We start from the raw sequence: 71,206 nt of genomic DNA, 5'->3' as shown, positions 1-71,206 counted from the left end.
CAGAGGAAATCAGAATCCTCAGCTTTGTGCTTTCAGAAATTTCACCCCTTCCCAGGGTCACATAATTTTATTTTTCCCTTTGGGAATTACTAGGGGCCTTTCAGCTCCCATAGGGATGAAACAGTGTAGATATGTCTTACATGAGCTTTCCAAGAGTGGCATGGATTATCTTGGGATGTTCCTGGGGATCTCTGCTGCTGAGAGAGACTGAGACTGATGGACCACTTGACTTTGGGAGCTCTGTGCTGCAGAGGGCTATGCTGTGGAGTGTCTTAAGTACAGCATCAATATGGGGAGAAGGGAGGAGGAGGGCTGGAGCCACCAGGTTATCCAGGGAACAGTGAGCCTGGCTAGAAACAGCATGTCAAAGCTGCTATGCTGGTCAGTGATGAAACAGAGTTAACAGTTAGCCTCTGCACTTCCAGCCTGGGCAAAATAGGAAGGCTCAGTTTAAGAAAAAACAAAAGGAATGGTGGGGTAGCTAGGTGGTGCAGTGTATCTCCTGACAGAGGGGACTGGAGGCACAATCTAGCTTCAGACATTTACTGGCTGAGTGACTTAAGTCACTTAGCTCTCCTGTATGCTGTGACCGTGAAAATATGGGTTTCAAGACTGTGAATTGCCCAAACTGTAAAGATAATTTTTAGCGTATTGATTTTATATAAAAAATAAGTGGTCGCCATGGGAAAAATTCCCAAATATGAAATACCCAAGTCAGCTGGGTTTTAGGAATATTTTAATTAATATAAATGAAGGAATTAAGGAAAGGGAAAGAGAACAGCGTAAGAGGAAATAGTAGGAAAAGGCTAGGGCCTAGGCCATTGGCCTAGGCCTTTCTCTTTAAGAGAGAGAAACTAAGTCAGTCTTTAATCACTCACCACAAGGTCTTTCCAAGCAAAACTCTAGTGTTCAGAGACCCAGCAGCCTCCTCTGACTCCTGACCTCCAATTCAGCTACCAAAGCTGAACTAAATCAAAATAACTTGAACTGGTTCAGACAGCTCCTTTTAAAGAGAAATTTCTCTTGTGTCATCTCCCCTAAATTTTCACGTCTACCAATCACAGTAGACACTTTTCCTAGGACAGCCCATTCTTAGTTTTTAGTTCTCACCTTCTCTGGGTAGATTATATCTTCTGAGTATTTCACACCTCTTTGTTAAGCTTGCCCCTTGCAAGTTGCCTGACCTTTTAGTGATTAATTTGACCTTCATAGGTACTTATCACCCTTTTGTATTAGATCTAAAAATAGACCTAGCTTAAGGTTTTGGCCTCACTATAAGTATGAGTTAAATACCTTCCTTGTTCACTAAGGAGTTTTACAACTTTATCTTCCCCCAAAGTATGCCTAAGTATGGGTGGAGTAATTTTAAAGTTCCCAATACATTCCTGATCAAGTACCTTCATTGTTTAAATGGGGAATAACCTTAACCATAACCTTAAGATAATGTTCCATGGTAGAGTCTGAGAAATTTTAAGATTCACAATGCCTCAGTTTGCTCATCTGCAAAATGGAAATAATAGCACCCACACCCAGAGTTGTTGTCAAGATCAAGTGAGATAAATGTGGTGTTCAGCACAGTGCCTGACACATAGTTCATGCCATCTAAATGTTTTGTTGCTGCACAGTAGCTTCCTGCTCAAATATCTATGCCTTCTGAGGTCTCTTCTGAGATTCTGAGGTTTTTATATTTTCTTCTTACTACTGCATATTCTGCAACAAAATTCTATGTGATTTTGTATTCCTATTTCTCTATGTGCAAGTGGCACACACACTGTAGACTTCAACCCCTAGTAAAGAAATTGCTCTTTCTGCTTGTAGACCTGCTCTATAGACTTGTTGAGCCAAGTTAGTTACCAAAACTTATTTTATTAGGTCTAGATCAGTGATTTTGGAGCATTTAAGGTGAGACAGTATATACAAGGTCAGGTCTTGTTAGGGTCTGAGTTGCAGACCACCCAAAGAGCACACGAAGACAATGCAATTCAAGCAAGGGAAAGCCTTTATTACTAGCACACTATCACTAGCATGCTAGGGGAGCGCAGCAAAGTAGTTCCATCCTCCCAGAGTTGGGACCCTACATATAGACCTCACAATATTACTTAACCTGGATGATTGTTTAAACCCTAGAGTACTTTATGGCTAGTTATTTCACTGAAATGTTGCAACAGTCCTGAAACACCCTACAGTCAGCTATCTGCTGAAATGTTTGACTGGGCAGCATGGCTGGAGGATGTGTTTATCAGATGGGTTGGAGGTCCTGTGCCCTTTTTCCTTTTCTTCATTCCTCACTTTTTTTCAGGGACCACCATGAGGAATCTTCCTCATGGGAAAGGCCTCATCACGGGGGAACCCTCTTCTGTAGCCATGGGTAGATATCGCTGTACTGAACCAAGTGGTTAAGGATACAGGGCCCAAAGGTTAAGAGGAGGAGAAGTTCTAGGAAGGGGCCTACAAGTGTTGAGATCAAAGTAGTGAGCCAGGGGGATGTCTGAAAAACTTGCTGGTACCACGCCTGAGATTCGGACAGAGCCAGGTCGCAGGAACTTAGGCTCTTCTGAAGTTCTGCCAGGGACTCTCCAATATGGTCTGTGTAGAAGCAACACTCCTCCCAAAGGGCAGCACAGAGAATAGAAGATCTAGCCCTCTCCAATTAAGACCTTTGAGTCTATGGAGTCTTTAGCTACATAGGGAGTCAAACCTGAGGATGTGCACAACCATTGGACACCTTCAGGTGGGAGAAGGTATTTACTGTTGCTAGGAGTCACGAGGATGTAAGGGAGCAAAGGAATTTCCCTGACAAGAGTCAGCCCGAGTTTCTTGGGGGGTACAGTGCCCATGCCATCTCCCTCCTCTCCTAATATGCAAGGGAAAAGGGACAGTGGTCTCTGTCTTCTGTAACTTCTTCACAGCTGAGAATGGGCGTAGAGTATTCCCTGCCTATGTTAGGAGAGAGAGGTATTGACTGTAAGCCATGTCCAGAGGTTATGGTGGCATCTGGCATCTGGGTGACTCCCATGAGTCACCCTAGAAGCAACTAGAGAGATGACAAGGTTACAAATACAAGGTCCACATATCCCACAGGGGAGTAGACAAAACTGGAATGGTTGCTAATCTCCTTAAAGCCTCCGATCTTGGATACACCTCAGAGGCACTGAGACCTTGGGCTAGAGGCCTGGGGTTCCCTCCACTTTGGGGGTGCTTCATACAGACCCAACAGTTAGAGGGACCCACTTTGGCTACTGTTTCTCCAAGCTGAACCAGCTGGCTGGGTATGCATGATTTAAAACATAGAAGAAGACCCAAAATTTAAGGAAAGAAATAGTTATGGCCAGGTAGTTAAAGGCTAAAGTAAAAGGGATAAAGATAGCAGGGAAGGAAAGGCTGTGGGCACAGGGTCTTAGGGACATGTCCCCAGTGAGTGCCTGGGTCCTAAGTAGCTGGGAATCTGGGCAAACACTAGAACACCAGATAGAAACAGAGATTACACATTTGCATTTGGGTATCTTGGCCAACAGACTTCTTCAGAAATCATCTTCTGACAGGAATAGATCCCTTTAGGAAATCGGATTCCTGAGTTGTTTGTAGAGCTGGTATGTGATGTCTCTGTTAAAGAATATCCTTTTGCAAAATACTCATTAACTATAACCTCTATAAACACTTGAGTAACAACATTTTACGGATGTATTCCTTTACCTCAGATTCTGGGGGAAATTCAAGAGAGTTTTGAGCTATATTTCCAAGCTCAAGATCCAAACTTCAACTGTGGTAAAATTAAGGTTGCAAATACAAACCATCTATGAATAAACTTCACCTACTTCTCAAAGTATGTTCCCTAAAAGTTTGAGAATGCTCAATTATTAACCTAATAGGTTGTTTGGGGAAATGGAAACTTTAATTTTCCAATTTGTATTATGTGCTGATTATGGGAATGTCACAAAGGAAGAAGGCCCAGAAGGGAAAATATCTCCTCATGTCACAAAGGACACAGTGAGTGACTTTGTGTACCAAGCAAGGCTGTCACTGCCATTATTGTTTCACTCGATTAGCAGCCTAGATGGTCAGGAAAGTCCAGTCCAAGGTGAGCTTTGGGCTGCCTTCTCTAACCATCCGAGGACTTTCTCTCTCCTTAGAGCACTTGCCACTGGATCCCAGAAGCCTTCTGTTTTCCTTAAAGGACAAGTCTGACCCCATTATAGCTTCAGAGAATTTCTGCTTATCAAGCACTCCAGAAACAAATTTCCATACCTTCAAACAAGCTTTTCTGACCATTTGCCCTCTCTAAGGATTCCCTAAAGCCTATGAGTCTACATAGCAATTGTTCTTGCATATTTTGGCAATAATTAATTTATCACAATTTAGTCATAAAACCTGAACAGGAATGTTGAACTCATTAGCTCTACAGTAAACACAAATCAGGGCCAGATCAAATCCTGACCGTAGGCCATCTGAAGGAACTAAGACAAGATCAGTCAGGAATCTAAGGAAGCTTTATGGACTTTAGATCAAAATCCCTTCCTTCCAAATTCAAATCCAACAAACCATCCCACCTTCTCTGACTAACTCATATCAAAAATATTCTGGTGGTATCACTTCAATTGCTGATCGGTAACTCAAACGAATTCTGATTTAAAGGATTACGTCATTGAAACACTATCTGTAGCATAGTGCTCATCCATTATAAATTTCAGTTCATAGTACAAATTGGTAAACTGAGGTAACCACTGAGTATTGAACAAAATCTATGGCACAGGTTTACAATGAGCTTTTGTTTACATGCAAACAATACTTAAAATACATATTTTAGCAGCAACTCCCATAACAATTGTAAAATTCTGAGCAAGCATTTTTCACATATATGCCATTTTCAACATCCTACCCACTCTTTGACTACTGTTTGCAACATATATCCTCATACAGATCAAAAAATGTAATCAAAATATCAACCAACAATCCCCAGAACTGATGAGGTAGCATCAATTACATATCACTCAACTCATTTTATCACTCTGGACATGGAATGTTTGCATTAATATCCCACAGCTTCAAGCAAGCATCTTGGTCAGACAGGGCTGACAACGTTCACTGGCTGGAGCACCTTAAAACCTCCAAAATGTACAATTAAAATGCACTCATCTTTAAGTTCTATCACACAGTAATTGTCAACCTTTTGGGGTCCCTATTTCAGTCCCTAAGTATCAGAGTGGAATAATTATAAGAACTTCTTTCTCCTTCCTGTGAACAAGGAAGGGGTTAATAGCTTCTGAGCAATTGATCCTAAGGCTGCTTGGCTTGATTTAGATTTTATTACTTAGCAACCTTGTCCCATCCTTCTTTAACCAGTGAGTTTACTATAATTTACAAATTTTAATGCATCAAACCCCTTTCATAATAATTCACTCTCAATGAATTTCAGTTTGAACCCCACAACTTCCAAATAACTCTGATTATGTCCTCTAGCAATGTTTCAGTGTAACCAAACTGCAAACTGAAGTGCAAAGCATTTTCCTGTACTTCTCTCAAACCTGTCCAAAGTAGAATAGAACCTTCAATTTAGTTTTCTTTTAACTCAAAATATTGCTGCATTCCGAATTAAATTCCATCAATATTATTCCGATTATATCTATTTCATACCAGAATTCATGGTATCAGTATCTCTATTCATTACTCTTATTGAAGTGGAGCACTTCATAGAACAAATCCAGACACCCCAAATTTCAATTATTAACTTATATAGATAGACATAAAGTTATTTCCTTTCACATACAGGTTCTTATTTGGCAATCAAGCAAACCTTATCACAGACATAGTTATGCATAGAGGTCAGTGATGAGTGGACAATCCTTAGGTTTGTCCGAAGGGGTTGGTTTCTTCCACATGTACTCAATCACTTCTCCCTAGCTACATGTTACCTGGCATTCCAGCCTGACCTCTTTGATATTCCTGAAATTCCTTTTGTTTCCCAACCCTCCTAATTCTTATCCTTTGGCTAATTATAGTCCATTCTGTGGCCTGCCTACCTGCTTGACCTCCTGGGGGGGGGGGGAAGGGGACTGGGTCTGTTTCCTAAGAAGAATGTAGGAAGGAATAGATCTACTTTATCTACTTCAATTTAATTGTCTTCTCTTATTGGGAAACTATTTCATTATTTCTTCTGGCTTCTCTTCTTTACCATTATTGTAAGTAGAGGAAAGGCACTATACTGTATTTAATCCTCATGACAAGCCCTCTAGATTTCCGGGCTGGTTAAATTCATCTTGTTAAGGACATACAGTTTGCATATCATATGCCCTTAACCTTTTTAGGTGGAATAAATATAGTACAAATGCACACATAATTTATATCTGAATACATGTTCATCTCTAGATCACAAATTCCTTTCTATGCATTTTGCACATGTTTAAAATAATTCATATAACCTTAGTCAAAGAAAATACTGTTTAGTTCAGTACTAGTATTATTAAATCCTATGCACAGATTATCCACTTTAAAAACTTTTGGTGTTACATGATTTCTAGTTCTTACAGCACATGCATTAAAATAAAACTGATTTGAAAGATTGCCAATTTTAAATCCTAGAATAAGTTCTTTTCAACAACATAACAGTTTCTTCTGGATGACTTTTACATCTATAGAGTAGCCAGTATAATTTCTGTCCTCATAGAATAAAACATTTCTTCTCTGTGTCAGGCAATCACATTTGGACAATTCTCAAAAATTCACTGAAACCATTATGCATTATGCATAAGATCTAACAAAACAAACCTCTAACCATGAGTTTTTTTGTGCTCAATAAGATCTGGCTAACATTTCACATGTACTGACAAACAGTAACTACAATATATTACATTTGTACCATATCAAAATCATTAGCAATCCTCCCAAGTTGAGAATTAATTTTAAATGAAAATTGCTAACTGTGTGGAGTAAAAAAAATCTCCCTTTTCTGCTCAGAATTTCTCTCTTTCACTCCTTTGGGGGCCCATCCAAGGGAAGAAAGAGGGAAATATCATTGAACAGGTATTTTCTTTTGTCCTCTGCTAAGGATTTTTGACAGTGGAAAGTTAAAGCTTGCAACTCTACCCTTCTTTTCACATAGAGATGAGACTGTGACAAAGACAAAGACAAACAGTAACATACAAAGCTGTGACAAGCATGCTTTGAGAGAAAAAAAAAATAGGTGTTTTTAGGATCCATTCTTAAGAAAAAAAATATTTGCAGGGATTTGCAGAGAGAAACTTCATTAAAACAGTTTCAGCATACTTGGGGAAGCTGTGATGAGCTAAGCCATCTGATTGGCTGAGTTGACTTTCTTGTTTCCTATCTCTCTCTGAACTGATCTTTATCAAAAACTGACTCTTTTTGACTGAGATTTCTTAACAAAATGCTCTTGGAGTATCTGGCAAATTGGGTTGGAGGTGGGCTGTTTCCTGAGGCTCCCTGGTTTTCTCAAGGAAGGAACTTTTAAGTCTCCTATTCAGACTCTCTCTCCTGCTTAGGAGCTCGCTGCAGGAGCAGGCACAGCCCCTCCCCCATAACCTACCCCATTGAGATGCAGGTGGGGGAAGTGGAGGAACAGCCACTACATTCCCCACCTTACCTTCATTCCCAATTTATAGGCAAGGGCTTTGAAGTCCAGATAATAGCTCAGGACCACGTCCAGGGGGACTGACTGCCCCTGGCAAATGTTAGGGTCTGAGTTGCAGACCACCCAAGGAGCACACGAAGACAATGCAATTCAAGCAAGGGAAAGCCTTTATTACTAGCACACTATCACTAGCATGCTAGGGGAGCTCAGCAAAGTAGTTCCATCCTCCCAGAGTTGGGACCTCACAATATAGACCTCACAATATTACTTAACCTGGATGTTTGTTTAAACCCTAGAGCACTTTATGGCTAGTTATTTCACTGAAATGTTGCAACAGTCCTGAAACACCCTACGGTCAGCTATCTGCTGAAATGTTTGACTGGGCAGCATAGCTGGAGGATGTGTTTATCAGATGGGTTGGAGGTCCTGTGCCCTTTTTCCTTTACTTCAGTCTGAAGTCAGGAAGACAAGAATTCAAATCCAGCCTCATACACTTACTATGTGACCCTGATCAAATCACTTAACCCCTGTTTCCTCATCTTGAAAATAAGCTGGAATGATCAGGTGGGATTTATACCAGGAATGCAAGGATGGTTCAATATTAGGAAAACCATCCCCATAATTGACCACATCAACAAGCAAACCAACAAAAATCACATGATTATCTCAATAGATGCAGAAAAAGCCTTTGATAAAATACAACACCCATTCCTATTGAAAACACTAGAAAGTATAGGAATGGAAGGGTATTTCCTAAAATTAATAAACAGTATATATCTAAAACCATCAGCCAACATTATCTGCAATTGGAATAAATTAGATGCATTCCCAAAAAGATCAGGAGTGAAACAAGGATGCCCATTATCACCTCTATTATTTAACATTGTACTAGCAACACTAGCAGTAGCTGTTAGAGAAGAAAAAGAAATTGAAGGCATTAAAATAGGTAATAAGGAGACCAAGCTATCACTCTTTGCAGATGATAAGATGGTCTACTTAAAGAATCCTAGAGAATCAACTAAAAGCTAGTGGAAATAATCAACAACTTTAGCAAAGTTGCAGGTTACAAAATAAACCCACTTAAGTCATCAGCATTTCTATATATTTCCAACATATCTCAGCAGCAAGAGTTAGAGAAATTCCATTTAAAATCACCCTAGACAATATAAAATATTTAAGAATCTATTTACCAAGACAAACACAGGAATTATAGGAACACAACTACAAAATACTTTCCATACAATTAAAACTAGATCTAAATAATTGGAAAAACATTAATTGCTCATGAGTAAGACCAGCTAACATAATAAAAATGACAATCCTATCCAAACCAATTTACTTATTTAGTGCCATACCCATCGAACTACCAAAAAACTTTTTTACTGAATGAGAAAAAACTATAACAAAGTTCATTTGGGAAAAAAAAATCAAGAATATCCAGGGAAATATTGAAAAAAAAAATGTGAAGGAAGGTGGCCTTGCAGTACCAGATCTCAAACTATACTATAAAGCGGTGGTCATCAAAACAATATGGTACTGGCTAAGAGACAGAAAAGAGGATCAGTAGAATAGACCGGGTAAGTGACCTCAGCAAGAACAGTCTCTGATAAACCCAAAGATCCCAGCTTTTGGGACAAAAATCCACTATTTGACAAAAACTGCTGGGAAAATTGGAAAACATTATGGGAGAGATTAGGTTTAGATCAACATCTAACACCCTACATCAAGATAAACTCAGAATGGGTAAATGACTTGAATATAAAGAATGAAACAATAAGTAAATTAGGTGAACATAGAATAGTATACATGTCAGATCTTTGGGAAAGGAAAGATTTTAAGACCAAGCTAGAGTTAGAAAAAATTACAAAATGTAAAATAAATAATTTTGATTACATTAAATTAAAAAGGGTTTGTACAAACAAAACCAATGCAACTAAAATTAGAAGGAAAGCAACAAATTGGGTATTCATGACAAAAAACTCTGACAAAGGTCTAATTACTCAAATTTATAAAGAGCTAAATTGTACAAAAAATCAGGCCATTCCCCAATTGATAAAGGGCCAAGGGACATGAATAGGCAATTTTCAGATAAAAAAAGCAAAACTATCAAACACATGAAAAAATGTTCTAAATCTCTTGTAATCAGAGAAATGCACATGAAAACAACTCTGAGGTACCACCTCACACCTAGCAGATTGGCTAACATGATAGCAAATGAAAGTAACAAATGTTGGAGGGGATGTGAAAATTGGGACATTAATGCATTGCTGGTGGAGTTGTGAAGTGATCTATCCATTCTGGAAGGCAATTTGGAACTATGACCAAAGGGCACTAAAAGACTGCCTACCCTTTAATCCAACAATACCCTTGCTGGGTTTTTACCCCAAAGAGATAATAAGGGAAAAGACTTGTACAAGAATATTCAACCTTGAGTTAGATAGCATGTGAATATTCCCATTTTTCAGTTGAGAAACTGAGGATCAAAGAGGTTGGGATGTATGAAGGAGCCTTAGAAACTGGTGATAAAATGAGCAGCACTGGAACTCTTTACCCATTGTTCCCCTGACAAGATTGATTCATGGGTGATTTGCAACTCTGTCTCCCACTCACACTCAGTTAGGATGGGAGGAAATGAGAGAAAGTTGTACTATGGCGTTGGGAGTGCAGGAGATTGCCAGGATACTGTACCTGGGTTGAAAGATTTGAAAATCCAAACCTTTGTAACCTACATCATCAGTGCTTTATAGTTTCTTGTTATTTTATTCCCAATAATTATGTGGTACTTGGGGATACTTTCCAGTTTACAAAAGGATTCCCTCAGATAAGGTTATTCTGAGGTCAAGGTATTGATGGATGCCCATCTTTTCACCAGTGTCCTTTAAGTGTATGCCTGAGGACACAATTAGTTCAAAGCAAAGACATTTAATGACATTAAAAGAAAAGTAGTTTGACCTTGACATCACTCCCATGTGTAATATGCACTTGGAAGGGGAGGGGGGCACACATGGAGGATACGCAAATATCACACTGTAATATGATGTTCACGTAGAGTTTGCCTTGTATGCACAATCATGTAGCAAAAAATTCAGCCAAAGGTTCAAATGGGCTCAGAGTCTATTGTCTGAGTTTATATAGGTCTTTCTGCCCTAGTTATGCACAATACTTCATAGGAGCCTGACAGTTTGAACTAACTCAAACAGAGGAAAAAATTACTTGGGTAGTCCTGGGGCAACTAGGTGGCTCAGTGGATAGAATGCCAGGCCTAGAGACAGGGGGTCCTGAGTGAGTTCAAATCTGGCCTCAGACACTTCTTAGCTGTGTACCCTGGGCAAGTTACTTAACCCTAATTGCCTAACCCTTACTGTTCTGCCTTGGAACTGATACTTATTATTGGTTTTCTAAGACAGAAGGTAAGGAAAAGGGATAGTCCTGTTCTGCCCCTCACAAAAAAAAAAATGAATGGAAAGAGATGAGCACGTATGAAGGCTCTATTACTCTCATTGCTCCTATGTCACTGAAAAAATCTCCATTTCCTCCTAAATCCTGCTGATTATTTACAAATCACTTCAAACTTAAAGTCACCATTAAACAGTTTATTAGATGTAAAAGCATGGAGCTTTCAAGAAATAGCAGACTATATCATAGTATACAGTAACCCAGAATTTCCAATTTCCAACCCTCAGATTCTATAATCCATTTTTACTCTTCTAAATTGTGAGAAAAAGACAGTCTCACAGTGTTGAATCTTTTAATAAATTTCTATCTCCCAGGGAAGTGGAAGCAGGCATGCCATAAACAGGTAATTCACAATGGGCTATTCACTGGGATTGAGAAGTAATAAAAAGGCTTTTGGTGATTCTGTTGGTCAAGGCTAAATGGGAAAATCAGACAGCCCAACTCATGTTCTCAGGGGCTACCAAATTCTAGATTGTTCTGTCTCAAATGAATATCTCTGTAACACCAACCTTCAAAAGGAATGCTTCTTACATATCTCAAAGACTAACAATGTCACAGAGATGCCACTTGTCAAAAATCTAGCATTGAGGAGCAGCATTGAGTGGATAGAGAACAAGGCCTGGATTGGGTAGACCTGAGTTCAAATCTGGCCTTAGACATTTCCTAGCTGAGTAACCCTGGGCAACTTACTTTAAGCCAAATTTCCTATCCCCTGGTGCTCTTCTGTCTCAGAATAATACTAAGATGTTAAAAAAAAAATCAAGCACTAAAAAATCAGGTAGGGGGAGAAAGCAAGCATAGTTTTATGGTAACCTTGGCTACTATTTCTTTTTCTTCCCTTTTTTCAAGCTCCTCTTGCCATCCCTGATGTCTGGTATCACATCTTCAATCAAACTGGGTCACATTGACACCAAAGCCAACTGTAAAGTGACTTGGTATTGGCAGACCCTGTGGAAACACTGTACCTCAACAAATTTGTAACATATTTGAAGAGCTGTATTAATGTAAACTATGAGCTACACTTACTATTTGGGAATTATAAACTCCCTGTGAACCAATTCCAAGATTTGCTTCTCTAACATGCCATTACACCAAATAAATCCTTGATCAATGAAGTTGTAAAAATAAAATAATGTTACTAATACATACCTTGTAAGCAACATGCCTGTTTGCAATATAAAATGGGAGGTGTGATTTTGAGGTACCCTCTATCAGCTAATTTTTATGATTTGAAATAGGTCTAAGACTTGTTTGGAAGTCCCAAACTACAATTTGGGAAGTCCATGCAAAGTCAATTCAGACCCCCAAATCTATTCATTTCAAACCTTCCCCTACTGTGGCTCTTTTCCCTGTTCTGTCCTTTCCACTTCATCTCATTTATTTATTCAACATTTAAATGCAAGTCATACTGCCCTTTTTTGTAAGGTCATGATGGGAACTGAGGAAATGTAAAGAGAACCTGGTTACTTCCCTTACCTTCTGACAGAAGAGCAGTAAGGGTTAGGCAGTTGGGGTTAAGTGACTTGTGTCACCCAGCTAGGAAGTGTTGGAGGCCAAATTTGAAATCAGGACCTCCTTTCTCCAGGTCTAGCACTCTTTCCATTAAACCACCTAGCTGCTCCTTACACAACATGTTTGTGAACAATTAGAATATGAGTATGTAATAAGATAACATAAACAGAGGCAGCATGGGCAATGGAAAGAATGTTGCAACTGGAGTCGAGTCCTTGCTGCCAAGCCCAGCCTTGCCCTTTATTAATTATATCAAAGTCATAACCTCAAGGGCCTCAAGTTTCTTCATCTGTAAAACTGAGGAGTTGGAATACTTCTAAGACACTTTAAAACTCTAAATCTACAATCCCATATAAGGAAACAAGTATCACGAATGGAGAAGTAAGAAAAGCGATGGTTTGGGGGGGCATATGTTCTGCCAATAACTCCCTGTGACACATTAGGCAAAACCTTCTCTGTACCTCCTATATTGTTAGTTCTTCCTTTGGATGAAGACCATTGATATCACAGGACGATGACTCCATTTGCTTGTGAATTGGATTCCAGTGAGGCTGAACTGCACAGATGGCAGCCTCACTCTTCCAGAGTCATGCAAGGCCAGTGACAAGACAAAAATCAAGATGACTGGGTTGATCTGGGACACAGTGGAGGCCCTTGTCCTCTTCAATGACCAAGTTCTAAGCTCTCCACATTGCTGGCTTCAGATGGCTTCCTGATCTCTAGAACAAATTGTTCTCATCCACCCATTCCAGGTAAGGGGGTGGGGAGTCTTCAATACCTGGGCAACATTCCCCCAACTCCCCTGGGTTTGAGGTCTGACAACCTCTTGGAGCCACAAGTGAGAGGTATTTACCAAAAAGTGGTTGAGTGGCCTTGAAAAGAGCTTGGTAAACCCTCCCACCAGAGGTGCTGATCCTCCTGGAACACTCCCTACTCTCTACCTCCTATATATGGCAGGTGCTCTCTTAAATTCCCTCCATCTCTTACTTTTTGCATTATGATATTGCTTTTCGGAATGCTGATGATCTCAAAAAAATCTCTAAGCCCAGCCTTCATCAGCTGGTGCCTGGGAAGGTGGCATTGGGGAGGAGGATGAAGAGGGAAGTGGAGGAGGCCTTTCCCGCTAATCCTATTTGAAAGGATTTCAGAAATCACCTAATCCCAATCGCTCATTTACTGATGAGGAAACTAAGGCAAGGAGCGGAAAAGCGACTAGTCCAAGGTCATACTGCTACTGCTAGTAAAAGGCAAGGGGGTCGGGTTTGAACTCCAGTCCTGGGAGCATTGCATCCCGCCTCCAGGAACAGATTTCATCAGAGGAATCCATTACGTCACCGCGGGGATCCAGAGAAGCGCTTGGCGCCAAGCCTGGGGCAAATTGTGGCACGCGTGCGCACCCAAAGGTCCCAGCCCCGCCTTACTGTCCGCAAGGTAGCTTGCCCTCTCTCCCTGCCTCTCCATTCCCAGCAAACATCTCTTCCCGGCTGCCGTCCAGCACCTTTTCTGTGACTAACCTTTATCCCCCAGTTTTAGTTCCCACCTCCCCGGCAGTACCCTGTGCGCAGACGCATGCTTCTCGACCCGCCTCCTTTTTGCTCCGACCTCTCCTCTGCTCTTCCCCTCCCTTCCGGGGCTAAGGGGCCTCCCACCCTGGAGCGGCGCTTGGAGTCAATTTGCGGTAGCTTGGCCTTTGCGAACGTTCGGGTAAGTGAGAAGACGCCTGGGACGGTGGCCTATGAGGGACACGCTCCCTGATACTTCTAGAGAGCGGGGAGGGGCCGGCCCCGCTCGGCTAGACCGGAGGAAGTGGGGAGGGGAGGGACGGTGATGGGTCTCTAGATCCACCCGCTTTGGCGGAGCAGGCACGCGGCCCTTATCCGGGCTCGCGTGGGGGAAGGGAGGAAGCTCCAGAGCCTAGAAGAAGGACTGGGCTGTAGCTTCCCGATCTAAGGTCCTCCGAGGCAGCCTTGGAGCTTTGAACCCGAGGAGATCCACGCCCCTTGCTTAGGGCCACCCCTTTTCCCCTCCCCTCTCTTTTCCTTCCTTTCCCCCTTTTGCTCCGTTCTCCCTCCTTTACCTTCTCCCCTTTTTCTATCCTTTCCCCTTTTTTTCTACTTCTCCCCATACCCCCCTTCCTCTTTTCACCCCCTTCCACTCTCCCAGTCTCTTCCTGCTTCTATCCCTCTCTCTCTCTTCTCCAACCCCATCCACTGGGGTGTCCAGTAGCTTCTTCCCACAATGGGGACTTAAGTGTACCGAGGCTCCCAGGGAAGAGCTCAGGATTTGGAATCGGGATCAGAGTTCAAATCTTGCCTTTGCTATGTGCAAATCACTTCGTTTTTACTGTGGAACCTAATTTTCTATTCTAAAAAGCATACAGTTTAAAATAGGTAGTCCTCTAAGAGACCATTTTCAAATCTATATCTTGTGTCATGACCAAACAGAGCACTTGGTTCATGCTTCTGTATTCTTACCACGTTGTTGTTGGGTTGTTTTTTTTTAACCTTTGCCTTGTTTGCCAGCTCCTGGAAGGGAGGGAGACAAGTTGGATTATATCATTTTGGAGAACGTATGAGGAAATTTATCATTACATGTAATTGGTTAAAAAAAATTGATGAAACCTTTGCCTCGCATCTCAGAATCAATACCGTGTATTGGTTCTAAGGTGGTAAGGGCTAGGTAATGGGGTTAAGTGACTCGATTGGGTCACAAAGCTGGGAAGTGTCTAAGACCAGATTTGAACCCAGGAACTCCCATTTTTAGGTCACAAAACCACTTTGCTGCCTCTATGGAGTCTTATGGGGAGTCTAGGAAGTAGAAAAGGGGGTGAAAACAAAAGATGAGGCATGGATATCAAGATAAGTATCATAATTTTTAGTAAGATGAGTGCCAGACAAGGTGTTATTAGAAACCTGAAGGATAATCCTTTTATTCCTCCACAGTAGGGAGACAGCCTTTTAAACCTTAAAAACCCTATAGAAATGTGATGCTATTATTTAGGGCTTAGAGTCAGGAAGCCCAAACAAAAGGCAGGTTAATTTGATATTTTCCCTTCCCCTGCTCTGAAATATTTGTTCCATTTTTGTCTTTGGTGTCCAGAGTTCCTGACCTGTTTTTTTTTTTTAACCCTTACCTTCCATCTTGGAGTCAATACTGTGTATTGGCTCCAAGGCACAAAGAGTGGTAAGGGCTAGGCAATGGGGGTCAAGTGACTTGCCTAGGGTCACACAGCTAGGAAGTGTCCGAGGTCAGATTTGAACCTAGGACCTCCTGTCTCTAGGCCTGGCTCTCAATCCACTGCCCCCCTGACCTGTTTTTTTAAAGAAGTGGAGATTAGAGGGTCTAGAACTATGATTTCTACAGGGAATTCCCAAAATGGAAACTTTATTCCTGATGGCAACTCTGCAACTCATCCGGAACTATTAGACTTGCCCTTGAGGCCCTCAGAGCCAGTGTGTGAGGCCAGTTCTTGGTTCGATACTCCATAGTGCCCCGTACCTCATCCCCAGAAAACAAAGACCAAAAAAAGTCCCTTCCCTCAAGGAGCTTACCTAATAGAAATAGCATATGGGTAACTAGGTAGCTCAGTGGATAGAGAGCCAGGCCTAGAGATGGGAAGACCTGGGTTCAAATGGGACCTCAGACAAGTCCTAGCTATGTGACCCTGTGGAAGTCACAATCTCAATTGCCTAGTCCTCACCATTCTTCTGCCTTGGATCTGATACTTAGTGTCCATTCAAAGACAAAAGGTAAGCATTTAAAAACATTTTTTAAACCTTTTGAATGAACGCTGACACTTAGTAGCTTTGTGGAGTCTTCAAATTACCTTGGTAAAATTTGAGTGATACTTGTAATACCTACCTATCTAGTAAATTTTTTTTTGGTTGATTTAAGGGTAAGTGGGAACTGCTTTGTGGACCTTAAAGTTTTATTCTTATTAATTGGGAACCAAACTCTTAAGGGAACCAGAAGAAACCATACTCATTAGCTAAATCTAAATATCTGTTGTCTTGTACAGTAGGCATTTTATTTTTTTACCAAAGTACTCTCCCTCCTCATATCTTTTCTTTCTCTTTCTTTTCTTTTCTCTCTCTGTGGTCTAGGTCTGTCTGTCTGTCTGTCTGTCTCCTCTTTTCTCTACCTTCCCCTCACCCCCCACACCCATGTGTAAAAGGAGCTTCTTCATTTTGGAGTTACAATACCAGTAAAATAGATCCAGGCCCTTTCTATCCAGATCTTTGAAGCTTATACATTTTCTAAAACCATCTGAGTAGATCATCTGAATAGTCCCTGAACAGTAACTCTGCTGTTTAGTTCCAATTAAAATGTTTTCTAAAACTACTGAATCAGCTCATTGGCATAATTCCCTGAATGAAGGTTCAGTATGAAGCTCCAGCTTCCATCCACTTGAAAACCCAAGACAACAGGGACATCCTAAGTGGTCCTATCTGTACAAGCCTGGTGTGAGAACTGTTACCCAATACCAAACTGTTACCAGAGAGGTGTGGCCCAGATCATGTCTGACTTTACTATGAAGCAGGTCTGGGCATGGTGCCCGTCATCTGCCTCAGGGCAGGATTGTGAAAAGCCTGCCTCCTGGTCACTGTGATGAGTTCACAATTCAGTGACTGGCAGAGCATGCTCCAATTAGGGGTGTTAGAGCTTCTTTTTAACAGCAAAACTGACAGGAAAATCAGGGACTCCAACCCCCTCCAAATCCAGCGCTGTTTAAGCACATCACACTGCCTCCGTGGAAGCTAGGTTGTACAAAGGGTCGTTTGGTCTCCAGGCAGCCTCTTTGTAACTTTGTCATTTGCCTGTCTTAGTCGGGGTGATGATGACCAGCTGGGAAAGCATTCTGCAGGATGACCAGCAACTAGAAGAGCTGGCCCAGCAGGCAGTGGACAAGGCCTTGATGGAGGGTGTGCTGATGAGGACCAAGCAGGAACCCAACTCCTCTAATGTAAGCTTCACTGAGTTTTACCTGGGGGGAGGAGTGAGAATGTTGCCTTCTTTGCTGATGGGGAAGCTGCTGGTGGCTTCATTGATCCAGTTTAGATTTAGAGTTTCTCTGAACTACTTGTTTTGTTTTTAAACTTTACCTTCTGTCTTAGGATCAGCATTGGTTCCACAGCAGAAGAGAGGTAAGGGGGTTAAGTGACTTGCCTAGGGCCTCACAGCTAGGAAGTGTCTGAAGCCAGATTTGAGCCCAGGACCTCTTCTCTCTAGACCTGGCTCTCAATCACTGAGCCTTCTAGCTAGTTCCCTCTCTGAACTACTTGTAAAAGCCACAGCAGAACAAGACTTTCATTCCTCTATTTCATTTCTCCAGTCAGTCAGCAAACACTGATCTATGGATAAGGGCCTACTGAGGGCCTATGTTGTTCCTGTGGAAAGTTAACTGACTTTAGTTTAGGGGATGAATGTGTATATTTGTGCATGCAAGCACATTCATTTGTATAGAGATTGTATTGTAAACAATAGCAATGTGGGAGTATAGGAGTTGTATTGGAAATATTTGGGGCATGACAGGACACATCTGGGAATAGTAGGTTTCAAGCAGAATTTTAAAGATGAGAAAAGTCTATGTAATTCTCATAAATTAGTGCTTATTCCAGTGTTAAATTCCTGAGCTACCTTGTAAAACTGAAATACTTTAAAAAAACCCACAACCTTTCCCTTATAAAATGCCTCAGCTCAATATTTTTTGTAGGCTGATGCCAAATTCTTTACTCTTAAATAACAGCTAATGTGCATCCATTCCAATGCTAAAATCCTTAAGCTTTATGAATTATGCTCTAAGGCAGTGGTGAGAACCTTTTAGAGAGGTGGGTGATATGAGAAATGTCTTCAGGGACCTGTGGAGAGGGGGAGGGGAGCAGTCCAGCCCTACATCCCTCTGACTTTCTAGTAATAAGCTCTGGTAAACCCTGTGCTGGGGCCAGATCAGGCACACCTGCCCACAAAGAGGGCTCTGAGTGCCCTGCTCTGACACATGTGCCATAGGTTCACCACCATGGCTCTAAGGCCTTATTCTTACTAGTTTCCTAATGCAGATAATCTCTAAATTTTGAATATACTTAAAAAAAAAAATCCTTACCTTCTGCATTAGAAGTATCAGTACCAAGGCAAAAGAGTGGTAAAGGGTAGGCAATTGGGGATGAGTGATTTGTCCAAGATCACATGGCTAGGAAGTATCTGAGACCAAATTTGAACCCAGGTCCTCCTAACTCTAGGTCTGGTGCTCTACCCATTGAGCCACCTAGCTGCCTTAATCCTCTCATCTTTCTCAAGTTTTGTTTATTATTATTTTTTTAACCTTTACTTTCTCTCTTAAGATTGGTACTGAGTATTGATTCCAAAGCAGAAGAGCAATAAGGGCTAGGTATTTGGAGTTAAGTGTCTAGCCCAGGGTCACACAGCTAAGAAGTGTCAGAAGTCAAATTTGAACCCAGAACTTTTCAGTCTCTAAGTCTGACTGTCTATCCACCGAGTCACCTAGCTGCTCCACAAATATACTTTTCCAACAGATCATTATAAACTTGTCATTTGGAACTAGGAATATAGTTTTGCATAGATGTGATATTAATAGGAGAGTTCAGGGGGCAGCTGGGTAGCTAAGTGGATTGAGAGTCAGGCCTAGAGATAGGAGGTCCTGGGTTCAAATCTGGCCTCAGACACTTCCCAGCTATGTGACCCTACGCAAGTCACTTAACCTCCATTGCCTAGCCCTTACCACTCTTCTGCCTTGGAGCCAATAATTGAAAGGCTTGGGAAGCTGACAGCAAAAAGTCACTAAAACCAGGTATGAGTAGAATCCCAATCTGTAGAATCAGAAAAAAAAACTCAGGAAGTTTGAGCAGTAAATGAACTGAGATTTGTTATCCATTGACTGCTGAAACTTGTTATTCATTGACTGGGCTGTTTGGATGAAGTACCAATGCCTAAATGGATCTGGGTAGGGAAGGTAGGATAAGAGAACCCTGAGCTTGGAGTCAGAAATAGCCAAGCTCAAATTCAGCCTGAGAAACATACCAGATGTGTGATCTTGGGCAAGTCACTTATCACTCAGCATCAGTTTCCTCAACTCTGAAATGGGAATAATACTAGCACCTCAGATAAAAGCACCTGGCACATAGTAGGTACCACAAAAATCTTTATTCTCTCTCCCCTTAGAGTTGGATACTTCCTGGGAATTTAAGAATCAACATTTGTTTGGGTAGTAGCAATGGAAATTTGGAAATGTGGAGGCACAATACCAGTTCTTATGTTTAATCCTTCAAATAACAACCTTTCCAAGTCCCTGTGGTGGACAGATAGTGCATTAACTTACAAATCGTAGGTAATTCATAAATATTTTTTTAATTGAATCATAGCAGCAACAAGACCTTAATGGCCCAGATCTTGTCCTTATTCATTTAATACTAGAAGGGCATCTTGTGAGGAGAATTGGTTCAAAGCAGGTGATGGTAGGATTTATCACTTATAGAATTGGGAGGGGTCCCTCCTAGAATGAGTAGTCCTCTGTTGCCAGGAGGGAAGAGCTATTTCAGACAAGCTATAGGTGGAGAACTGTATCTGGTATCTTATCTGGAGAGAATTCCCTGGAGAAACAGAATAATATTTATAGGCTCATTGGAGAGAGCTTTTAGATTGTTCATCTCTAGTTCCTTCAAGAAATGTCCATGGCATACTTGAGTGTAGGGAAGGAATGGAATCTGGGAAGTACAAGAAATTAAAGCCATCATTTATTATAGAAAAAGTAGTGTAGATGAATAATTAGGATTATAACAAAGCTTAGGCAACAAGGTGACCTGGTTACGTGGGTTATAAGATCATGTAGTATCAGATATTGCTTGAAAGTTTGGTTGGTGTGATCAGTCTTTTACCAGCTTTTAAAGGTGATAAGTGGAAGTGAGCTTTTCTTGCATTTGCAAAACAGAAATAGAAGTGTCAGAAGTGGGAGATGATCTGGTAGTGGAAGTTCAAGCCAACGAGCTTGAGAGGCTATAGAAGCAAATCGTTCTTGAAGAAGAGAAGAGGTGGGCCAACTTTTGGTGGCCATAGGAAGACCAGGACAAGAGGAAAAGATGGGCCCCTCTGGTGAATGTCTTCCAGGAAGAAGAATGTCATAAGTGTGAGATGGGAAAAGGTGAATTACAAAGTTAAGAGATAATGTGGCCCACAGGTGTGGGGGATGATGAGTAGGAGCTCTCAGGAGCCTTCCATTTTCCTTACTGGTTGGATCCTTTACTGGGGCAAAAACTTTGCATGTGCTAACTTTGTATGTGCCTGGACCCAAGGCCACCAGAAGTCCTAGATGATTAGAGGCTCTTGATAAAATGGAAACCTCTTCTTTGAGCAGCTTGAACTAGCATACAGACCAGTAAGTATGGCTTATGTATAAGTATCTATTTGCCGGTGATCCCTGGTGAGGGGAACTCAACTAACTCTTAAGTTGGGTGATTGTGATGAGAGCATGGTGCCTGGAGTGGGTTGGCCCATGATGGCTCCCAGTATTTGGTTTTATGTGAGAGTATCTCAGCCCCCTGATTCTTATTCCTAGACAGGGATCAGTTGAAGACTAGAGACTGGATATTTGTTGTTGACTTTGCTTGTGGTTGTTGATAGGATAATGTATTCTCACATTCCCTGGATATGTGGGCCTTTCTTAGGTGGTGCCACTAAGCCTTGAACATTGCCTTAGTAACCAGGGCTCCTTTTCCTAGGGGACATTTAGTGAACCTGAAGAGGCAGGGGCAGTATATAAAGGGCAAAGTCAGGAGAGCAAAAGCATGGCCCTGGCATAAATCTGAAGTTGAGAAACCAGGGGAGCAGACTGAGCACTGAGCCAGTGAAGCTGAGTCTGGAAAGCAGCAGGGCCAGAAAAGAACCTGAAAAAGCAGATTGGACACAGCTAGCAAAGACTGGAGGTGGGGTGAAAGAGACAAAGAGCAGTCAGAGCTGGGGAACCTGGATAGTGGACTAGACAGATGTTTGCTGTGCCTAAGACAGATGGGGAGATTGGAATGGAGGGTGGGAAGCTTTTTTGTATCTGCTCATCAATCTTTGCCACTAAAAAATGAGATTCATGAATATTTGTGTTAGGGGAGCCAGGAAAGGGGTTTACTCACCAGCTTTTATGGTGAAAACCTATCACTGTGGTCATGAGAAGCAGGAGGTGGAAAGACTGGGCTCAGTGGGAGCAAGGTTGCTAGATATTTGTCTGCACAGCTGCTGTTGGTGCCCAGGACTGGGTTAGGTTATGTTTTTCCCACTGTGAGGAGACTGTGTCCCTATCTTCTCACCCTCTCCTATATTGAGATCAAGCCACAACTCTCACTTTGGAGATCACTGTAGGTGTGAAGGCTCAGGAGGATGTGATCATTGATGTTGTTTCAAGATCTTAAAGGGCCAGCACCTCAGTGGACCAGGGTCTAAAATGTAGTTCAGAAATAGAAGCCCAGAGATGTGGGTTTATTATTTGTGCAGTCATTTTCAGCCATGTCTACCTCTTTGTGAGCCCTAGAGTAACTTGCCATTTCTTTCTTCAGCTCATTTTACAGATGAGGAAACTGAGGCCAATAGAGTTAAGTGACTTACCCCAGGTCACACAGCTAGGAAAGATATGTCTGAGGTCAGATTTGAACTCTGGAAGATGAGTCTTCCTGACTCCAGGTCCAGTGCTCTGTGCACTATGGTGCCACCTAGCTATCCAGAGATGTGGGTACCATGGTGCATGATTGGGTGACAGTGGTTTTTAGTGTATGTGAATTGTTTTTGAGTTTAGACTGACTGTAGTTGGAATACCTTATTATAAAACCCTCGGAATAGTTTCTATTGGTCAGAAAACTAGAACTTTGAGAAATCTTGGCTAGGTGGTGGTCCTGCTTGCACATAAAGTACTTCTGCTTCCTGCATCAAATCCATGTGTGTAGAAAGGCTAATATAATAAGCCTGGCTGAAAAGCTAACAAGTTGTTTTATCTTCTGTCATCTTTTCCTGTTTAGATTGTAAGTTATGCCCCCTTCACATTGTTCCCCTCCGCAGTACCCAGAGAGCTTCTTGAACAAGCCTATGCTGTACAAACAGACTTCAACCTCCTTGTGGACACAGTTAGCCAGAACTCGGCCTTCTTGGAACAGACACTCTGCAGGTACCAGGGATTCTAGGGGGAAACACGAAGGCCAGGAGAGAGAGATGGCAGGGAATGAGGTGGGGGCCTGTGATTTAACATGGGTTAGCAACTTCTTATTTTGAAGACTGGCATTTCCATTTGGAATCAGGTTGGGTGCAAGTGACAACCAGTATTTTCAACTAGATTTGCTTGTCTTCACTCCAATTAAGAAATGCCCTGTTTTGTTGACTCCTGCTCTCTCTGTTGCTGCTTTATATAGTCTACCACCCTTAAGTACAGCCCCCGGCCCAGGCCTCGACCACCCCAGGATTCATTATATAATCTGTCATGGCCCTGAGAGCAAGCTGACCCTTTTTTCTCCTATGAATCTCTCTCTCCTTTTCTCACAAGGGGCAGGAGGAAAGAACCTGTCTTCATTTCCCCAAACTGGGAGGGTTTGACTTTGTGTGAATCAAAGGCTTTTGTGGCCTTTAAATAGATAGAAATGTAGTTCCACTCTAGTTAACATGGGCCATTCTTACTGTAATGGTTTTATTCTCCACCTGCTTCCCTAACTAATCCTTCCTAGCACTTAATTCTCCTGGATTGCCCAGGTTGTGGAAAGATGAGTCTAGGCAGGCAATAGGAATTCAGACAAACAAAATAATGTCTCCTTCATGAAGGCAAGGGTTGCTTCTCTCTGCCTCTGAGGGCAGAGCAACACTTAGGACATTTTTGTTTCCCTGAGACCTAGGATGAGATTCCTCCTATGAGAATGATCCTTTACATGGGAAGCCCTGTGTTGGGGAAGGATCATTGATGGAAATAGGAAAAAGACTGTAGTTGATATTACTCTATGGTAAGTGGCTCTTCTGCTTTCTACTTCTCTCTAGCACCATTAAAATAGATGACTTCATCGCTCAGCTTTTTGACATCTACAAACAAGTCCTGAAAGAGGGCATTGCCCAGGTAACTCCCCTCCCTGCCCCTTCTTCATCCCCACCCTTCCACACACACTAAGAGCCTTGGCTTATGTGGCTTCTTTTCCTGGGCGTTGAAGCTTATTTGGATTTATCTGGTAAAGATGATAGGGAGGAACAGATAAGTTGTCTCAATAGATTTGAAAAGGGCTAATGAGCTCCCTCAGGGTCTCTGGTAGATCCTTTTTCATTTGTCCTATAATGATGCAGCCCCTGGAAATTTCCTCTCCCCACCCCCCACCCCCCACCCCCCACCATGGAAACAGGTCTGAGTCCCATGCTTGCTGGCAGCACCCACACAAATCCCTGGTGACAGCCGTCCTTGGCGTTTTGTCTTCCCTCCTGCAGACGGTGTTTCTAGGACTGAATCGCTCTGATTACATGTTTAACCGCAGTGCAGATGGCCCCCCGGTCCTGAAACAAATCGAGATCAACACCATTTCTGCCAGCTTTGGGGGCCTCTCCTCCAAGACCCCAGCTGTGCATCGGTGAGCCCTTGATATACAGCTACTTCTAGGCCAGACTTTCTCAGGCCGTGAGGCAGCCCTAAGGTGTCTCCATCCCAAAGGGCTATAAGACCCAACCTGCTGTAGGCAGAGAGCACTGGCTGTGTAATGAGAGAGTTTCAGTCACACCTGGGGAAAAAGATCACACCCTTGGCTTACAAAGGCAGGCCTGGGCTTCAGGATTTCCAGCTCTTAAACCTCACTTTATAGCTCAGAGTAAAATTTTCAGGATTGAGTTTGTTTCTATAAGTCTGTATTGATTGGACTGCTTTGTGCCTAGCTTATTCAACACCCTGTGGAAGCACAAGAGAAGCCACTATTCTTGACTTACCAAGTTTGCAGTCTGCTGGAGAAAACCAAACACAAACTAAATTTAAGAGATGCCATTCAATGGTATGACCAGGAGATGACTGTCCTTGCAATCCCTCCAGAGCCATACTCCTGAAGGAGTGTTGTCCTGCAAACACACTATCTCCCATAGGAGGCTTTGCACTTATTTCAAATCAAAACATCTTGGAACTCTTCCTTAGTAATTCCCTTCAGTGTTAAGTTACAAGCCATCTAATGAGAGAGAATTAGTCTTGTTCCCTACGTTATAAAAGCAGCTGCCATTTACAGAGCGCCAGTCTTCAAAGTTTAGAAAATACTTTACCTACATTCTCTTGTTTATTTAATTTATAATCACAGCTCATTTCTATCCCAAAATAGGAATGATTGATCCACCTTATTCACTAGAATCAACTCAACATATATTTCGGCCGTTTCTACCTTCCCAGGACAAAGATTTGCTACTGTTGAGGCTGTTCCCAAAGAAAGGGCTTTGGGCTGTCTCTGAAAGCAGTTTCCAAAACAGCAGTGGCCTCACTGAAATCAGGTTGCCGCTTCCTAAGAGACTTCTTTGCAGGATATCACTCACATGGATGGATGAGTTCTGACCTAATTGACTTGAAGGGGGGAAAAAAGTAAACACATTATATTCATACTTCATACAACATAGTTTATAATCTGCCAGGGTGTGCATAATGTGAACAATGAGGTAGATCTCCCTTCAACAGGAAGAGACCATGGGCTGGAATTGCCAGGAAAGAATCTCTGGAGGAGGTGGGACTCACAGTGGATCCTAGAGGATTGCATTTCAAAAATACTTTTGAGTTACTCAGCAGACTGCGTGGATGTGACATGTCTTTAAGGAGGGGTCAGGCTGATCAGTTAGAGAGAAGCAGAACTACACCCTCAGGCACTCCCCAGGTCTACATGATAACCTGTGATAACCTGTTCATTGTCTTTCCTCCAACAGGCACATCCTTAATGTCCTGGGCAAAACTAAGGAAGCTGCCAACATCCTCTCTAATAATCCCAGCAAGGGGCTAGCTCTGGGTATTGCCAAAGCATGGGAACTCTACGGCTCACCCAAGTAAGAATGAGAAAAGGAGGTACAGTGTCTTTATTTGGGTGTTGTGTAGGTGGTGAATACAGACAGCAGCACCTCATTTATTCCACCTCTCTAAAGAATAGTTCCAAGACTGGAGCAATAATAGTCCACTCACTGTACTCTTCCCTGGGTAGACCAGATGTGGAGTATCGGCTTTGTTTTTGGTAGTTACATTGATGAGCAGAAGAGTATCTAGAGGAGAGTAACCAGGATGGCAGATAGCTCTGACTGAGTTCATGTCATGAGGATCATTTGAAGGAAATTAGAATGTTTAGTCTGGAAAAGAGAAGACTTAATGGGAACATAACTATTTTCACCTGGTCAGCTAGCTGTGCAGAAGAGAGATTAGGCTTGTTCTGTTTAACTGCAGTGGGCAGAAACAATGGATGGAAAATGCAGAGAAGCAGATTGAACTTCTAGCTGAGGAAAAACTGTAACAATGGGTCCTGTCCAAAGGTGAAGTGAATTGTTTCAGGAAACACTAGGTTCTTTCTGCTTGTAGGGTTTTGTTTTGTTTTGTTTTTTAAATTTTTATTTTTTAAACCCTTACCTTCCATCTTGGAGTCAATACTGTGTATTGGCTCCAAGGCAGAAGAGTGGTAAGGGCTAAGCAATGGAGGTCAAGTGACTTGCTTAGGGTCACACAGCTGGGAAGTATCTGAGGTCATATTTGAACTTAGGACTTCTAGGCCTGACTCTCAATCCACTGAGCTACCCAGCTGCCCCCTGCCTGTAGGTTTTTAAGCAGAGGCTAGAGTCCTTGGCACTTGGGGGAGTTTGTTGTAGAAAGGATTCTTCTTTAGATAGGATTAGACCAGATGAATTCTCAGGCTTCTAACTGAGATTCTGTGAACTGAATATTCCATTTCACCACAATTAAGGAGTATTTCTCATCTCATAGTCTGTTTACAAACTCCCGTGTCCCATTTCTGTGGGTCTCTCCCCATCTCCACCTCCCATACCTGTGATTCAGTCAGAGTCAAAGCAGAAAATCTGCCTTCTCTCCTTTCATTGTGCTGGTGTAGCATATATGCAGGTCTCCTTATCCTTACACTAAGTTTTTCTAGGACTCTAGGCTCTATAAGATCTTGTTTATTTTTTTGTAATTTGTTTGACTGCGTCTAGAATCCATGCCCATAGAGTTTGTTGCTTTTAAGACTGCTCCAAACTAGCAAGCCAGAAATCCAAGTTCATTAAAATTATGTGCAAAGTAAGAGTAGGAAGATCCCTACTTGAACTTTTAACATTTATTTTGAATTATATTTTTTATTTTCATGTGGTTTTCATCTATCTTCTAGACCACTTAGTGTATATATTTCCTATATTGGCTACTGATGATCTTTTCATAAGAATTATGTAGTATCAGGTGCTGATTCTATAATTACCATTATTAATTATTGTTCATGAAGCCCTGCTTAACACTTGCAGAAATTTAGACTCCTATTGGTGAGGTGACTTTTCAAAATAATCTGTCACTTGGAAGAATTTGTTAAAGTCCTATCTTCAGAGTCCCAAACAAGAGACAGATTAAGCCTGGAGACTTGGCATTGTGTTGTTTGTCCTTCTAATAAAAGGACAGGAGAATTAAAAATCATTTGCATAAACCCTCAGCTAGGGAGAAGTCTATATTTGCATTTTTTGGCTGATTCCATGAAAGAACACCCATCTTTTGGGAGAACAGTACTTTGTAAAGGGGAGGTAGGCAGCCTGTAACCCCAACACTTACAAGCAGCCCCCTTCTCTAATATTTGCCCCCTTCCTTCTCTCCACCCTTTTCATTCCTTTCTTTTTCCCCTGCTATTTTCCACTGCCTGTCAGTGATCTCCACAGCTAGAACATTTTTCCTTGGTCAGATGTGATGGCAAGCTAGCTTTACCCATCCTCTATATTTCTGTTTTATAACTCATTAGACTTTCAGTCTTTCCCTCCTAAAAAAGAGAGAAGCCCAGGGCCTTTCACCATGGCTAGAGAACATGTTGATAAACACATCTACAGTTCATCCTGGCTATCAGATAAATGCTTTGGCTAATCTTTGGAACTGTCATGGGATGGGGAGGTAGTAAGCTTCATGTTTTTACTTTCTTGGGCACCTATCTCTAGACCTATCAGTAGGCTAATACTCCCTGTATATACGGGGCCTTGAATAGTGAATAAATCAGGAAGGTCTGGATTTGAAGTCTAAGAAAATCAGCTAAGAAAAGTCCCCAAGAGGGGACAGCTAGGTGGATAGAAAGCCAGACCTAAAGATGGGAGGTTCCAGGTTCAAATTTGACTTCAGGCACTTTCTAGCTGTGTCACTTAACCCCAACTGCCCAGCCCCTTAGCACTCTATTTCTTTGGAATCAATACTTGGAATTGATTCTAAGACAGAAGGTAAGGGGTTTTGTTTTGTTTTGAAAAGTCCCATAGGTTCAGGCAGGTAATGGATCTAATTTTGGGAGTCAGGCAATAAGCATCAGGAATTTGAGAAGGAGACAAGGGAACAAAGAGTTAGCAACCCAGAACAAAGCATCTAGGCATTCTGGGGTGAGGATCTAGGCAAATAACTGAGTATCAAGCACTCATACTTTAGCTCCCATAGACCCTCAGACAGCTAGAAGCACCAGCCTCAGTCCATCTTCATTCCTTTCTATCCCTGGTAAGACCCTATCCAGTCAGCCCAACCTGAAAGCATTCTACCTGCCTCCCATCCTTCAGTTCTTTTTTTTTTTCCCCAAGTGATGTGCAAACAACAAAGAGGCCTGGGAAATGACCTAATTCCAACCTGGGCCTTAGTTTTCCTCATCTCTCCTGGGGAATGGCTATACATGTCTTAATGTCAGTAGATAAGAATTAAAAGATGTCTTAATTTGGGAAGTATTAACCCCTTAAGTATTAGCCCCGTAAGTATTATAACAAAAAGAAAATGAGATCTGTTTAACTCCAGTGTCCTTTTTGTAGGGCTCTAGTTCTTGTCATTGCTCAAGAGGAGGAAAGAAATGTGTTTGACCAACACTATATAGAACATGACCTATTAGCCAGGTAAGTATGACTCCCTTTGGACCTTGCCAGCATCAGGAGTTCAGGGCTTCTCTCACTGACCTATGCCTTCTTTCAGGAATATCCATGTGATTCGGAGAAGGTTTGAAGATGTTGCTAAAACAGGATCTTTGGACCAAGACAGGAAGCTGTTTTTGTAAGTACTTAGATGGGCTGCTTCCCAAGGAGAGGAAAGATGAAGAGGATCCTGAAAAAAAGACATCTACTTCTCCTTCTGTAGGAAAGAGCATGTCAGCCACAAAGGAATCCAGTCAAGGAAAGCAGGTTTCTAATGAGTTGAAACAGTGATGCTAATAGTATTCTGGCCCATTAACCAAAAGTTTCCTTGGTATTACCATCCCTGACCCTGCCAGGATAGTATATCTACCACATGGACTCCCACACTGACTCTTGTCCTCCTTGTCTGGGCAGTCATGCAAGAGGAAGAGGGCAAGGGAAGGTGACGCCCTGTCCAGTGTAGGATATGCCTGGCACTGAGCATTGGGAGAGGCCAGTTTCCCCCCTGAAATATGCCCTCTTCATTCATGAATTAATTAAGCTACTTGTTTAGGCAGAAACTTTTAAGAGTGGGAAGCCAAGAATCCCTACAGAAAGCCCTCATCCCTAAAGATTGCCCAAAGGAAATGTTATACCAGAGTTTTTATACCAAGAATACTCATTTGTTGTAATCAAACTAAAATGAATCCACACACACACACACACACACATTCCACACATTCTCCTTTGTATCATATTTCTTTGTGTGCACATCATCCATCCCGTTAGACTATAAACTCAGGATATGGCTTGCGTTGTTTCTCATCTTTATATCCCCAGTACCCAGCTTAGCATCTTGTGTATGGGAAGCACTTTGTTGAACTGAAATGAATTAGATTTGTTATTGATTTAAATAGATAAAATAAATGGTACTAAGTAAAGCAAAGGAAAAGAGAAAAAATTCCTTCCAAGTGCAGAAAGTTGTACTTTGCTCCTTTAACCAGGACTGACTGAGCATTCTCTTGGGGGCCCGGTCCAACCCATCCTAGGCCTAGGCACTTCAAGTATTAAAATCCCAACACCTTATTACCATACTCACACCATTTCCTTGCTCAGTTAAGAGAGCCCTAGTGCCTTGGTTTTTAACTCTTCTTTTTTTTCCCATGGTTCTTGGTGCATCTAGTTTCTTCTTTTTTCATCTTAACCTAGTTCTCCTTCTGAAAAAGCCTGAATCATCTCTTCTTTCCCTAGTTCACCTATGTACTAGGGTAGGTGGGAGGCATGTAATGTCAAGAGGGTTTTACTTAGACCAGTTCCATTGAACTCCTAGCTAGGCTCTTGCTGTGTAAGTGCCACTGCCACTTAATTTTCTTAAGAAGTGAGATTCTTTTTGATATGTGAGACACATTACATATAATTCAACCACTTAACTATCATTATTCTTTAACAAAAAGATTTCTTCACATTATGTTCCAGGGATGGCCAGGAGATTGCTGTGGCTTACTTCCGTGACGGCTATATGCCCAGTCAGTATAGCCCCCAGGTTGGTGTTTTGTGTTTAAATCACTGTTTCATTTCCGGCAACACCCCCACTATATCACAGAGACTTAATTTCAGCATCAGATTGACCTAGGGTTCTTTCCCTGATCTTTGGCTCTATTTCTGCTCCTAGGGGGCCTTGTCTTGGGGTCCTTCTACCACCAGCCCCAACAGCTTCATAGCCCTTATATGCTTTCTTTGCCACCCTTGCCCTTTTTCTTTCTCTTCTATAAAAGTATCTCCTTCCCTTGTCTTCCTGAATGTGAAGTCTGAGGGGTCCATAACCTCATCCATGCCCCTTTGGAGCAGCTGAGTATCAATATCCTCCTCATCAGCTTCTCTCTTCAGTGTCAGAGGCATATGCAATCTTTTCAGAGGTCCCTCTTTTGTGGCCACTCAAGACACTGGTGGGACTCATTTGCCCCCCAGGCATGCTGTGGTTCACATAGATCTTTACAGATGTGCCACAGAATGGGTTGAGGCTCATAGTGACTATTAGTGGGCCCTACTTCATGTGACACACGGATATAGAATCAAGGGCTTGCCATATAAAGGATTTCAGGACATAGGATGTCATTTTATTTCCTCTTCTACCGATTTGCTGTGACATTGGGCAAATACCTTCTCTCCTTTCTAGCCTTTGGTTTCCTCTCCTAAGATGGGGCATTTTTAAAGCCTTTTCCAGTTCTGACATCCATGAAAAAAGTTGGGAAACCTTATTTTAGATTGGAGACTGTCAGGATAGGCAATGGGGAAAATCTAGGCAACTGCTACAGACCTAAAGCTTGTCAGAGAATTATCAGGGCCTTCTGAATAAATTGAGGTAGATTGTAGGGAAATATATAGGAGGGGAAGAAGGAGAAAACCAATTGAAATGCCTTTACCTCCATCTCTGGCTGAATCATACTGTCTAGAAAATAGGAAACCTGTGGGGGGAGGGGAAAGAGGGCTAGGTGTTGGGCTTAGAAGGAAGAGCGGTGCCTAAAGATTTTTTGTCTGGCAAAAAAAGAATGATTCCTCGGGGAACTGACTGAGAAAGGGTAACTCCTTAGGGAGCTACTATATACATTCCATGCCAAGGAAACCAAGCACTTGGGAAGCTAGAGAGAATAAAGCCTGAGGGACAGAATCAGTGAGAAGAGTCTTGTCTAAGGATCTGCATCTGGCCTGTGTCAGGGATTGCCTGCCTTATAAATAGGCTGTGCTTATTGAAGTGCCAGTGTAAGAGTTAGGCTTATATTCAAGAGGCCTGACATGATGAGTGTGTTGTTGCCGGGATAGCTCATGACAAAGAGGAAGAGAATAGAGGGAAGACTAAATAGGCTTTTTTTTTTTTAAACCCTTGCCTGCTATCTTAGAATCAATTGATTCTAAGGCAGAAGAGTGTTAAGGGCTGGGGGGGGGGGGGGGGAGGGGAGTGACTTGCCCAGGGTCACACAGCTAGGAAGTGTCTAAAGCCAGATTTAGACCCAGAGTCCCCCCTCCCCCTACTCCAGGCTTAGAGCTCTATCCACTGAGCTACTTAGTTGCTTCCTAGGTGAACTTTTAACAAGTTCCTGCTCATTCTTGTATTCTGTGATTCTGTCAAAGCATCTCTGAGCCCTTGATTGCTAACCACACATGCAGCATTGCTTTTGGAGGCTGGGACAGACTCCCAAGTGTCTTGGATGTGAAGCCAGAGCAGCTGCCTCTTCACAGCAGTTTTGAGGCAGAAGTGGGGAGATTGGAACATTCTTTTCCCTTCTTGCTGCAGAACTGGGAAGCACGCTTGCTCCTGGAGAGGTCGTGTGCTGTTAAGTGCCCAGATATAGCCACTCAGCTGGTCGGGACCAAGAAGGTCCAGCAAGAGCTGAGCCGCCCAGGGGTGCTGGAGACTCTGATACCAGACCAGCCAGAAGCTGTGGCCCGCCTCCGGGCCACATTTGCAGGCCTCTACTCCTTGGATGTGGTAAATAGTCACCCACAGCAACTTTTTTACTGGGAGACTTCCAGTCTTTTCTCTCTCCTAAGATGGAATTGGCCCCTAAGAAAGGAAGATTTGGTGGGGAAAGCTGCGTTCTTTGTAGTAGGGTTTGTGACAGGTTCCGCAGTAATGACAGGGGGAACTCCTGGCAAGGTCAGGCTCCCTTTGTGACAAGGGAAAGGCTATGAATCGGGGTTAACCTCTTTTGGTGGGACAGACCTAGCCAGGGTCAGCCCTACTCTGAGAGCTGTGGCCACAATCAGTCTTAGTCCTTGCAAAGGGCAGGGTTATAGTCAGGGTCACCCCTGCTTTATGCAGATGATGAATTTCTGTAGCTGTTGCTATTTCTGTGCCCATTGCGTAGAGCACAGAGCCTGGGCCCTGCTAGGACCAGTTCCAGGAGAGGAGGAACCACTCTTATGAAACTCATTCTCTGCCGTCTCAGGAGGAATGAGGGGGCAGCTCTGAGCTAGCCCCAAAGAACTCTGGCCCTGGCCTTCCTCCCTTCCTGACCATTTAGCTCTCAGTGGCCCAGTGCCAGGATCTGTTCTGGGCTCTTCTCCCAGCCCAGTTTGGTATTTGGCTTAGTGTTGGCTAGGCCCCCACCCCCACCCCCATCCTAGATCCATATACCACAGCTGCCAATGATGGGTCCATTGCCTCATGCCAGGGCGAAGAAGGTGACCGTGCTATCATGGAGGCCATCGCTGCCCCAGGCCGATTTGTCCTGAAGCCCCAAAGGGAGGGTGGAGGTAGGTGGCCATTGTCCCTCTTTCTCCAGGATGTTCCAGGGAGGGAAGCAGGCAGCAGAACCACAAGCCTTAACCAGTGTTGGCTGATACCCTCCCCCTTCCCAGCAGCACCCTCACACCACCCGTGTAGCAGACCTACTCTCCCTCTTCTCCTTGCCTCAGGAGCCCATCCTGTCACCAGTTTCTTCCTTGCCTGCTGGCACAAGGAAAGGCCAAATCTGTCTTGCCATAGGATGGAGGCTTTCTCTGGGTGCTAGGGGCCAAAATTGTCCTTTGAGACCAGGGACAGGGTCAATTTGAAATTTTGAGATCACTCAGACCTTCTAATTACCCCTAATAGATAGAACCCCTTATGTTTTCTGCCATTTAGGAATTAATTTAAACATTGCCTGAGCCTGTTTATACCTTGAGCCTATACTCTCTTGGGGGAATGAGTTCCCCAGGATTTCAGTTCACTTCTGCTTGTCCTGCAGTTACTTTGAGTTCCAGGGGGCCCTCCTAGTGCCAGTGACCCCTGCCCATTCACAGAATAGCAGCCAGGTTTTAGATTGGTTTTAGGGAACCACAAGCTCACTCTGTGCAAAAAGCCACTAAAAACATTGGGGACTGGGACAGCTAGATGGGTCAGTAGATAGAGCCAGGCCTAGAGACTGGAGGTCCTAGGTTCGGATCTGCCTTCAGACACTTCCTGGCTGTGTCACTTGACTCCCATTGCCTAGCCCTTATCACTCTTGATCACAACATTGATTCCAGGACAGAAGGTAAGGGTTTTAAAACAACTACCACCACCGTATCCTCCCCTCTCCCCACCTCCCAAAAAACGTTGGGATCTTGGGCTTCACAAATAATGCATCATGGTCAGAGGTGTTAGTCCTCTGTCCTGGTGATTTGACTTGTACTGTCTCCAATACTAGAGACATATTTTGAGAAGAACATAGACAGACTAGATTCATGTTCAGAGGAAGGTGATCAGAATGTTGAAGGCACTGGAGGAAGAGGAAGAAAGGATGTATAGAAGAAAGGAAGCCTTATTTTCCCCCTTAAACCCTTCTATCTTAGAATCAATACTAAATATTGATTCCAAAGCAGAAGAGTGGTAAGAGCTAGGCAGTGGGGGTGGTGACACAGCTAAAAAATGTCTGAAGTCATATTTGAACCCAGGACCTCCCAACTCAAGGTCTGGTTCTCTGTGTACTGAGCCACCTAGCTGCCCCAGATGGATAGCCTTTTAAAGTGTTTTACATACCTAATCTCCTTGAAGCCTCACTATTAGGGTTCGATCTCAGGTACCCTCCACATAGCTATTTTAGAGGTAGAATTTGAACCCTGGTCTCTTGGCTCTAATTCCACTTATAAAGGAGAATTGAAAGGATTGGTTGATTTTATACCTGGAAAAAGACTTAGGGGGAATGTGATCATTGCCTTCCAATACATTCTCTTCACACATATCTAAAGGTTTGTCAGTGAGATGTCTTGAAAGATGGTGGGAGTTACAGGGCAATGAAGAACTTTGCATTAATTAGAACTGTCTAGGAAGGAGCTGCCCTGAAATGAGATTGCTAGGAATGTTGAAGCAAAGGCTGGATGACCATGTGTCAAGAATACTATTGAAAGGGCTTTCTTGACCTGCCTCTTTCCATAACTAGGAAAATTCCTGGTGCCACTGACAGCCATTAGGGAAGCCTTGTTAGACTGAACTAATAGAATGCCCAGCCCTAATGAGCCAAGCATTTGGGTAGGAGCTGTGTTTGCTCAGAATTGGGTCAGCTTGGCCCCTTGCAGAAGCTGGATAATACTTGATAGGCCTTGAGTCCCCAACGGTGTGGGGACACGGCAATTGGGATCCTCAGAGTAACTGGCTATGGGATGGTCTGTTTCAGGAAACAACTTGTATGGGGAGGAGATGGCACAAACGCTGAAGCAGCTGAAGGCCAGTGAGAAAAGGGCTTCCTACATTCTCATGGAGAAGATTGAGCCTGAGCCCTTTGGGAACTGTCTCCTGCAGGCTGGGATCCCTGCACGTATGACCCAGTGCATTTCTGAGTTGGGAATCTTTGGTGTTTATGTCAGGTGAGCCAGTGCAAAGGCTTGCCTCCCTGTGAACTTGGGAAGACAGGAGCTAGGATCCAGCCTCTTATTCAGCAGGGGGACCCCATAAATGCACAATTTAACATACTTGGTTTGGTCAGTCAGGAATCATTCAGTTTCTTCATAGGGTCTCAGGCACCCCAGGCTACCAGAAGCTGGGGAGGAGTGGCATGAGAAGAGATAAAAAGACCAGTGAGCTGCTGCTGGGCTATCAGTTCTGCAGGAACTCCTTGGCCTGCCCCTCCAGAAAGTCAGTCAGATAGACGATAAGCATTTATTAGGAATCTACCACACATGCCAGGCACTGACATTACAAAGAAAGGCAAAAGAGTTCAGCTCTCAAGGAGCTAAAGTAGGGGGGAGACAGCATGAAAACAACTGACCAAACTATATCCAGGCTAAGTGGAGACAAGAGTGGGAAGGCATTAACGTTAAGGGAACAAGAAAGGCTTCTCATAGAAGATGGGATTTTTAGCTTGAAGACACAAGGAAGTCAAAAGGAGAATGAGGAGGGTGGAGGGAATTCCAGGCATGGGGGAGCCAATGAAAATGCTCTAAATTTGGAAATGTCTGCTCCATCACCCCTGTCTCCCATGAAATGGTAGAACTTCTCCTTCCAAGGCAATCTTCTTTATATGCACAAGTGAGCCCATTTCATCCCATCTTCTCCAGCAAGTTGTCCCTCCATTGCCCTTTCTCACTTACCCTACTCTCACCCTACTGCCTATAAGCATGCCCGACTCCTCCATCCTTCACTTGATTTGCTTATCACCACCATTGGCTCCACATCTCTTCTCCCTATTGTAGCTAAACTCCTTGAGGAGGAATTTGTGTAAGGAACAATTTCACTGTCCCTGGTTCACAGAATATGTGGGGGGAATAAATCTAAGAAGGCTGGAAAGGTAGGAAAGGGACAATTGTAAAGGGTTTTGAACACCAAACACAGGATTTTATATTTGATCCCTTAGAGGTGAGGGAGCCACTGGAGTTTACTGAATTGAGAGAAGAGAGACACGTCAGACCTAAATTTTAGGAAGATTAGGCAGCAGAATGGAGAATGGACTGGTTTGGGAAGAGACTTGAAGCAGGCAGACCTGCCAGCAGGCTTTTGTAGCAGTCTAGGCTTGGGGTGATAATGGACCTGCACCAGAGTGGTGGCAGTGCCAGAAGAGAAGGGAAACATATTCAAGAGATACTGGGTAAGAGTTTGGTAGGACTTGACTACATATTGGATGCAGGCCGTGAAAGTGAGAGTCCAGGATGACACATTAGTTGAGAATGGGAAAGGAGGATTTAGGAGGAAAGAGAAGATGTCTCAGAGGTCACTGGAGATGAAAGTCTTGAGGTCAAAAGAGACTCATCAGCCTGGAGATGATAGTTGTATCCATGGGAGCTGATGAGACCACCATGTGAAATAGTATAGAAAAGGAAAGAAGAGGGCCCAAGGTAGCCTTTAGAGAACACCCTCCAAAGTGGGACCTGGGCAAAAATCCAGCAAGAGATAGAGGAAGAATGGTCAGGCAGGTAAGATAACCAGGACAGAATGGTGTCACAGAAACCTAGAAAAGGAGCGAGAATATAAGCAAGATGATGATCAACACTGCCCAAGGATGCAGAGAGGTCAAGAAGGATGAGGCATTAAATTTAAAAAGGCCATTCGATTTGGCACTTCAGAAATCATTAACAGTTTTGGAGAGGGTGATTTTGATTTAATAATGAGGTCAGAAGCCAGAATGCATGAGTTCTCTTCACCCCTGTAGAGTTAAAAAGCGAGAAAAGACAGGAAGGTAGAGACATTCATTGTAGGCTGCCTTCTCAAGTTTAGCCACAAAAGAGAGATGTTGGGTTGATAGCTAATTGTGATGAACAAATCAAGTGAAGGTTTTCTGAGGATGGGGGAATCACGGGCATGCTTATAGGTAGTAGGGGGAGGCAGGCAGGGAGAGATTGAAGTGAGAGAGAAGGGGCGATGGAGGGGCAATCTATTGAAGATGGGATGGAATGGGCTCACTTGTGTACATAAAGAAGACTGAGTTGGAAGTTTCGGATGGGGTGAAGGAACAGAAGGTGGCAGAAGTCATCGGAGTGATATTTGATGAGGAAGAGGGGAGAAAAGAGCTCTTGACAAGTGGCTTCGCTCTTTTTTTAGTATATGAGACAAGATTGAGATAGTGGAGGAATGGGGAGCTCTGCCCATGGGAGGCTTGAGGAGGTGATCAAAGAAAGGTAGCCAAGTTAGTCAGGGCTAGGCTTTACTCAGGTTATAAAAGGGACCCTGGGAAGCTGAGGACTTTACCAGACCTGAAGATATAAGAAAGCAAGCAGATATCTTTACTCCTGATCTCACTACTCCCTCTAGAACCAGGCTCTTCCTCCTTTCCCCTTGCCCCATCGACACATTCCCCCCACCCCTCCTCTAGGCCCATTGGTTTCCTGCCAACAAGTATTTCTTCTCTCCTTTTGCAGGCAGGGGAAGACACTGCTGATGAACAAGCACGTGGGTCATCTTCTCCGTACCAAATCCACAAAACATGCAGATGGTGGGGTGGCTGCTGGGGTAGCTGTCCTAGATAACCCCTATGCAGTGTGAGGGGCTGGTAGAGAACTTGGTCATAGGGCCACTACCTATGTGTGTATAGTGGGACAGGGCCTGCTAGAAATGACCTTGGATTCTCCCCCCACTCTCCCCTTCTCACAGCCAAGATTGCCTTCAGATGACCAGAAAAGCAACAGGAATCTATTTTTTCCCTAAGCCTCAGCCTTTGAAACCAGTGGGATCATAGGCTACCCTTGCCCTCTGCTGAGGCCAGATCTGGGCCTCGTGTGAATTGGCTCCCCATTCCTCAAATAAAGATGCATTGATTAAAGTTAGCTTCTTGATGCAAATATATTGTGTATGCAGAGTTCTGCCTAACCCAGGTGCAAAAAGGAGCAATGATCAGAAGCAGCCCAAAAGGATCACCTCTTGGTGGCTAAGTCTAGAGTTCTTAGCCTTTTTGGTGTCAAGGACTCCTCAGTATTTTAAATGTTTTTGTATATAGGATTACAAACAAAAGATATTCTCCTATCTGGGTTCACAGACCCCCCTAAAATGTAATAAATCCCTTTAGAGGATCTGTGAACTTCAAATTTAAAAAATCCCTGCTTTGGAGGGCCCTGGGCAGACTCACTCGGGCACTGAGTATAGGCTCCAGGGCAGAAGAGTGGTAAGGGCTAGGCAATAGGGGTCAAGTGACTTGCCCAGGGTCACACAGCTGGGAAGTGTCTGAGGCCAGATTTGAACCTAGGACCTCCCATCTCTAGGCCTGGCTCTCAATCTACTGAGCCACCCAGCTGTCCCCATTGTGGGTACAGCATTTAAAGGACCTTCAAGGTCTTAAAAAAAAAAAAAGAATGTCCATTTCCTCTGTTTTAGAGACTTTATTCCTATAACCATAGGGCTTGAAGAATTTTTCAGCCCCAATGACAGTGGGATGGAGGCAGGAAAGAAACCTGAGGCCCCCCCAAAATGGAGAAGTTTCAGTCCTTCCAGGTGGGGAGTCTAATAGCTTTCTGGTCCTGGCCTTTGGAATTTGTGGACATGCTTTCCTGTTCCTGATGCCCCCACCAGTAAAGGAAGTAGGTTTTTGCTTTTATTTTTCTTTAAATCACTTTTTGCAAACTGTCATAAGGAGCAATTTCTAAAGACAGAGTTAATTAAGTATTGAGATAAGTGCTGGTGCTTCTGAGGAAGGGCCTGTGACCCACTGCAGTTGAACATGGATCAATCACCTGCCTTCATCCCAGGGCTCCAATGCACCACCCACACCCACCCCCCAGCCCAAATCACCTGACTGGCAGAGGCTCCAGCTCCAGTTGACGCCTAAAGGCCTTAAAGGGTTCAGCCTGTCCTGTACCCTGGCTGTCAGGGAGAAGGGGGATCTGGGCCCTGCCCCTCATCTTCTGGCCCTGAGGGTACAAGCTACATCTCCTGTTAGTACTCTCCGGATGATGGTTGGCAAAGGGTAGCAAGTTGGATACAACTTTGAAGAGTCAAGCAGGGATGTCTGGGGAAGGAGCTTTGGGTGGAACGATGGTTCATAGTGCTGTCTGGCAGCGGTGGCTGAAAAGATGGCTGATGACAGACTGGTCAGCTACAGTGGATGTGTCTCCCAGGTCATGGTCATTCTGTGCGATCTTCCTCAGGACCCGCCTCATGATCTTCCCTGTGGCACACAACAGGAATGTGGTTACCCCAGGCCCCCACAGCTCCAACCAGGGCCATGGGGCCCATCAGCTTACCCATAGGAATGGGTATGATGCCTACCTGAGCGTGTTTTGGGCAAGCCAGGTGCATTCTGGATGTAATCCGGAGTAGCAATAGGGCTGATTTTTTCTCTAACTGTAATCAAGCAGCAAACCTTTACTGAGAATTTGGGATAGGTACCAGCATTCAAAGAAGAGGCTCCTACTGGACCAGAGCCCAGGGGCTGGAAAGAACACTTACCCTGCTTCTTGAGCTCCTCAGCAAGGGCAGGAGTAAAGGCATGGCCCTCCCGTAAAGTGACAAAGCAGTAAAGACATTCACCCTTCACAGGGTGTGGGTGGCTGACCACAGCTGCCTCAGCAATGGCCTTGTGCTCCACCAGTGCTGACTCTACTTCCGCTGTACTCAGCAAGTGGCCTAGCAAGGATGGGTATTGGGAGAAGTTCACTAGTCTTGTTCCAGGTCTCCAAGGAAAGAAGCTCAACTTCTCACACTGATCCAATATTTACTCCAACTCCACCTCACTGAACAAAGGCCACACACCCACTACTGGCTGAGGCTGCTTAAAGCCAATCTCAGACTCAGAAGGCATCGGGTCTAACTTCCTTCCTAGGCCCGACATCCCCAATAACTAGCCAGGTTGCCTCAGCCTGAACACTACCATAATAATAAGTGGCAGGTTGCTCATTAGCAGTTCCCAAAGCAACCCACCCCAACTCTGGGATAGTTCTCAGTGTCAGAAGTTTTTCTTCCTAGGCTTAGCTAAAACCAGGTTCTTTGTAACCTCTACTCACTGGCACTAGTTCTGCCTACTGGGGCTAAGCAGAGCAAGTCTAATTTCTTCTGTGTCACTGTCCTTCAGGTATTTAAGACAGCTGTATACTCGTTTGCTGGAGTAACCCCTTTTCCCTTTTAGCAGTCATGATTTCTTTCCTTATCCTATTTTCTGGTGGATGCCCCAACTTGTCAATATCCCTCCCAAAATATGGTCCCAGACCTGAGGCTAGACTTGGAAGTAAGGTGTGAAGAGGGATTGGTCAAATGAGACAGGGAAGCATCTCTCACCAGACACATTGAGCATGTCGTCGATTCGGCCTGTGATCCAGTAATAGCCATCTTCATCTCGCCGACAACCTTAGGAAGCACACAGGGTCAAGCCCCATAGCTTTCTCAGGATGGAAGCACCCCCCCCCCCCCAGGCAGGGGCCCAGACCCAGGTAAGAAAGTGAAAGATGGTCCTGCTGCTAAGCACCTCAAGATAGGTATACTACCTGACCCAGGGAGATAGAGCCCTGCCTTTTCTGGGTGGTCTGGCCACCAGAGCTCAGAGGCAGGGGAAATAGAAGGGCTCACCATCCCCTGTTACATAGTAGCCTGGGAACTTCCGGAAGTAGGTGGCCTCAAAGCGCTCATGGTTCCCATAGACTGTACGCATGATCCCAGGCCAGGGTTGTTTGAACACCTGAAGGGGACAGAGGGAACATCTGCCATTCCTGTTAAGCATTAAGCACTCTCCCAAGTTACCCATTATACTATCAGATATAAACTGGGGCCTGTCTCACAAATCACACATAACCTGTCACCCTTACATACACATGCTGTCATATATTATCTAACAGAACTATGTCACAGGTCATACTTCATAATTAAATATCCCCCAAGTCCCATTTCCTATGTACTCAAACCATCCATGTCATGTCTGTCTCACACACACCTGTCACTCCAGGCCCAGGATGCAGCCTTACCAGGTAACCTTCTGCTTCTCCTTCCAACTCCTCCCCAGACTCATTCAAGATTGCTGGTGCCACACCGAAGAATGGAAAAGTCTGGGGATACAGGCAAAGCCAGTATAGGCAAGGGCAGACACACTTAAGGGGATCTTCAAATTCCCACTGAAGCCTAAGAGCCCAGGGCCCACAGAGTCCCTGAGAGCAACCACCCCTTAATCTCCTACTCCCCCCTTAGTGATTACCCTTTCATGGGGGGGACTCACCGCAGAACCTGGCTTCATGGGTGTGGCACCAGGGAGAGGGGTCAGCATATGGCCACCCTGTTGGAGGTCAGAGGTCAGTCCTGACATCAGGTCCCAGCCCCCCAATTTCCTAGGCACCTCTGTACTCACTGTCTCTGTCTGCCAGAAGGTGTCCACAATAGGGCAGCGCTGCGCTCCCACCACCCGATGGTACCACAGCCAGGCTTCTGGGTTGATGGGCTCGCCCACTGTCCCTAATACCCGAAGGGATGCCCGACTGTATCTGTGAGGGGAGGAACAAGGATTTGGGCTCCAGGGCGACCAACCAGTTCCCCTGTCGCTTGATGGAGAGAGCCCTGGATTGGGAGTCTGGAGATCTGAGCTCCCGCTAGTGGCTAGTGTTGTTGCTATAGTTTCCTCTCCTATAAAACAAGGAAGTTGCACTTGATAAGCCCCAAAATGTTGAGCTTCTGTGATGGATCCAGGGTAGGGGCTTATTTTCCTTTCACAACAAAGTGACTCTAGTCTCAGTAACTCCATCTTTAAAATGAGGAAACAAGAGTTCCCTGCCTCAGGGTTACTACAGGGGCACAGAGGAGGAAAGCAAAGGAGAGATGAGGGGCTGGGCCTTACTTGTTGACAGGCTCATCCCCAAACTTCATAAGCAGGCGGATAGCTGTGGGTGCTGTGTAGAACTTGGTCACCTTGTACTTGTCCACAATGTTCCACAAGCGGCTCACATCAGGGTACGTAGGAATTCCCTCAAACTGCACCCAATCAAGATGTTACCCCATATTCTCTTGACTATCCCCAGGGCCTACCAATTGGAACCCCTTAGCCCACCAGAGCCTCTGCCCCAATAACCTGTCCCAAATCACCCAGGCCCAGCTCCTTAGAATCCCCAGGACCTGACCCCTGTCTCCAGGCTGGACAGCCCACCCTATCTCACCAGGACACTGGTAGCCCCATTAGCCAGAGGCCCATAGGTGACATAGGAGTGCCCAGTAATCCAGCCGATGTCTGCAGTGCACCAAAACACATCATCCTCGTGGAAGTCAAAGACATACTTGAAAGAGGTGGCCGTGTACAGCATATATCCCCCTGTCGTGTGTACCACTCCCTAGGGCAGGAGTGTGGGGCAGAGTTAGAACACATCCTGGACCTTTCCTACTGACATCCCCCCTTAGCCCTTGCCCTCCCAAGCACTAACCTTGGGTTTTCCAGTGGAACCACTGGTGTAAAGGATGAAGAGTGGGTCCTCTGCGTCACACCACTCAGGCTCACACTCCTCCTCTGAATCCCCCAGGATCTCATGCCACCACAGATCGACCCCCTGATTCCAGGGGATCTGCAGGAAGGGGAGGAAGAGAAGACAAGAGATATGTCCAGGGTGGGTTTGGAGGGATGTCCTAAGGGTTTGGGACTGAGTCAATAGCTATGGGGAACTCCAGAGAGGATACAAAGGCCCAAAGCCTGGACTCTTCCTCATTGGCCATGGCACCAGGCCCCTTCATGGTCTACCTGGGTTTGGTAAGTCCCACAGATGCACAGGTAGGGCCTTATCCCATATTTCCCTTCAACCCTGGTGGAGTTTCATTCAGCTTCTTAACACAAAATCCCAAAGATGGTCTTGAAAGTGGTCCTAGCCACTGGACCTATCTGGTTCTTCAGACTTTCAGATCTAATTTCTCTTTCCATTAACATCCTAAATCATGCCCTTAACCAATTCACTAGATTGCTGTCAGTTTCCTCCTTGATGATCTCACCCATTTTCAGACCCTGCCCCTACAATCTACAGCCCTCCTGCTACCAGAATAACATTCCCAAAGCATGGATTTAGAACCAAATGGTCTTAGAGGCTCCTTCATTTTAAGATGGGGAAACAGGCCCAGATGCCCTTTCCCTATCCATTAACCTAGGGTGACACACCACTTCCTTCAGATTTAAATCCAAGCACCTCTACTTTAATACTCAATGACCTCTGCAACCCAGTCCTTCTCTCCTCTATGCATCATCTTTAACTCCTTGACAAATCCTCCACCCCAGCCAAATTGAGTTTCCCTATTTCTGACCAATCTCAAATTCCCCTTATACCTCAGCCCCCACCAGATTTGTTACTATCTCAGCTTTCTCCCATCACCTGTCATCCAAAACCTGTCCATCTTTCATGGCTCACTTCAAGTTCAACCTCCTTTGGGAAGCAATCTGTCGCCATCCCAGCTCCACTAACCTCCCTATAGCTTCTGTTTGATTCTCTATAGTTTTCAGGCTAAACTACATTCCTGAATTCCATCCAGTGGATGTGTATTTATAATGTACGTTACATTTTCCCACCAGAATGAGTTCAAGAAGTGAAACTGCATTTTCTTCCCCCTAGAAAATACTAGAATGCAGTGGCCACACAGCCCATAGGAGGTGCTCCATAAAGTCATGGGGCCTTGAAAATGGGAAGAACCCCTAACAAAGACCATGGAATTGAGAGTGTTCCCAAGAATCAGAGTCAAGGTCAAAATTTCCATTGGTAACAGTGTGAGGTAAGGAAGCAGCCTCCCGCTTTCCTCCTGTTCCCACCCTCACTCCAGAACCACTTCTCTCAGGGGCAGTGGTCCATGCCAGGAGGTTCTGCCAGGCTCCCCAAGGACCAGCTCCCAAGACTGCAATAATATATTCTAAACACACACACACACACACACACACACACACACACAGAGTGTTGGCAGGCAAACATATTGATGTATGAATGTCCACAGCTTAGAAGCAGGAATGCATATGCACAAACATTAGAAGCAACAGGCAGTCAGGGCACAAAGGCCCAGAGACCATTTGGCCTTGTTAGTCCTGCAGCAGCTACTGCACAAGTTGCCAGTTCCTTGTATCCCAAAGGCTCAAAGACTAAGCCCTGAGTCAGCAAAGAGGTCTCATTCCTACTCCCTGAGGAAGGAAGAATCAGGAGCAGAAGCTCCCTCTGCTCCCTATGAGTAGCTTAGGTGGTCTCTGTGCACACATGCCCCGAAATGGGCCTGGGCAACAGATCTGAACTGACCCACGCCAGGATGCCTACAGAGACTTTTGTTTACAGAATCATATTTTAGAAATTAATCAGTCCCAGAGTCAGTCTACAAACCAGGCACTGATGGTGTCATTCACAATAACTGTCCTCCCATAATATCCAAAAATATCTGAATTTCTCAACCTTACAATGTCTGCTATCCAGCAATCTATTGAAAACCTCCCTAAATCTACTTGTTTTCAAACTGTCACCTCTTGGGAAAATGAGTTTATATGCTGGGTGAGGATCTTGAAGGCCTTTAGCAACTCTCCCCAAAACACACACAGACACACACATACATGATAACACAGATGATATTAAAAGCCATTCCCAAGGCCAGTACCTAGGAATGGCTACTCTGAGATCCACCTACATGGAAATAGATCAAGACCACGATCCAGGATCTAAAAGCACTCAGAGATGTAATAATCAAAAGCAGTCAAGTTTTCTGTTTCTCTACCCTAACAACCCCATGCTGCTCCCAAAGGAGCCTTCAGGGAGATCTCTTAAAAGAACACCCCCAACTTTACTATCATTCAAGTTCTTCCTCTAAAAGAAATTTCTTGAATACTCTAGCTCACAGAAAGTCCCTTCTCTGCCTTTGAATCTCTTTTAAATATGAATATACTGTGACCTGTATCTAATCTAGCACTTTATTCTAGACACTATTTTTTTCATGTGTATATATATCCTGCTTTCTATTCCCTGAGAGCACAGAGACCTGCTGTGGTCCCATTTTTCTAGCAGGAGTCTGAACACACAAGAATCACAGAAACTGGAGTCTTTGCTCTGCCAAAACCCATTGTGTAGCTTTAAATTTCCTCCTCTATAAAAAAGATGACCACTAGGTTCCTTTCAAGTTCTAAGTTCTATGACTAGATTCCACCTTCTTCTCTTATAGATGAGCAAACTGAGGTCCAGAAGAATGTGGGCTCCTCGAGGGTAGGTAGATTTCCATTTGCATCTTTGGATCCCTAGCTCCTCTTCCCTCAGAGCCCTGTCCACCACCACAAATACCGGTATTGAATTGAAATTAAATTTAAAAGATTTGCCCAAGGTCACACAATGAGGGCCAGTGTCAGAGCTAGATCCCAGGCTTCCTTTACTTCTCTTCCCTTTCCCAGTGAGATGTGCCTCACACTATCATTCTTCCCAACTAGTCAGTCATATAGCATTTATTATGCACCTACTTACTATAAGGGGACAGCTTAGGTGACTACATTTCCTGGCTATGTGACCCTGGGCAAGTCATTTGGATCCCAATGCCTAGCCCTTAACACTCTTCTGACTTGGAACCAATACTTAGTATTGATTCTAGGACAGAAGGTAAGAATTGAAAAAGAAGGGGGGGGGGGAAGCACCTACTATGTGCCAAGCACTGTGCTAAGCCCTAGAAGCAGATGCATAGCCTAGTAGCTAATGACCAGAATAGGGTCAGTGGGGGTCTCAGGGACTGTGATGCAAGCTCAAGTCCACACTAACAGGGTAAGCAGGTGCAAAAGCAGATAGACACACAGACAAAGGCACAATGAAGCAGTGCCTGGGACAGTGGATACCTGGGGTCGCTTGGACATTGGTTTCGCTTTCGTTTTGTCCTGTTAAAAGCCCATGGAGAGGCTGGTGAGTAGGGAGGGAAGAAATGAAGGGATGGAACTAAGGTCCCCAATCCCAAGCCACCCCCCAAGGGTTTCTCAGGTATTCCTCTGACTGGCTCCTCCAAGATCCCTAATCCCCCACCTCAAGAACACTCTGACCTCAGAGTTGGCTAAAGCCTAGCTCTTAGGTCTACAGCCTAAACCTGGTCTCTACCATTATCCATCTAAAAGCAGATAAACAAATTACAAAATTTCCAAGACTTTCCTGGAGGCCCACAGCCCTCCTAATAAAAGGTGGAGGGCATACCCCCAACCTCCACACCCAGTCTCATCACAGGAGCCAAATTCAGAGCACCTCTTGCCAAGAGGGTCAATCCTGACCTCATAGGCCAATGCTGCCCAGAAGTAGCCAACTGCTCACAGTGCATGGCAGACCTCATAGGGAAGCCAGATGTTCCCATCTGGTACTTCAATGCTGCTGCTTCCATGATCCCCAATCAACAAACATACAACAGCATCCTAAACCAGGCTCTCTCCTTGCTGTGGACATTGTCCATCTTCCCTGACTATATTCATCACCTTTACCGTGATCCTCTGAGAGTAATTATGATAATATTGTGATAGTTGTAAGTGCCAATAAGGCTAAGCTGGGAGGAGGGGCCTACCTGCAGGTCCTGGCATGGCCTTTTCAATGGAGGGGAATGGCTAGGAGAATCACCCGTGCCCAGCTCCGCGCGGCCAAGGTGCTTGACTACAATGCATCTCTTTACAGGGAAGCCCCTAGGGAACAAAGAGGGCCCAGTGAGGGCTGGGTGATGGGGGAAAGAGTTAGGGCCTGGCTAGAGTAGTTAACTTACTTCTCCCGGCACTTGTGCAGGGCATCATCCACAAGCTCTTTCAGGTTCACTAGTTTTTCTCCTCTGTAGAAGGCATCTGTGGGAAGAGTGGGCATTACACTCCCAGTTCTAACAGCCAGTGAGTGGCAAGAAAAGGCCATAGCTTGTGAGATCAGTACCAAAGGAGAGATGGGTGAGAGGACGAAGCCCATGAAAAGGGGCCCTCTGGAAAAGCTACTGCTTTTTCCATCAGAAGTTCATACAGCCACCCCTTCCAAGATTCAGCACAGCCCTCTTCCACCCATCACTCCCCCAACCCAACCTGGGAATAGCCAACTAGGAGCTAGAAGGTCGCCTAGAGGGAGCAGTCTAGCCTAGCTAGGGAGGAGCCAGTCACCTGCCGTAATAAGGAGGGTACAGCTTGAGTCCAGGATCCGCTCACATAGGGAATCAGCTGAGAAGCCTGCAAACTGAGGGAGTAAGGGGAAACTAAGGGTGGGGTTGTGGGGCAAGGGAATGAGCTCCAGTGGGGTCCCAGAGTTTCTGTTATCTCCACCCAACACATTCTGTCCCCTAAGATCCCTACCACAATAGAATGCAATGCACCAAGACGAGCACAGGCAAGCATGGCCACCACCAGCTCCAGAATCATGGGCATGTAGATGGATACACGATCTCCTTTCCGAATGCCTGCAATAGAGACATGGCCTATGGGCTTGTTGATCTTTCCACTCTCCAGCCATCTGTCCCTCTGACTTACTGTCTCCTCCCAGTCCAATGTCCCCCTCAAGTCTTCAGGGCCCATCCTTATCTGTAGGTGTTACCATGAGCTCAGTCTTGGGTTCTCTTCTCTTCTCCCTCTATATATTATTTTACTTGTTAATATCATCAGTTCTGGTGGATTCAATTATCATCTCTATGCTGATGATAGAAAGATCTCAGATCTACTTCTCCATCCTTAATCTCTCTGCTGACCTCTAGGCTTGTATCTCCTGCCACCTATTGAATATCTGTTTTGATGTTTTGAAGACATCTGAAATTCAACATATCCCAAACTGATCTCATGGATTCTCCCCCAAACCCTCCCTCTCCCAACTTCCTTATTACTGTGAAGACTACTATCAATGCCCCAATCCCAGGGCTCAAAACTTAACTGTCATTCTCCACTCCTTGCTCCACCCCCAGCCAATCTGTGGCCAAGTTCTATCAATTTTGCCTTCTGTTCCTAATACTGCTTCCATCCTGGTACAGGCTCAGAGTACCTTATTCCTGCAGCAAGAACCTACTAGTTGTTCTCCTGACTGGGGCATCTCCCCACTGCAGTCCTTCCTCCTCTTAGTTGTCAAACTAACTTTCCTGAAGTGTACATATAATCTACACTGTCAGCCCATCCACCATCAATAAACTCCTATGGATCCCTATTATGTCCAGTATCAAATATGAAATTCTATTTGACCTTCATAAATCTGGCCTCTTCTCACCTTACATCTTTAACCCTAATTCAGAGCACTCTCACTGACAGTCCTTTATGCCTGGAATTTTCTCTGCCCTCATCTTCAACTGTTTTCTTTTTCTCTTTGCCTTTCCTCATATTCCCAATGCCAGTGCCTGGAAAATAGTAGGCACTTAGCAAATGCTTGCTGACTGGACTTGACTCAATGTGGCATCAGTACTTACCCTGTTTCCGGAGGGCATTAGCACACCGACACACCTGGGTCAGGAGCTCTCGGTAAGTGATCTGGGTAGCTTCCCCAGGTTCATTGCCTTCCCTGAAAGATACCAGGGGAACTTGTATCAACAGACACACTTTGGAAATCCCCAAGAAAAGCCACAGACTAGGTAAATTCATTTTTTCAACTTGTTGGCAGGCAAGCTGAATCCAAGATCTCCCTTGTCAGGATTATTGCTCCTACTCCTGTACACCAGAGTGTTAGGGTTGCTATGTGGCTTTGGGAAAGGCATTATCCCTCTCTGCACCTCAGTAAAATAGAGCAATTATCCCTTTCTCCCTCCTCTGGCTGTTGAAGAGGGACTGGTTCAGTGGGAAAGCCAGGCTAACTACACAGGGCCTCCAAAACTAGGGCTTTTTCACACAGAGACAATTGCAACAAACACTTGAAGTGGTGGGGTGGAAAGGAGAGGATGCAGTTCGCATCCAATGAGGATGGGGCTTTCTTACTCTTGTCAAGTACTTCAGAAGCTAAGGGACTGCTGGGCTTGGCAAATCAGTCATACCTCTCACCTCAATCCAAACCTAGAACACTGAGGTTCTTTAGGAATCAAGAAACAATCAGCATTTCTGAGGTTAATCCAGGCTAAATACAGGGAGCTTAGCTCAATAAACCAGTACCTGAAGGGTTCAGGGTAGGAAAGCCATTTCCTGGGATTTCAAAACACATGTCAGCAAAGAACCTTGGGAAAGCCTTAATTAGGGTACTTAAAAAAAATCACCCCCATTCCACATAGCCATACTCACCAGAATACACATCAACTAACATGTATGCATGCTCACTCCACATGAACTAGCTTGTATAGAAATGTAGAAGCATATTAATGCCTTTTTTTGGCTTCTTTAGAACTATTAAAAAATAATATTTTCTCGGACAACTAGGATAGAGTACTAGGTCTTGGGTTTACATCTGGCCTCAGACATACTGCCTAGTTGTATGACCCTGGGTAAGTCACTTAACCCCAATTGCCTAGCCCTTATTGCTCAGTCTACAATGGGAAGTAGGGTTAAAAAAAAAAGGAAAGGATATTTTCCTCTATGGAAATGGATTAAGAATGGAGTCAAACATTTTAATAAAAAACTTGTCTAGTTCACATCATTGTCTTCCCCACCCCTAACATGATTTGATTATTGACCTAAGGATAGTCTCCTCTTTACCTGTCCCTGGGAAGTGACTGAAGGCTAGCATCTACTCTCTTTCACTGAGAAAGGATTAAGACTGTAACAAAGGAAGAGAGAGGTCCTTTTGTTAAACTCCAGGACTGAGCAAAATGGTCCTGGAGATATGAGATAGTGACTTGATTGCTCAATTACGAAATGTTAATCTAAAAGGAATTTTAAGATATCTTTTCTTGATTCAAGATTCCTATAAATATTATCTGAAATCTTAAAGTAGTATCTTGTCAAAGGACATGGGGAACTATGCCAGTTTGGACCTAAGAATGACTTGGATATAGATTAATGATAAATTAAATAAAAATTTCTGGCAAACTGGTGCCTAAGCACAGAATATGTTACTAGTATTAATATTTCTTTCTTCAACACCAGATGTTCAAAATACACATACCTTATGCATAAACCTACCCAAATGTGCACAGATGAACAGACATATACAAATATATTCACGTCTGAAATATGTGTACAGACATTTCCTTTCATGCCCATATGGGATGCCGCTCTGTTCTGATTCTGAATTATTAACATAGCTATAACCCATTTCTCCTGGTGTTCACTTTCTCTGAGATAATCCAGTTCTAGGCCAAGCCTGTTCCCCTATAAATACTGTTCCTCTAGCATCAAGGTCCAAGCATTAAATAACATGTCCCAAGTCCTAGCCCTGAAGGATAGATGGATTTCTAATCTTGCCTAGGAAAGGAAGAAAACAAGCACTTATTAAGTACCTACTACTACATGCCAGGCACTGTGCTAAGTTCTTTTAAAATATTTCATTTGATCTTCACAACCATCTTGGGAGGTAGATGCTTTTATTATCTACATTTTATAGATGAAAAATGCCAGAGCATAAGTGATTTGCTCAGGGTCACACACCTAATAAAAAAAGCAACTGAAGCTGCATTTGAACTTGAGTTTTCCTGAATCCAGGCCCAGTGTGCTGTCCACTTAAGAAACCTATCTGCCTAGGTGCCAACCTCTACGCCCTTTAACCTAAAATCCAAGCAAAACAGGCTCACAAGGAGACTCGGTCTCCATCAATAGGACTAAACTGGTCCTTGGACAGATAATTCCCCAAGTTTTAATTATACTTTAAATCTTCCCTCTTACATGAAATCTTCCCCAACTACTTTAGTCCACAATGATCACACTTCCCTTTCTGAGTTTCTATAATAATTGGGAGCCTGAATCATATATTCCAGCACCTCATTCTATTCTGTCTGACATTGTTTTCTGATTGTACTACATATGAGTCCTGTTTCCCTAACCAGGTACTATCTAGGGACAATTTTCCTCCTTTTGTCTCTCCTGAATCATAGCACACCCCAGAGTTTCAGTGTGAACTACTCAAGGAAAATTCATAACAGCCTTAAGATAATTGTTTGATGCCCCTTGCCCAAAGAATTTGGATTAGGATTGGACTGGGGGTGGGGTGAGAAAAACAATCCATGGACAAGGGGCAGCTGGGCAAGTTCTGAGGTTCCTGCCCTGCCTCATGTCTCATCTAAATAACCTCTTTCAAAAGAGGAAGTGAAGGTCCTGACCCTCATAACCAGTAAAGAAAGAGCCCAGGTGATCTACACATAAAGTAATCCTTTTATTACTGGTAGAAATGGTCTGTGTTTGGACTGTAGACTTAATCATTTGCCATATTATGTTATGGGATTATGGAAAGTTACATAGGGTGGAGCAGAGAAAAGGTGGAGAAAGGCACCTGAGTCATGAGTTATCATAAATAGACCTGAGGAAGTAGGTGGAGCTGAGAAACTGGTCCTGGGGGTGTCTATCATTCAGACTCTGTGAATGGACATCTGAAAACAGGAAACTGGAGAGGGAGGTATAATGTCATAAAAAATAGGGCTGAGTTCACAACAGAAATTTGCAGTTTTATATATAATCCTATTTTTTAGTTCTTCAGGTAGGGAAATATTTATTAATTAGTATTTGTCAAGTACAAAAAAAAACAAAAATTAAACTTTTTTTTTTTAAGAGTTCTGGGCTAGGAGCCAGGAGATCTGGGTTCCAATCCCAGCTCCCCCATTTACTGAGTGTGACCTTAGTTTTCTCCCCTTCAAATAAAGGAATTGCACAAAGGGAGAGAGGACTGGAGGTGGGTTCCAGTCCTACCACTGCTGATTCTGGCTCCTTGATTTTGCACAAGATGACCTCTAAGGTCATTTCCAAGCTCTAATGTTATATGATTAATTCATAAAAGGTACCATGGCTTTATTGAACCTATTGCACCTTAGGCAAGACGAGAAGGAAGGGTCCCTGCCCCAACTCTGAACCTCAGTCTTGGCTAACTGGTATCATCATACTGTCCTTTTCCTGCTTTGCCCTGGTGTCTCAGTCCTGCCCCCACCCCATCCCACCCTTCCTCAGGCGATTTCAGTCCTAGACCCACTGATCTCTTGCCCACCCCTTAGGCCTTCCACCAGGCCTTATGCCAAGAGAGCTCAGGTACCTGTCTGCCCTGGCCCTCAGAAAGATAGCATGGGACTTGAACATAAAGAAGGAAACTATAAGTAAATTATGTGAACACAGAATAGTATACATGTCAGATCTTTGGGAAAGGAAAGATTTTTAAATCAAGCAAGAGTTATAAAAAATCACAAAATGTAAAACAAATAATTTTGATTATATCAAATTAAAAGGTTTTGGTACAAACAAAACCAATGCAACCAAAATTAGAAGGGAAGCAACAAATTGGGAAACAATCTTCATAACAAAAACCTCTGACAAAAGTCTAATTACAAAAATTTATAAACAGCTAAATCAATTGTACAAAAAACCACACTATTCTCCAATTCATAAATGGGCAAGGGACACAAATAGGCAATTTTCAGTTAAAAGAAATCAAAACTATTAATAAGTACATGGAAAAGTGTTCTAAATCTCTTATAATCAGAGAGATGCAAATCAAAACAACTCTGAGATATCACCTCACACCTAGCAGATTGGCTAACATGACAGCAAAGGAAAGTAATGAATGCTGAAGGGGAAGTGGCAAAGTCAGGACATTAATGCATTGCTGGTGGAGTTGTGAATTGATCCAACCATTATGGAGGGCAATCTGGAACTATGCCCAAAGGGTGATAAAAGACTGTCTACCCTTTGATCCAGCCATAGCACTGCTGGGTTTGTACCCCAAAGAGATAATAAGGGAAAAGACTTGTACAAGAATATTCATAGCTGAGCTCTTTGTGGTGGCAAAAAATTGGAAAATGAGGGGATGCCCTTTGATTGGGGAATGGCTGAACAAATTGTGGTATCTGTTGGTGATGGAATATTATTGCACTCAAAGGAATGATGAACTGGAGGAATTCCATGGGAACTGGAACAACCTCCAGGAATTGATGCAGAGTGAGAGGAGCAGAACTAGGAGAACATTGTACACAGAGACCGATACAGTGTGGTACAATCGAATGTAATGGACTTCTCTACTAGCAGCAATGCAATGACTCAGGACAATTCTGAGGGATTTATGAGGAAGAACACTATCCACATCCAGAGGAAGAACTGTGAGTGTAGAAACACAGAAGAAAAACAACTGCTTGATCACATGGGTGGATGGGGATATGATTGGGGATGTAGACTCTAAATGATCACCCTAGTGCAGTGGTTCTCAACCTTTCTAATGCTGTGACCCCCGCAATACAGTTCCTCATGTTGCAGTGACCCCAAACCAAAAAATTATTTTGGTGGCTACTTCAAAACTGTAATTTTGCTACAGTTATGATTCAGAATGTAAATACCTGATATGCATTATGTATTCTCATTGCTACAAATTGAGAGGTTGAGAACCGCTGCCCTAGTGCAAATATAATGGTATGGAGATGGATCTTGATCAATGACACATGTAAAACCCAGTGGAACTGTGAGTCAGCTATGGGAGGGGGTGGGAGAGAGGGAAAGAACATGAATCTTGTAACCATGGAAAAATACTCTAAATTAATTAAATAAAAATTTTCAAATTAATTAAAAAAAAGAAAGACAGCATGATATAATGAAAAGAACACTATAGTACAGTTTTCTGCATGTTGACTTACTCCTCCACTACATTTCAGTCCACAAAGAAATGATCATATCCTTTAACCTTGCCATCATTGCCAAATGCACCACCCTCTCCTATTCAAAAATTCTAAAATCTCCTTATCTGACCATAATCTATTGGCTTGCCACCTCTCCCTCTGCCTTCTCATACCAAATGATATTCTTTATCTATACTATAATCTCCAATCCCTTAACCCCTCAATGTTCTTCCAGGCTATCACCCCGGCACTAGTCACACTCTCCTCTTTTCTTCATCTTGGCCCTATTCATCTTGGTAACTATTGTTACCTAGTTCAACTCTATGCTATCCTACTCTCTTAAATCATTGGCCCCCTTATCATATTGCCAATTGCATCCTGCCTATCCTCAGATTTGAATAACCTCCCACCATCCTCTGCCTTCACTTCTAGACAAGTGCTACTGAATAAAGGTGGAAAAAAATCAAGAAACTGTTCTGACTGGATCCACTATAAATATGTCGTATACAATCTCATCTAGGCTCTCACTGCAGCTAGGGAATCCTACTATATAACTCCCTCAGCTACTCACTATCCCACTCTCCACAGCGGCTCTCCCAAATCTTTTCAGCTCTCTTCAAACAACTCAAGGCTCCCTTTCCTTCCACTCTCAGCTGAGGGCGTTGCCTCATATTTTGCAGAAAAAAATTGAGGAATTGAAGCCATTCACCTCTTCTCTTTCTCATTTCATGTTATTCAGATGCTTTCTGCTCACTAACTTCTCCTTTACCCCATCTCAGAGGTGGTCCCATGTCTTGTCAAGGCAAACTAACTGCACAAACAATACCATTCCATTCCATTTCCTCCAAAAGCTTCCCCCGTCTGTCATCCTCATTCTCACCTATCTTCAATCTCTCCCTGTCTATTGGGCTCCTTCCCTATTGCCTATAAACATGTGCACATCCACTCCATTTGCAACAAAACCCTCACTTGATCTTTGGATCCTGCGATTATCCTATAGCTGTCCTGCCCTTAGTAGTTCATCTCACAGAAAAACCCATCTATAATAGGTGCCTCCACTTCTTCTCTCTCTCCTCTCTTCTTCACCCCTTGAAATCCAGCATCATTCCACCAAAACTTGTCTCTCCAAAGTTACTAATGATCTTTTAACTACCAAATTCAATGGCTTTTCCCAAATCTTCTTTCTCCTGAACCGCAATGACCACTCTTTCTGTCTCCTACTGGATCCTCATCCAGATTATGACTTCTTATCATAGATGTCCCTAAGGATTCTGTCCTGGGCCCTCTTCCCTTCTCCCTCTATACTCCCTTCACTTGGTGATATCAGCTGCTTTATAGATTTAATTACCCTCTCTATGCTGATGATTCTCAAATCTGCCTATTCCGTTCTGTCTTCTCTGTGGATATCCAATCTCCTATCAACTATCTTTCAGACATCTCAAAATAATATCTAACAGAAATCTTAAACTCAGCATGTCAAAAACTGAACTCATTATCTTTCCTCCAATCCCTCTCCTCTTTTAACGTTCTAATTATTGCAGAGGGTAACACCATCATCCCAATCTCCCAGCTTCCCAATAAAGGTGTCATCCTTGACTCCACATTCTCTCTCACTCCCCATATCCAATCCAAGACCTGTTTATTTCACTTTTGTAACATCTTTCAATTATGTCCCCTTCTCTCCCCTCATACTGCCAGCACTCTACTTCAGACCCTCATCAGTTCACTCCTAAATAAATTACTGCAATAGCCTGCTGGTGGGTTTACCTGCCTTAAGTCTCTCTCTTCTCCAGTCCATCCTCCATCTAGTAGCCAAAATGATTTTCCTAGAGTACAGGCCCAGTCATAACACCCTCATACTTAATCAACTCCATTGGTTCCCTATATCCTCCAGGATCCAATACAAAATTATCTGTTTGACATTCAAACTTTCCTTTTCCTCCTTTTACAGTCTTATTACACCTTCACCTCCCCTATTCCCACCAAGTACTCTGAGTCAGTGACACAGGCCTTGCTTTTCCATGAACAACATATTCTATCTCTTGGAACTGAGCATTTTTTCCAGATGGTCCTCCATGCCTGGAATGCTCTTCCTCCTCATTCCTCCTGACTTCTCTGGCTTCCTTCAAGTCGCAACTAAAATCTTACCTACTAGGGCAGCTGGGTGGCTCAGTGGATTGAGAGCCAGGCCTGGAGACAGGAGGTCCTGGGGTCAAATCTGGCCTCAGTTATTTCCTAGCTGTGTGGGCAAGACACTTAACCCCCACTGCCTAGTCTTTACTGTTCTTCTGCCTTGAATCCAATACACAGTATTGATTCTAAGATGAAAGGTAAAGGTTTTGAAAAAAAATAAAATAAAACAAATAAGACAAACCCTACCTAATTACTAGAAGCCTGTCCCAATCACTTTTTTTTTTAACCCTAAAATCTTGACTTAGAATTGATACCATGAATAAGTTCCCAGGCAGAAGAGCAGAAAGAGCTAGGCAATTGGGGATAAGTGTCTTGCCCAGAGTTACACAACTAAGAAGTCTCAGAGGCCACATTTGAATCAAGGCCTCCTGTCTCCAGGCCTGGCTCTCTATCCACTAAGCCACTTAGCTGCCCCCAAGTCTGTTAATTGTAATGACTTGCCTTTGTTAATTATTTCCAATTTATCCTGTTTGTACACATTGATTTGCTTGTTGTCTCCCCCATTAGATTGTGTGATCCTTGAGGGTAAGGATTGTTTTCTGCCTTTCTTTGCCTCCCTAGAGCTTTTCACAATGTCTGGCACACAGTAAGCACTTAATAAATAATATTTGACTGACTAACATATATAGTCAGGAGATCTGGGGCCTAGTCTTGGGTCTGCTACTAATTCTGTGTGACAGAAAATAATGTCTAAGTTTCCACATCTGTAAAATGGACACAGGGGTAATATGAGACCCAAATAAAATGATGGAGGGAACTTCAAACCCTACAAGGATGTTCTACAAGGAATGACTGAGAAACTATTGGAAGATGTCCTCCAAATGGCCTATAAGGAATAGTTGATAGACCTGGAGATTTTTTGCTTTAAAAATTTAAGATTTACAGAGAACATGCTCACTGTGCCCAGCTATTTATCATGATAAAGAATGATTGGGTTTATTCTGTGTGGTTTCAGAGAGGGGAACATGTGGGCTGGAGTCATAGTAAGGCAGATATCAGCTTAACATAAGGAAGAACTTCCCCATAATCAGGACACTGCAATAATTCCTAGGGTGATAATAGCTTTATTACTGGAGGCATTAAAAGAGAATCTGGATAACTCCTTAAGGATGTTATTATAAATGAGATTTCAGAGATGCAGAGTGAAATAAACAGAAGCAAGATGACAATTTATACAACTAACAAGGTAAATTAAAAGATCATTAAAAGGAAGCCAAACTCTTTGTAATGGGGGGGGGGGGAACACCCAAAGAAAGGGTCAGAAAGGAGAAAATAGCCATTTTCCCTCTCTCACAGATGGGTAATAGGGAAGGTCAGCTAGGCCAGTATATTGTAAAATGTATATATATTGTCAACACCAGGTGTTTGAGCCTGGAGGAAAGGAGAAAGAACAAGAGGAAGGAAAGTAAAGGGAAACCAATTATGGGCATGACAAGAAGCCTGGATGGATAGAGAAGAGACTATAAAGGATAGAAGAGTCAGACCAAGTCAAGAAGCCTTGTGTAAGGCTGGATTCTTAATCTAGTTAGCCTCGGGGCTGTATACATAAACTTGATTTACTATAGAGCTGTGGGATGTTGCAACTGAAAAGATTTTAGAGAGAAGACCCCATCTTTCTAATATCCTCCTTTTGCAGATGGCTAAGGTCCAGAAAGAGGAAATTGCTTCTTCCCAAGGGCCACACAATTTGTTAGATGTGTAGTATAATGGAAAGAGCACTGAATTAGGGGTCAAAGAATCTGGGTTCATGTTCTGACTCTGTTCCTTGCTATTTATAAGACTTTGGCCACATCATTTATCCCTTCTAGGCCTTAGTTTACTCATTGCCAAATGTGGAGGTAACACTAGATGATTTCTAAGGGCTTTTCCTTCTCTAAATGTATGATGCGAAGATCATAGTCTTCCTGACAGACTGGAACAACCACACAAGCTACTTAGTGGCAAAACCCAGCAAACTCGGGTGTGACCCTATCCAAGTCATTTAGCCTCTCAGAGACTCCATTTCCTCATTTGTAAAATGTGGGGATTAGATAAGATGATCTCTAAGGCCTCTCCTAGGAGCATTACTTGAAAAGGACACTGAAAACAACAACCTGAGGCTCTGAGAAGGATCAGATTTCTCCCTTCACAGAAACTAGCAATGCTCAGATGACAGCTGGAACAAGGCAACAGAGGAGTACCAGCACCTGGGCAGGAACCCCATCCCCTTTGCCTATTGTTATGCAAAGAAATACCCAGCAACAAATATCTATTCCCAAATTACACTCAGATCTGGAGGTCAAAATTCTGCTTTAATCATGGTATTGTGGGACACTATAAAAAACCTTGGCTGGAGTGTCAGGCTAACTATGTTTCCTTCCTAGCTCTGTCATGAATTCATTGTGCGATCTCTAGCAAATCACTTCTGGGCCTCAGTTTCATCCTCTGAAAAATAAAGGGGCTGAGGAGTTGGGCAAGTGATTTCTAGGGAACCTTTTAGCTCTGAAATCCTGTTTTCCTGACTGTATCATGCCTATACTTCAGAAACTACATGGTTCCTTATTGTCTGAGAGTCACAACCAGCTCTCACCTGACCATTCTAACTGTAGCTCCCATTGCTCCCCAGCAGTGCCCAGCTTTTGGCAAGGGCTTCCTCAGCCTCAGACCCAAAATTCAACAGCCTACTTGTCTGTTGCTCTCTGTGTGCTAATGCAACCTGACTTATGATTCTGCCATTCCACATGTAGTAGCGCCATCACCTCACATGTGTACAGGGCTTTCCCATCCTTCATCTCATCTGATTCTTGAGATAGGAAGGGCCAGGGTTATTATCCCCATTCTACAGGGAACATAGAGCTTAAAAAACTTATCCAAGGTCACACAGCAAAACAATGACAGAGCTACTCCATGGAACTCCAGTCTTCTGACAACCAAGTCCAGAGGCCTTTCCACACTTCACACATTGGAGCAAGAGAATAACAACACATGCCTTGTCAGAGGCCCTTCCTAGCCTTCTCCAGGGTCAGCAGCTAGCTTTGTTTGTTCACGCTGGCTGCTGGACAGAATGAACTTCTGTAAGAGCTAACAACAATGATCTTAGGCTACAGAGAGGAAGTTGTGTCCAAGCCCTCTAGTTACACCACATCTGGGGTACTGTATCCAATTCTAGGCATATCTTAGAAGAGACATAGAAAAGTCAATTAGCAAGGCTACCAGAATGAGAGGATGTAAAATCATATCATATGAAGATCCACTAAAGGCAATGGGATTATTGAACCTGGGAAATCAGAAAATCAAGGGAAATCTAAAACCTGCATATCCATAGAGTAGTCTTCATTATTATCTCTACTTGGATATGTCATAGAGATCTCCAAAGTCAATATGTACAAAAATGGAACTGTCTTTTCTGCCAAATCCAGCTCTCCTCCTAACTTTGTCTATTTCCTATAGAAGGTACCACCACAGGAACCTGCCAACCAGCCAGGTTTAAAGCATAGGCATCATCTTTGACTTTTCACTATCACTTAAGTCTCTAATTGGTTGTCAAATCTTAATTTTTTTTTTTGTCAAATCTTAATTTTACCATCACCGTATGTCCTGCCTTTCTTCCCACTCATGTGGCCACCACTTAGGCCCTGACTCTAATCACCTTTTATCTGGACTATTGTTATAGTCTCCTACTTGGCCCCCCAGCATCCAATCTCCACACATTTTCCAAGTTAATATTTTTGAAATACATTAAATGACCATGACATTCCTCTGCTCCAGAAGCCTTAATGACTCCTTATTCAGGTACAAAGCTCAAATACAACCTCCAATCTGACATTTGTAGCTCTTAATGATCTGGCTCTAGCCTATTTTTTTAAGCTTTTTTTTTTCCCACATCATACCTCCCTTTGTCATTCTATGTTCTAGCCAACCTAGTCTATTATTTATACCTTTCCTTGCCTTCATATAGGGCCTCCCCCAAGCATGGGATGTTATCTATTGCTCTCTGTGATTTTTGCAATCTCATGTAATAGCATCATCTTTTCACATGTGTTCAGGACTTTCCCATCCTTCATCTCATCTGATTCTTGAGGTAAGAAAGGCAAGGGTTATTATCCCCATTCTATGGAGGAAATAGAGCTTAAATAACTTATCCATGGTCATAGTAAAACAGTGGCAGAACTACTCCATGGAACCCCAGGCTTTTAACAACCAAATCCAGAACCTTTCCCACATTTCACACATCTCAAGTACCCAGCTCAAGTGCCACCTCTAATGTGTGGAGTCACCTGAGCCATTACATTGTAAATAATGTGTTTACTTCACTGTGAATATACTGTAGCAACCAAGCAAATGATAAACTCCTCAAGGGCAGAGACCACTTCATTTTTGCCTTTTTGAATTACCCATGGCCTAGCACAATGCTTTGCACACAATATTTAATAAATCATATTGAATGAATGAATGAAAAAATAACTGAAAGGCTGGCCAATATGTAAAGGAAAGTGATAAGTGTTGAAGGGGATATGGCAAAATTGGGACCCTAATGTATTGCTGATGGAGTTGTGAAATGATTGAACCATTCTGGAGGACAATTTGGTATTATACCCAAAGAGGTATAAAGCTGTGCATACTCTTTTGATACTGTAATAATACTACTGAATCTATATATCAAAGAGATCATAAAAAGGCGGCAAGACTTATTTGTATAAACATACCTAGAGTGGCTCTTTTTGTGGTTGCAAAGAATTGGAAATTGAAGGGATGACCATCAATTGGGGAATGGCTGAACAAATTATGGTATATGCTGGTGATGGAATGCTACTCTAAGAAATGATAAGCAGGATGATTTCAGAAAAAGTTGTTAAGACTTACATGAACTGATGCAGAATAAAATAAGCAGAACCTGGAGAACATTGTGCAAAGGAACAACAATATTATATAATGATCAAGTGGGAAAGACTCAGCTACTCTCAGCAATAAAGATCTGAGACAATTTAAAGAACTAATGCCAAAGAGTACTATCCACTGCCACAGAAAGAATTGATGGAGTCAAAAGCAGATCAAAGTATACTGTCTTTCACATTATTTTATTTGGGGTTTTGATTTTATGTGAGAATGATGGATATGGAAATGTGTTTTGCATGATAATGACCTGTATAACCCAGATCAAATTGCTAACTGTCTCCAGGATGGGGGAAAGAAGGGAGGGGTCAGACAATTTGGATCTTATAATGTTGGAAAACATGCTGAAAACTGTTATTATATTTAATCAGAAAAATAAATTATCTTTGAATAAAAAAAGAAAGAAAAATAACTGATGGATTGTCAAAGTAGGAAGGGGAGAGTCATATTCTGCAGAAGTCAGAATTAAGCACTAATTCTGGGGCTGTTACAAAGAGGAAGATGTCAGCTTCACATAAAAAATGATTTTCCAACAAATAAAGCCTTCCCCCGATAATACAGTCTGTCTTCCCCATCATTGGAAGTCTCTGAACAGAGACTGGACAAGCTGGGCAGTCACTAGTGGTTGGAAGGCTAACTATAAAGTCAGGAAGACAACAACTTCAATCTCATTCTGATACCGAATAGCTAGTTTCTATGGGGCTTTAAATGGGGTTAACACCTAGGTTAGTACCTAGTTCCAAGGTTGTTGTGAGGTTCAAATAAGACTCTAAGGAAAGCACTTCACAAACTTTTAAGCGCTATTTAAACTTCGTTTATTATTAACATTGTAGAGAGGACTTATGCATTGGGTAGAGGTTGAATTAGATAACCTCTAAGGTCTGGTTTCAGCACTAACATAGAGGCCTCTAGTAGATAGGTACTAGGGCAATTTACCTGTACCTTATGGAGGGGCATGTACTCAATCTCTCCCAAACCATACGAGGGAAAAGGATAGGATGTAGCTCCACCTCCAAGGCTAGAATTCTGCAACCCCACCTTGGTGGGAGTTTAAGGTGGGGGGGAGGCTGTCTGGGGAAATCCAACCCCAGTGGGGAGAATGGGACATTTTCCCCTGGTATCCCTACAAATATACAACCCAATATGTTTCCCGAATGACTATTCAGTCATATCACAGAAGCCTGCAGGTAGGTGCTACCCTAGGAATTGAGGGGCCAAATCAGAAAATAACATCCAATGAAATGGGCCCTAGGAAGAATATAAAATGGATTGAAAAGTCAGTAAGGAGATGATTTGTAAATGGATTGTTGTTGAGATAAATGTCTACTCACTTCAGCCAAGAAGCTTTCACCTAATTAATTATAATCTGTCCATCATAACCTAAGTTTGAAATGGCAGAAGAAATTAGTCTGTATGGTGCCAAGAGAAAGAAAGTATCTACACTGCCCTAGAAAGAAGTCACTCCAGTTCCCAGTGACACACACAACTTTAGTTAGAAATGGCCTTATAGCTAGAGAAAGAAAGTTTACCAAATTATTCTTGCTCTAGAGAAATATCTGTTAACAACGAAGTTTTCCTTTCTACTCTGATTCTATGCTTACCAAAAAACCTTTCTGACAAATTGGGTTTCCTAAACAGACAGACCTACCCACTAAAGGGGCCAAGAATATTCCTACTGTAAATTAATACACTGGCATCTGGTTAATCAATCTTTGGTTTGTGTGATTAATGGGAAGCAAGTTACTGTAGCCTGGTCATCTTTGAGAGGATGGATAAGAACAAATTACTGAGCCTCTTGAGCTAAGGTTCAAACTCTGGGGCCTGAAGTGACCCCTGGGGTACTACCACATGGTGGAGCCTATTATTTCTCTTTCTCTTTATTTTCTATTAACTGCAATACCTACTTGGGTCCATCCTGGTACAAAGGGAGACAGGAAAAGAAGATGTGAGTCTTCTCTTTTACACATCTCCCCAAAGGTTGCAAAAGAACTCCTGAAAACCACTTCCTTCCTCCTACAGAGACAGAGTCATGGAACCGTTGGATGTCAGAGCTAGAAAGGACTTCATCCAACTCCTTCATTGTAAAGCAAAGAAAATGTGATCTAAAGAGGCAAAGGGGCTTGTCAGAATTCACCCTAATCATTCTCAAATGTTACAGAATTGATGACTCAGAAGAGAAATCTTCTTAGCATGGCTGCAGGATGTGGACATAACTACCTACAATATACCCATCCCACTCAGTCTTGCCTCCTCTAGGGTAGGTTCTAAAAACATCAGGGATCCACCATAGAGGGAGAAAGTCACCACCTACAAAAAGGCAATCAGGCTAAACAATGGTGACAAGGGTAAACCCATTAGAAATAAGACCAGGAAAAAGAAGAATGATGCTCAAAGTGGAAAACCCTTTCCTTTTCTGGGACCCCAACCATTAGTAACAAAAGCAGAAAAATGATAAAGCCAGGATATCTGAGAAGACAGTGGCACTTAGGAGAGGGGGCACAAGAGAAGCATGTCTGAGTCAAAGTCCTGTGACCTTAGGGTCAATGATTCTTTAGCAAGTAGTGACTTGGCCACTAGGTCAAGACAAAGACACACTGTCTCTGCTCTTCTACATAAACAGCCTTAGAACAGAGGCAAAAGAGCACATCCACATTCTTCGCAATCCAAATACACACAGGGACTTACATGGACTGAGACAGAGCCCAAATATGCAAAAGTCCCTAGAATCTGACTTTCCTATCATGACCAAAACTTGCTTCCTTCTCCATGGGTTTCTGTACCACCACCCCACTCTACCCTACCTAGAGTCTTAAAACTTTAGATTCTGAGACCCATCTGGAGGAATTCAGTCCTCTAGTGATTAAGGTTAGGGCAAGCAAGAAGCAAAACCTTCAAAGTTACCCACAAGGTCATCAGTTCCTCAGCATCTCCAGTTTCAAAAGGAGGATTTGAAATAGGTCCAGGAACTGGCAAAAAGGAGAAAAGTGATTTCAGCTGGACTTGTCCAACCAGGGAAGGAGGGAGACTTTTCAATAGGCTCAGCCCAGTCACACTCCTGCTGGAATACCAGATTCTATGACTAATGGAAATGGCTGAAAACTAAGAACAGCAGCAGACCACTGGGAACAAGGACAAAGGAGTGGCCCACAAGAAATGGCAACTAGGAGTTTAGGCTAGGGGCTTCCCGAAGACACCTTAAGGCCAAGCAGAGATAGTAATGCAGAAATCACTAAAGGATCAATGATGGTCCTTTATCCAGTCTCTCTCAAAACCCAGTCCTATTCCTCTAATAATGACTCATCTTCAAACTCCCCTATACTGACCCCAAATTTCCCCACTGTTTCCTCTTCCTTTCCATATCCAACAAACACACACATACTGTCCTATTTCTGAAGCTCAATAGCCTGGAACAGTTACTGGTTAAAGATACTGTTCTAGTGTGTGGGGATAAATGAGGTTCTGGGACCAAAGAACTTTCTAAAACTAAGTTCTAGATACAAATTCTTACAAGACCCCATAAAGTCCATTTTGTAAAATCTCACAAATCTATTTCCACTTCTCCATCCTTACTACTCCAAGCCTAGATGTTCATCACCCATTTCACAGTGTATTATTAGAATCTAACTATTCTCTCTTCCTTCACTAATCTATCCCGTACAGGGTGCCAGATTAATATTCCTAATGAATGAGTCTGGCTATGTCATTCCTTTGCCCCCAAATCCTTCGGTGGCTCATAGATAATTTCCAGATTTCTTAGATTAGCATTCAAGGCTTTTACCATCTGGCTGACCTACCTTTTCAGCATAACCCTCAACTGTTCTCCTTCACATAATCCATACATATTCTATAGTCATCATGGCCTCTGAATCTGAACTCACACAGATTTTCTTGTCTGGAAAACACCTTCTTTACAACCATCCAAATTCTACCTATTCTTCAAGGACCAGAACAAACCCTTTTCCCACTATGAAGCCTTCCCTGATCACCTTACTTCTCATAAATGGCATTTAATTGTTCTCTCAAATTTGTTTGCTGTGTCAGTTTCATTTCCCCAAATACACTGTGAGATGCTCAGGAGTAAGAACCAGGTATTCTTCCTCTCTCTCCACAATGCTATAGGAATTGAACATAGTATGTGAGAGGAAGAGTAGGTTACTGACTTGAGTAAGTGATGTTTGATCTCTTCCCAACTGCCTTCCTGCCTTCTAAATACATAACCTTTGCTCTTCCAATCTGGGGGGTGGGCACAGGGTTTCAGGGGTAGACCCAAGATTTCAGGGTTCTAGTAGAATAATAATAAAAGTGGCTAATGTTTATATAGCATCATGAAGTACCCAACAACAGTGCCAAAAAAGAGATTCTTGAGTCTTGGCTGTTAAATATTAATTCATGGATGGCCTTTAATTGTCTTTGATGTCTCAGAAATGCTCAGGGCTCAGGAGGTAGCCTGAGCCCAAAGGAAAGGAGTCCAAGCTGGAAGCTAAGCAGTGACTAAGAGAAACTAGCTGAATGGTGCTGGAGACAAGACTGGAATAATAAACATAAAATATGCAAAATAATCCATCGCACTTGTATAGCACTAACTTTTTTTTTAAACCCTTACCTTCCATCTTGGAATCAATACTGTATATTGGTTCCAAGGCAGAAGAATGGTAAGGGCTAGGCAATGGGGGTTAAGTGACTTGCCCAGGGTCACAGAGCTGAGAAGTGTTTGAGGCCAGATTTGAACCTAAGACCTCCCATCTCTAGGCCTGGCTCTCAATCCACTGAGCTACCCAGCTGCCCCCACTAAAAACTTTTTGAAGTATTTTTATAGATACAATCTCATTTTACAGGACTATAGTCTTAGATTAGAGCTGGAAACAACCTTAAAGATCATCTATTTTATTTTATAGATGAGAAATTGAGGCCCAGAGAAGTTAAGTGATTTGCCCACAGACACAGAGACTATGAGTAGCAGAGTCAGGATTTGAAATGAGGTCCTCTGATTCCAAATCCAGCCTTCTTTTCATCATTATACCTCTTGTGATTCTCATAAGGATCACAGCCTTGGAGGAGGCATAGAAGATATTATCCTTGTTTTAAAAATAAGGAAACTCAGGTCCAAAAAGTTTAAGAGAATAGCCTAAAGTCACTAAAATCCAGTTTTTGACTGCCTTGCCAGGGCTCTTTTTAGCACATTATACTACAGAAGTCTAAGGCAACCAAGGCTGCTACTCACAAAGTCCAAGTTAATCACAAAACAGGTCTTCAACTAGCCCTAACCTTCAGCCCTCTCCTAGGGTGCCTTTTGAGAAAGCCTGGAAAAAAACCCAGAATACAGTAAAATCAAGGTCCTACCTAGGTTCAAGTACATGAGAAGGGGCACTGGGGCTAGGGACTCTATAGGAAAGATGAGAGCAGACTGCAGAAGGGAAGAAGAGAAACAGCCTTAGTCCAAGAGAGACAGCCTAATCCCCATGCAGGAATAAGAGAGAAGCCAGAGCTTTCCCCTTTCAACCACCTCTAGCCTTTACTCTGGTTTATGTTGCCAAGGATGCTGTTCCCTGGGACTGGGAACTGGATGTTTTTACCAGTAAAAGGCCACTCGGTCTCCAAGTTTCTTCTCATTAACATTTCGGTCTAGCAGGTTGTAGCAGATGTTGGTGGTTGCTCCCTTCATCCATTCAATGAAGATCTTCCCCTTAGTGACATCAAAATTATACTGGAGGAAGGGGCCAGAACATGGAGTCTTCCAGTAAAATTCCTTGGCAATATCTCCCCAAAACTCTGTATAGAAAAGGAAAGCCCAATTATCATCCCGCTTCCAAAAACTCATTCTTTGATCACTTTCAATTGCCTAGAGATCAAGTCCAAACCTCTCTCTTCCAGACTGACCCCCCATCTACCTCTCTAGTCCTATCTCCCCAAGTTTAACCAACTATAACTGGCACTGGGTTCTTCCCTATTCCTTGTGCACACTAGACTCTAATTTCACCTCATAGCTCCCACTGCTCCCTTTCCACAACACTCTCTCCTGCCCAGGATTACACAGCCAGTTTGTATCTGAAACAGAATTTGAACCCAGGTGTTCTTGGTTCCAAAGTCAGTTTTCTATTCACAGTAACACATTGTCTCTTTACTATTCAAGGGTTAGCTCAAATCCAGCTTTCTCTGGGGCCCCATGGAGCTCTCTCTTCTCTGAACTCATGCTGCTTTTGTTAAGATAGAATATCATTAAGTGCTAGAATGTAGGGTACAGATTGTAAATGCTGTAGAAATTGAGAAAGGGGGAAATCAGGGAGATGTTAAAGAATAATGGGAAACTTGGTCCCTAAGGCAGCTCTTATTAGCTGAGGGACCTTGGGTAAGCCATCTCTCCTCTCTGATTCAGTTTCCACATCTATAAAACTGGATTAGCACATGGGTTATCTACTTCACAGGACTGTTGTGAGGTTCCAATGAGATCACATCTATAAATCAACTTGTAAATCATAAAACACTGAATGGGCACTATTGATTATTATCATTATCAGTGTGAACTTTAGAAGTCAAAGGAGGCTTCCTGAAAAAGGCTGGGTTTGAACAAGTAAATAAAAGATGGTTAAGATTCAGAAAGGTAAAGGGAATTGGGAATAGGTTCATAAAGGGGAGGGAAGCAACACCAGTCACTGCAGATTTGGCATGTTCAAAGGCATAGAGACGGGAATAAACACAACACAGTATGTGGAACAAAACTGGTTTTTGGAGGGTCTTGAATGCCAGGTTGAGCTTAGCAGACATTGAACATTTTTTAACAGTAAAGTGTTTTCATCATAGCTGTATATAAGGAAAATGGCAAAAAGAACAGAGGGTGGAAACTGGAAGCAGTAGTTAGGTGCAATAGTCCAGTGGAGAGGCAACAGGAATCTGAATCAGGGTTTGGCAGTAGTAACAGAAAGGCAGGGAAGATTTGAAACACATGTTAAAAGAAATAATCAACAGGACTGGGTGACTGACAGGATATGTATGCATCAGTGAGAGAGGGAACAGTCAAAGATGACTTTCAATGATGAAAGTTTCAAGTCTGACTTGGGGAGATGGCAGTGTCAGGAATAGACACAGGGAAGTCAGTCAGGAGGAACAAGTTGGGTGTGGGGGGGGGGAAGATGAGTTTAGTTTTTGACAAAGTTAACCTTAAGATACTTGGAGTATTATGGAGTTAGAAACTCCCCAAAAAGAAGCTGGAAATGAAAGATTTGAAGCAGGGAAGATAACAAATGGACAAAGAGAGAGGCAGACCACAGAACTGGGAGAAAACTTGAGAGATCAATTAGCTCAATTTATTTTATAAATAAGGAAAATAAAGCTCAGAGAAATGACTTTCCCTGGGGTCATAAAGATTAGAACTCAGGTTTCCTGCCTAATTCAATTCATTATACAGGTATAGTCTAGTACTTACAGGTACTGTTCAAGGAACAAGACACACATAGACAAAAAAAAAAGTCCCTGCCCTCAAGCGGCTTACTTTTACTGGGGTAACATACCATGCATATAGATAAGTAAACAAGGCAATTTGAAAAAACTGCGGCATTAGGAAGATGAGGATGCCTAAAGTGAGGAGGAAAAGAGCTAAGAGGGAGAAGCACCCTCAAACCTAGGTGAAGCACAACCCTCCATCCCTGCTCTTCCGTCTCTCATTTTTCTTCCTCTTTTAAGTTTTATCCCCATGACATCCAACCTTGGCAGAATTCCCCCTCATTCATTTTCCAAATCAAACTTCCTCTATAACCTATTCTGGGGTCTCCCGAGTTACCCATCCTTTCCTTACCACCAATTTCCCCTGAATCTCCTGTTCATTCACTCCTCGCACTGAATCCTAGTTTTGTACAGAGCCCAAATAAACATCTCCTTCCCCTCCACCAAGCTCCCCTGGCACTCTACTCTCTTACACAGAACCCTCCACCCTCCATTCTCCCCTCAACACAACCCTCACACCCCCACCCCCATCCCCGTCCCGTTCTCAGCACCTCCCTTGAACCACCTCCTCACTGCCCTCTGGGGCGCGAAGCGCAGGCGCAGACGGGCGCACTCACCCCGAGGCTCGAGCACCGAGCGCCCGTGCAGCTCCCGGTAGCGCGCCATGGAGGGGACGTGCGCCGCGCGGCTGAGCTCAGGTGGCGGGGACCAGCTCCGTGCCCGCTCCCCGCTCCCACTCCCGCTCCCACTGCCGGAGCCACTCCGTTCCTCAGGCAGCCCCATCTCGCCTAGTCCCAGTCTATCCCTGTCACTGCCCGGCTTCGCTCTCGCCGGCACAACCACAGCCTCACCCAGCCCAGCGAAAACAACTCCGCCCGTCAGATGGGGGCGGGGCAAGACGGGAAGGGGAGGAGCCATGGCATAGAGGGCGGGGCTATGTCGACGAGGGGCGGGGCAGACCCATTCTAGGGCGGAGCCCAAATGGGGAAGAGCTGGAAAGAGATAGGTCTGAAGAGGAGGGCAAGGGGCGGGATCAGATGATGTGGGTGGAGCCATAGGTAGAGGGATTACCAATGGGTGGAACGTGAGTTTCTTCCTTTGGGGCGCCGCCCCGTGGTGTGATAACGCTGTGAGAGGTGACTATCACCCCACCCTGAGGAAGGCGGGAAAAGGGGACCTGGGCTAGAATCTGACCATCCTCCAGCTCCAAGGATTGAGACCCCTACCCCCAGGGCCTGAAACAAATACCCCTAATTGCTTCTCCCTTCTCCAGGCTCTGGAAATGAAACCTCCTAGATACAGAGACCTCTTAACCCCCCCTTCACTCTGGAAATAGATACCACACCAAGAACAAACATTTTTCAACCCTATGACTGAACCCTAACCCCTAACCCATCCCCCACTCCAAGCCCTTACCTCCTCAAACCTACCTCTCCAATTGTAAGAGCTGGAAGATCCAACTAGTACAACTTCATTTTACAAAACAGGATCTGAGAATCAGAAAGGGGGGAAAATGCCTAAGATTACACAGTGAGTTACTAGCTGAGACTAAAATCATCATTTCACATTGGGCACATTCAAAACAGAATTCATTATCTTTGCCTTTAGGCATTCTAAACCTAACTGTCCAAACTTCTTTATTCTTGAATTCATGACTATCTTTTCCCATCACCACAATTTGCAACCTTGTCTTGCATCATTGCTTCTTCCCATTCCTTTATTTCTATTTCCATTTAGTTTAGAAACCCTGTTGATTCTACTTCCACTTTCTCCAGATATATCTCCTCTCCATTCACACAACCAGTATCCTGGTTTAGGACCTCATCTTCTCTTACTTAGACTAGGGTACTCTCCATTCTGTGCTGCCCCACTCTGACCTGTCTTCCACACAGATGCCCAAATCATCTTCCTCAGGCACAGGTCTATATCACTCTCTAGCCCTAAAACCTTTAGTGATTTCTTGTTGCTTTCTGTTAATTCTAACATCTGTCATTTAAAGCCCTCCATCATCTGGCTCCAAAATATTTCATTATTTCATACTAGCCCTCTTCTTGCACACTGTATTCCTGTCAAACTGACTTACTAGCTATTTTACACACCAATATCCCAAAACTAATGCTGAAGAATGCTATCCATTCCCAAACAGAGAACTAATGGACACAGTGCAAATAGAAACATATTTTTTCTCTTTTTGGGGAGGGTGGGGGGGTGGTGTAGTGGTAGATGTGACCGATGCAGAAATATGTTTTGCATGACTTCATATTTATAATAGGTATTGTATTTCTTGCCTTATGGGAAGAGTGGAGGGAGGAAGAGAATTTGGAACTGAAAATGACATAAAATTGAAAGAAAAAATCAACATTTAATCTTCTATCTCTTGGAATCTCACAAACATTCCCTCAAGGCTAGAATTCACTCCCTCCTCACTTTCACTTCTAGCTTCCCTCAAGAATCAGTTCAGTTGAAACCTATGCAAAGTCTTTCCTGATTTACTCATTAATTTAAAATTTTTTCAAAAAAAATTGTGACCTGAGTCATAAGTAACCATATGTGACTGAATCCTAAGTGAGGAAATCATTTAACAGCTACATGGCAGAGCTATGGTTCAAGTTTTTAGTCTGGTATCCAGAATTGGTTTTGGAGACTAGATTCATGCTGTAATGGAAGGAACATTAGCCCTTGGAATTAGGAGATTTGGTATATGGATTAGATTATTCTTACCATTATCTTACTGTTAATAATATATAGGTACATAAATTTTTCTTGTTTGAGAGGCAGCATGGCAGAGTGGATAAGGAACTAGCCTTAAAGCTAGAAAGATCTAGATTCAATTTCTCCTTCTAATATATATTGGTTGTGTGACCCTGAACAAAACGAATTCTCAATGTTCTAAGCAACTGTCTTAAATACACTGTATGTGTAGAGAGAGTTTTCTTAAAAGGAGCTCCCTACTAAAGAAATTATAAATCCAGTCCTTTATCCTTTTTTTTCCCTCTGCTCCAAATTCTCTCTCTCTTTTATCTTTACCCCTTATTGTATTTTTCATGAGCACCGTTTTTGGCATGAAAGGACCTGGGTTCACATCTTACTACTGTCATTCATGGGTAACAACCTTTCTGGGCTTCAGC

The 71,206-nt window shown here is 43.3% G+C and overlaps 2 protein-coding genes across 8 annotated transcripts; one reads left to right on the top strand and one right to left on the bottom strand.

The window, feature by feature from the left end:
* Positions 1 to 12,953: 12,953 nt before the first annotated feature.
* On the top strand, positions 12,954 to 37,816 carry GSS (glutathione synthetase). Of its 2 annotated transcripts, none has more exons than XM_001381386.5 (13): positions 12,954 to 14,257; positions 17,380 to 17,516; positions 22,564 to 22,709; positions 23,564 to 23,639; positions 23,999 to 24,138; positions 25,454 to 25,570; positions 28,529 to 28,609; positions 28,686 to 28,763; positions 30,080 to 30,146; positions 31,896 to 32,090; positions 32,776 to 32,857; positions 34,738 to 34,927; positions 37,412 to 37,816. In XM_001381386.5, the coding sequence occupies exons 2-13, from the start codon at positions 17,388 to 17,390 to the stop codon at positions 37,533 to 37,535; spliced, it is 1,425 nt and encodes a 474-aa protein (XP_001381423.2). In that variant the 5' UTR covers positions 12,954 to 14,257; positions 17,380 to 17,387; the 3' UTR covers positions 37,536 to 37,816. The 2 variants fall into 2 exon arrangements, with proteins under 2 accessions (XP_001381423.2, XP_056678020.1); XM_056822042.1 differs by lacking the exon at positions 12,954 to 14,257 and adding an exon at positions 14,644 to 16,302.
* A 534-nt stretch (positions 37,817 to 38,350) lies between these two features.
* Positions 38,351 to 69,556, bottom strand: ACSS2 (acyl-CoA synthetase short chain family member 2). 6 transcript variants are annotated; one of them, XM_056822026.1, is made up of 19 exons: positions 69,509 to 69,556; positions 66,215 to 66,410; positions 48,321 to 48,412; positions 47,230 to 47,333; positions 47,041 to 47,113; positions 46,665 to 46,740; positions 46,473 to 46,587; positions 45,769 to 45,807; positions 42,374 to 42,511; positions 42,113 to 42,283; positions 41,797 to 41,930; positions 41,314 to 41,446; positions 41,185 to 41,241; positions 40,937 to 41,017; positions 40,545 to 40,653; positions 40,257 to 40,325; positions 39,432 to 39,608; positions 39,252 to 39,326; positions 38,351 to 39,150 (listed from the first exon to the last, which is right to left on the bottom strand). In XM_056822026.1, exons 2-19 carry the CDS (start codon positions 66,301 to 66,303, stop codon positions 39,023 to 39,025), a joined length of 1,860 nt encoding a protein of 619 aa, XP_056678004.1. In that variant the 5' UTR covers positions 66,304 to 66,410; positions 69,509 to 69,556; the 3' UTR covers positions 38,351 to 39,022. The 6 variants fall into 6 exon arrangements, with proteins under 6 accessions (XP_056678004.1, XP_007474294.1, XP_056677991.1 ...); XM_007474232.3 differs by lacking the exon at positions 69,509 to 69,556 and adding an exon at positions 68,696 to 68,984; XM_056822013.1 differs by lacking the exon at positions 69,509 to 69,556 and adding an exon at positions 68,630 to 68,971.
* Positions 69,557 to 71,206: the final 1,650 nt, after the last annotated feature.

This window comes from Monodelphis domestica, chromosome 1, assembly GCF_027887165.1.
Source record: "Monodelphis domestica isolate mMonDom1 chromosome 1, mMonDom1.pri, whole genome shotgun sequence".
Lineage (NCBI taxonomy): Eukaryota > Metazoa > Chordata > Mammalia > Didelphimorphia > Didelphidae > Monodelphis > Monodelphis domestica.
The sequence above is the reverse complement of the archived record's forward strand: the minus strand, read 5'-3'. Positions and strand labels throughout refer to the sequence as shown.

Coding starts and splice junctions, on each gene's coding strand:
- GSS (XM_056822042.1), top strand. CDS start 16,185: ATGGGACCTCAGACAAGTCCTAGCTATGTGACCCTGTGGAAGTCACAA. Junction 28,610..28,685: donor GAACATGACCTATTAGCCAG/GTAAGTATGACT, acceptor GCCTTCTTTCAG/GAATATCCATGTGATTCGGA. Junction 34,928..37,411: donor ATCTTTGGTGTTTATGTCAG/GTGAGCCAGTGC, acceptor CTCCTTTTGCAG/GCAGGGGAAGACACTGCTGA.
- ACSS2 (XM_001381379.4), bottom strand. CDS start 68,996: ATGGCTCCTCCCCTTCCCGTCTTGCCCCGCCCCCATCTGACGGGCGGA. Junction 39,609..40,256: donor CGACATGCTCAATGTGTCTG/GTGAGAGATGCT, acceptor CATCCTTGCTAG/GCCACTTGCTGAGTACAGCG. Junction 39,327..39,431: donor TGAGGAGCTCAAGAAGCAGG/GTAAGTGTTCTT, acceptor GCTTGATTACAG/TTAGAGAAAAAATCAGCCCT.